This window comes from Dama dama, chromosome 12 (assembly GCF_033118175.1).
Source record: "Dama dama isolate Ldn47 chromosome 12, ASM3311817v1, whole genome shotgun sequence".
NCBI lineage: Eukaryota > Metazoa > Chordata > Mammalia > Artiodactyla > Cervidae > Dama > Dama dama.
In genome coordinates, this window is record NC_083692.1 from 17,181,607 (window position 1) to 17,253,126 (window position 71,520).

Consider the following 71,520-nt stretch of genomic DNA (forward strand, 5'->3'; position numbering starts at 1 on the left):
AATCCCTGGTAATGGAACTAGATCCCACGTGGTGCCTAAGATCCCACATGCAAACTAAGATTTTGCATCCTACAATGAAGATCTTACGTGCTGCCATTAACACCTGGTACAACCAAATAAATAAATAAATGTTAAAGAAAAAAGAAGGGCAAAGGAACGTGAATGGCAGCATCCTCATTTGAGAACTCTATGCTACAGAAAGAAACATATGATATGTGTAGACATGTATGTATGAGGATGTTCACTGTGGCCATATTTATAGTAGCAGTGGGAGGAGGCATGGAATGGGGGAGAGGACTAGCCTACATACCCATCAACATGAGAACGGTTGAATAGAGTATGTTCATACATACCATGGTGTGCTGTGAGGGTAAATTTCAGCAGGACTGGAACCGGCACAGGCTGATTTACTGAAATGAGACGTTCGCGCATAGCACAGACCCCCGGTCAGGTCATTAACTGTACTGATCAATAGTGTTGTTTTGTAACCATGGGTCTGAAGAATTTTGGGGTGGTTTGTACCAACTTGTCAGCAAGGTTTATTTTTATTTTTCTTTGTTTATCACTGTTTGTTGACAGTATTGTGATATTGATGATTTGTACCTGGTTTTGATGAGACCCCTGAAGGTCTCTGCTGTTGGGGCTGGTAAACCAGGAGGAAATATGCCTACATGACTGGCAGGGTGGAAGAAGCCCTGGGGGGTCCTAGGGGTCTTCCACTGGGGTCTTCCTAGGTCCGAGGTGCTTTGTTATGAACCTGTGACCGAAGAGAGACTTGAAAGCTTTTAATGCTTTTCCTGCAATAAGCTGTAGGTTTGCAAGCACTGTCAGTTGGATTCTGTGAATCTTCTTTAATAAACTCTGCCTAATGACCACAGTTAGTGTCCATGAGATGGTAACAACTACAGTTGCCAAGAAAGAGTCAGATCTACATGTACTGCCTGGAAAGAGATCTTAAATGTATGTGAAACAAGCAAGTTGCAAACTAATAGGTAAAACATGATTTGTCTTTATTTTTTGATGTGTGGTGCTAGGTACAAATATCAATATATTTGTAGAAACTTAGGGAAAAAATAAGGAAGTGTGTACATCAATATAAACAATGGTCACCTTATTGGGAATATGTAGAGTAGGGAATGATATAGGCTTGAATATCTACTTCTAACTTTATGTGATGAAAAAGATGGGATTATAGCTTTTTTTAAAAAATTAATAAACTATTTTTTAGAGCAGTTTTAGGATTGAAAAACTGAGCAGAAAGTATAGAGAGTTCATATGTTCCCTTTCCTTTCCCCCAGAGTCCCCTGCCATATGCTTTCCTCCATTATTAATATCCTGTATTCGTGTGGTATATTTATTATAATTGGTGAGCCAGTATTGATGTATTATTCATAGCTAAAGTCCCTAGTTTACATTAGGGCTCACTGTTTGTGTTGTACAGTGCTATGAGGTTATTTTTTTTTTTTTTGGTCATGTGGTATGGGGTGTGGGATCTTAGTTCCCAACCAGGGGTCAAACTGGTGTCCCCTGTATTGGAAGTGCAGAATCTTAACCACTGGACTGCCAGGGGAGTCCCAGTTCTTTGAGTTTTGACAAATGTATAATGTCATATATACACCATTAAATATCATACAGAATAATTTCACCACCCTAATCATCCCCTGGGCTCACCTATTCATCTCTCCCCACCCCACCCTCCATGAACCCCTGACAACCACTGACCTTTTTACTGTCTCCTTTGCCTTTTCCAGAATGTCCTGTAGCTGAAACTATGTATATGTAGCTTTTTCACACTGGCTTCTTTCAGTTAGTAATATGAACTTAAGGCTCCTCAATGTCTTTTCATGGATTGATTGCTCATTTCTTTTTATTGCTAAATAATATTCTACTGTCAGGATGTCCCACAGTCTGTTTATTCATTCACCCACTGAAGGACATCTGATGGTGATCAATTTTTGGCAGTTGTGAATAAAGCTGCTTCGACTTTTGGGTGGACATAAGTTTTCAACATATTTGGGTAAATATTAAGGAGGGCAATGGCCAGATCATATGGTGAGAGTATGTTTAGCTTTGTAAGAAACCACCCAGACATCTTCTAAGAAGCTGTACGATTTTGCATTCGCACCAGTAGTAAATAAGAGTTCTTTTCGCCACATCCTCACCAGGATTTGGTATGGCCATTGTTTCGGACATTGGCCATTCTAATAGGTGTGTGGTTCTATCTCACTGTTGTCTTAATTTGTGACTCTCTAGTAATATGTGACATGGAACAACTTTTCATATGTTTATCTGCCATCTGTATGTCTTCTTTGATGAGGTGCCAGCTCAGATCTTTTGCCCACTTTTTTGTCCATTTATTTTTATTACTTGGAGGCTAATTACTTTACAATATTGTAGTGGTTTTTGTCATACATTGACATGAATCAGCCATGGATTTACATGTATTCCCCATCCCGATCCCCCCTCCCACCTCCCTCTCCACCCAATCCCTCTGGGTCTTCCCAGTGCACCAGGCCTGAGCTCTTGTCTCATGCATCCAACCTGGGCTGGTAACCTGTTTCATCCTAGATAATATGCATGTTTCGTTGCTGTTCTCTCGAAACATCCCACCCTCGCCTTCTCCCACAGAGTCCAAAAGTCTGTTCTGTACATCTGCGTCTCTTTTTCTGTTTTGCATATAGGGTTATCGTTACCATCTTTCTAAATTCCATATATATGTGTTAGTATACTGTATTGGTCTTTATCTTTCTGGCTTACTTCACTCTGTATAATGGGCTCCAGTTTCATCCATCTCATTAGAACTGATTCAAATGAATTCTTTTTAATGGCTGAGTAATATTCCATGGTGTATATGTACCACAGCTTCCTTATCCATTCATCTGCTGATGGGCATCTAGGCTGCTTCCATGTCCTGGCTATTATAAACAGTGCTGCGATGAACATTGGGGTGCACGTGTCTCTTTCAGATCTGGTTTCCTCAGTGTGTATGCCCAGAAGTGGGATTGCTGGGTCATTTTGCCCATTTTTTAATTGAGTTGTTTGTTTACTTATTGTTGAGTTTTAGGAATTCTTTGTATATACTGAATACAAGTCCTTTCTCAGATTTGTGTCTTGCAAATATTTTCTCCCAGTCTGTGGCTTTTTTATTCTCTTAATTATAGGCTATTTTTCAGGGATAAAGACAATGTGGTATATAGATATAGATGGGATATATGTATACACACACACACACACACACACACACACACATATATATAATGGAATACTATTCAGCCATAAAAAGGAATGAAACAGTGCCATTTGCAGCAACATGGACCTAAAGATTATCATACTAAGTGAAGTAAGTCATACTGAGAGAGGCAAATATCATGATATCACTTGCAAGTAGAATGAACTTATACACAAAATAGAAACAGATTCATAGACACAAAAACCAAACTTAGGATTACCAAAGGGGAAAGATGGCAGGGAGGGATAAATTGGGAATTTGGGAGTAATATACACACACGACTATATATAAAATAGATAAACAACAAGGGCCCAGTGGATAGCATAGGGAATTATAGTCAATATTTTGTAATAACCTAGATGGGAAAAGAATCTGAAAAAGAAGATATATGTTTATTCACGGATGTAACTGAATCACTTTGCTGTACCTGAAACTGATACAACACTGTAAATCAACTATACTTTAATAAAAATACATCAATAAAAATTAGAGGCCATTTTTCACTTCTGTGTTTTCCAAGTAAATGTTTAAATAAAGAAGACAACGATGAACAGGAATGACTTAGTTTAGCCTCTCTTGCCTGGTTAGAGGATGAGAACCAAGTCTAGGGAGGAAGAATCCACGCCCACATGTTATACTTTTGAAGTTTTGTATTTCTGTAACTAATTTAAAAAATTCCATTCATTGTTTTTATCTACAGTTTATGAAGAAAGAACCCCCTCCCCATCCCTTTTGCAAGGCCTAGTAAGGAACTCAGTATGTGGAAGGGGCAGAAACTGGACTGCAGGGCACCTTTGTGGGTCAGCTGCTCCGTGGTGGGGGCGCCCAGTCAGGGATGGAGGGTGAATGAGGGGCTGCCTCTCCTTCCATCTACCGGATGCAGAAAGTCGGGGGTGCACCCAACCAGGTCCCTCCAAGTCAGTTCCCTGAGAAGCTGGATGTTTTACTTGAGTTTATTGCAGGAGACCCACAGCGGTGACCTTGGTGGGACTCATTTCTTCCCTTTGTAATGAGGAAATGGACTCTCTCTAGCTCTGGCTGGAAGCTGCTTAGAAATGCAAAAGTTCAGCTCCTTGAAGGGAAAGCATCTGAGGGAAGTCTCCCCTGTGCCTTCAAAGAGGAACAGAGCTTTTTAGAAACCTGGTGTAAAGACGGAGAGTTCAGAGGCTCCGGTCCCTGGGCCCAGAGCAGGTTTCTTCCCAGGCAGTGTTATGCAAATCTCACTTAATAGAAGGGTGAGCTGACTCTTTATTCCCAGAAAAGAAAAACAGGGAAGGAGAATTAATACCCTTCACATTTGGACTATAAATATCACAGTAAATAGGCCTGGAAGGGAAGGAGTTGAGGCCTTTGGGGAGCTTGAATCCGCTGTGAGGCCTACAGCTGGTTAGTCAGCGGTACTTCTCACAGGAAGGACAGGAGGAGCTGGATTGAGGGGCTGGAATGGACACCGATTGGAACGACCTCCCCAAGGACACAGCCACCGCTGCCTGGTAGCCCCTCGGTCACCAAAGAGCAGCAGATGGCTGAGAAGAAAGTGTTCCCTGTTGGCTGACCATCGGGGATCAAAGGCGCCAGGACTGCTGTCAAAGATTTTTCTCATTGAAATGAGAACTGCCTTTGGGGAAGCAAAATGATGAAACGATCACCAAACCAAGATGCGTGCTCAGCCAAAACGGGTGTTGTTTTCCCTCAGTAGGAAAGAGCGATGACCCAAGTGTCACCTGACCCAAGGTAGAATCTCCCTACCTATAGCCCTAGACCTGCCCCCGCCACCTTCCCAAAGGACTGAGACCTCCCTAAAGGCAGGAATTCCATCAGGTCCCTATTTGTTTTCCAGCCTGGCTCAATAAAATGTTGCTGGGATTGAATCTGGTGGTGCTAACTGCCTCAGTTTCCTCATCAGTAAAATGCAACTTAAAATTATAACAAGAAGCTAGCACGTGGTAAATACTCAGTAAACATTAATATCTGTCCTTTGTTCATCGTGGAGTCATACTATCTGCTGCAATTGTGTGGTAATCTCTCTTCTCTCTTTTTTTTTTTCTTGACCACTCTCTGTTGCACACAGGATCTTAGTTCCCTGACCAGGGATCAAACCCATGCTGCCTTGCATTGTGAGCCCAGAGTTCTGACCACTGGATCACTAGGGAATTTGGTAATTTCTTTTTCACAGCTATATAATCTTAAGTCTGTTAAACTTTACAATCATAGTGGTAAAGAACCCGCCTGCCAATGCAGGAGAAATAAGAGACATGGGTTTGATCCCTGGATCAGGAAGATCCCCTGGAGGAGGGCATGGCAACGCACTCCAGCATTCTTGCCTGGAGAATCCTCATGGACAAAGGAACCTGGTGGGTTACAGTCCATGGGGTCACAAAGAGTCAGACAAGACTGAAACGACTTAGCACGCATGCACCCATTGACTCAGAAAACAGTGTATCTAGATACTAAAACTCAAGTTCTGACTGAGACACCAAAGCATAATATGTGGTGATATCTGCACATCACCAAGTGCAGACTTTACACATTTTAAAGAACTGGTTTCAAGGTAGCTGGACCTTTATCCAATTTGTGAATATAAAAGGGGCTTTTAGGCACGGGAAAATGGGGAAAGCATTCGTAGAGCCAGTTCTTGGAGAAAAGAAAACTTGTTGTGCCAAGTCCTCTTCTCCACCAGGTTGCAGGGAGGACTGCTGCCTCCTTTTACTCAGGCAAACTGAAGAGGGGGCTGCCCTGGAGCCCCTTGAGGAAACAGTTGTGTTGGGTCTATGTGCCCCAGTGTCTCTGGGCAAGGGATGACTGAGATCTTCCTAAAGCCGGTGTGGGCTGGCCTGGATCTGTCTAATAAGGCCGACTAGAAAATCCTGGATGTACCAGCAAGAAATTGGAGGTGAGAGACAGTCTCCATGGGCCCAGGAAAAGTGCTTCCTGCAAATATGTTTGCCCAGGTGGAGGGACATACAGGTGGAGAGGTCCCAGGAGACATAGCCTAGGAAGAAAGAATTAGCTTTAAATATTTGCCAGAGCCAGCACACCCAAAGTCAGCTTAGGGTCCTAACATTTCTAGGTCAAGAGCCCATTCCTAACCCCTCATCAGTGCTACAACCCCCTGCTCCATCCCTGGGAGGAGCCAGAAACTGGCCAGCCAACCTGGGGTGAAGGAAGGGAGAAGACAGCCAGCAAAAGCATAGAAGAGATCCCCAGCCGTGCCGCCCAGCTGCCGGCTCTCAGCCTGAAGCAGGCCTGTGCCGGTGGGCAGGGAGAAGACCTGAGCCAATGAAGCTTGGAGTTTCTAAAGAACAAATTGTCACTTAGAATGGCACAGGACTGTCTCTTACCTGAGAATCAGCAGAAAAGCTCCAGGCCTGCTGGAATTTTCACCCTAGGGCAAGGAAAGATGATCCTTGCTGGATACGTTTCAAAGAGATCATGGGAGATAACACAGTAAGCTGTATTTTAATTTAGCTTGAGTTGTGCATTCACAATAGCCAGCACCTTTTGGTCCATGGTACCTCTTAGCTGCTATGGTGGCAGCATATATGGCAATATGGTATCTGAGGCAGAGTAGTTGGTGCTGCAGCCTGGCCCTGCTGTAAGCACTTTCTTGCTCCAGGCAGCACTCAAAACTAGCAGCTTTCTAAGCCACTGATCAGTAGGTTAGAGCAGTATTCCCAAGTGAGTGAAAGTGAAAGTGAAGTCATTCAGTCGTGTCCGACTCTTTGCGACCCCATGGACTGTAGCCTACCAGGTTCCTCTGGCCACGGGATTTTCCAGGCAAGATTACTGGAGTAGGTTGCCATTTCCTAAGTGAAGTATACATATATATTGCCCCCAAAATTCTGAAGCGGTCTACCAGGCCCTGTGCCTCTTAGTGATGGAGTGCCAGGTGCAATTACCTATCCTTAATTTTGAAGGTGAAAGTCCCTTTGTCAGGTCCGATTCTTTGTGACCCCATGGACTGTACAGTCCATGGAATTCTCCAGGACAGAATACTGGAGTGAGTAGCCATTCCCTTTTCCAGGGGATCTTCTCAACCCAGGGATCGAACCCAGGTCTCCCACACTGCAGGGGGATTCTTTACCAGCTGAGCCACCAAGGAATCTTGAAGGGGAACTTCCAAATGCCTCAGACCACAAGACCACTAAAAACACCATCCCAAGGGACTCCCGTGGTGGTGCAGTGGTTAAGACTTCACCTTCCAATGCAGGGGGTTCAATCCCTGGTCAGGGAGTTAAGATCCCATCTGCCTTGTGGCCAAAAAACAAAACATAAAAAGCAGAAGCATTGTTGTAACAAGTTCAATAAAGACTTAAAAATGGTCCACATAAAAAAAAAAAAATCTTACAAAAAAACAAACACACAAACACCACCCACGTGCAGGTCCCTAAATTCTCATGAACGGCACTCTTTCCCATCCTCTGGTGCTCAAGTGCCTTATGATGGCGTCTAGAGTATTGTCTGCTCTGCAGGTCCCATCAGCATGTGACAACCATATAACAGGAGCAGCTGGACTCTCTGGAATGACAAGGGGATCAAAGCACCTGAGGATTATATTCTGATGGGGGGCAAGAGAGTTAATACAGCCCTTGGGCTAGACAGTACATGGGCACTTCTGCCTTTCTTATGTAAAAGTGAGCTGGTTTAATTGATTTTGCTTATTGATGGGAATTGAGTAGAATGCATTTATCAATTAATAGCTGCTTGGGGCTTCCCTGATAGCTCAGTTGGAAAAGAATCCACCTGCAATGCAGAAGACCCCAGTTTGACTCTTGGGTCAGGAAGATCCGATGGAGAAGGGATTGGCTACCCACTCCAGTATTCTCAGGCTTCCCCTGGTGGCTCAGCTGGTAAAGAATCTGCCCGCAATGTGGGAGACCTGGGTTTGATCCCTGGATTGGGAAGATCCACTGGAGAAGGGAACAGCTACCCACTCCAGTATTCTGGCCTAGAGAATCCCATGGACTGTATAATCCATGGGGTTGCAAAGAGTGAGTGACTTTGAGACTGAGAGACTTTCACTTTCACTTACCAAAGGCCAGGAGCAGTGTAACCTGTTCTAATCATGATAAGACCCCAAGCATGGCAGCTGTGGGAGGGAATACCACTTGGTAAGGTTTACACTATTCCATCATCACTCACCACCGTCCATCTGATTTCACAGAGATCAAACAAGTGAGTTCTACAAGGATATGATACAAACCACCACCACCCTCGTGCATCCTTTAAGTCTTTGCTGGTGGTGCACCCAGGATGTGGTGTCATTTCTGATTTTCTTTCTTGGCTGGGGATGCTACAGTTTCAAGCACTCCCATTCAGTTTTTCCTACCAAAACACTCTTTATCAGTCAGGAACTGGGGAAAGAGCCATAAGAAGGGTCTGTGGGCCCAAAAACCCACTGGAGGCAGACATGGGCCAGGACATTTCTTATCGCCTGTCCTCCATATACGCATCTCCAGCCAGAAGAGGATGATAGCAGGTGTCCTGGTAGTGACATTTCATATGGGTGCTGGGATTCAATGGTCCTCAAGAGATGTGAGAATTCCCTTCCCCCCTGTATAGTTACTCTTTAAAGAAGGATTGGGAAAATGTCTGTTGAATATATGTGATGGTAACATAGGGGTTTTCCTCAAGGGGACCCTGCCTATCCTTCAATCAGTGGGCTCTGGGTCTGGGAACTGACTTAGATCTAGAAAGTACATGAGGCTCTTGCGGTCCATGGTACCAGTTAATTGCCCTCATCTGGCCTCTGCCACTCTGGAATTCCATAATCCCCACTGACCCTAGGGAACTCCAGTTCTATGGCAGCATCTCCTGTTGTCCAGCCTGGCCTGTAGAGGTGGCCAGTTCAGAGCTTCTCCAAGATGCCAGTGGCCCCCTCTCCAGTACGTCATCACTGTCTTGGTGACACTCTGGCCCTCCTGAGAAGCATGGTCAGCTGATGTCTCACATAACAAATCCATCTGACCATGGCAGGTCAATCCATCTGACCATGGCCCCCTCCCAGGACTTTAGGACCTTCTGATGCTTCCTTAATTCTCTGCCAAGGCAAGTTGAGCATCTCTACCTCATTTACTGTAGGTTCATATCATCTATGGGCTCCCCAGGTGGCACTAGCGGTAAAGAACCCACCTGCCAAAGAGGAGACTTAAGAGATGCATGTTCAGTCCCTGGGTTGGGAAGATCCCCTGGAGGAGGGCATGGCAACTCACTCCAGTATACTTGCCTGGAGAATCCCCATGGACAGAGGAGCCTGGCGGGCTACAGTCCATAGGGTCGCACACTGTTGGACATGACTGAAGCAACTTAGCACGCATGCACATATCTTGTAAAAGCCTTGAGGAGCCACACCGGTCATGTATTAACAGTACATTCCAACATCAATGCCAGCGCATTGAACCTTGGTCACAGGTGAGTGTTTCCATGTAAAAAAACCATCCCCTTCCCAGATATATTCTGATCCCTCAAGACCAAATCATTCTTTCTCTCTCTTTTTTAGTGAAACGAGTATTTATTAGGAAGAAAAAAAGAGTACAGTATGTGTGGATAGACACGGGCAGCCTCAGAGTGAGAGACTGGCTGAGTCATGCCCCTGTGGCTGTAAAGACCAGATCATTCTTATATGTCTTCTGCTGATGCCTGGTAATACAGATCAGCCATGCCCTAAAGTTCTTTCAACAGATAAGTGATGTCCTTCTGGAGCAAGGACTGTTTTTCCCCAGCTTGGACTGAACTGAGAGGTGACCCTGTTTATCTGCCTGCAGTAATGAGTGTCGCAGAGGTGGATCTTGAGGGTAAACATCACGCTACTCTGAGAGCAATCTTTCCATGGTCTCTAAACAAGGGGAGACTGCTTTTAAGGGGCAGGGGACTGCTTTTGCCAGTCCAGAAGGCTCAAGGGATTCTAGAGTTTCAGTCTCATTTATTCAAAGGCCCCGTTTCAGGTCTCAAGGTTCTACATTTTTCCCTTTCAGCATCCTGACTTTGAGACTGAAAATTTCTCAAGGATGGACATTGGTTCTTCTTAATGGGTCTGCCACCCTTATGTTAGATTCTGGGCCTTAGCTTCTGGGCCTGACTCACAGCACAGTATGCCTGAGACAAGTGTCTCCTTAAATACTACCAAAAATGCAGTCTGGTTTTCAGAGCGCGTGTTGAGTTTATAGTTGCCTAACTCAAACTTTGCATTTTCTTTTTCCAAGGCTTTAAAAATGGTTAACAAGAGGCAACTGACTTGAACTTTCTAACTTATCCCCATACCATCCAGCTGCCCCAGAGATCACTTGCCTTTCTACCTGTATCACATATGACATCTTGACCTACACAGGAGAGTCTGAGGACCTACAATAGGTCAGGGATTCTCCCTACCCCACTGACCGTCACTGCAAATAGACTCGGCTCTGAACATCCCATCCTAAATATCCCTGAGGGTCTGACTTTTAGGACTGCTTCTAGGTGCCAGACGCTGGGGTTGCCTGTGTAGAGATGCCGTCCTTATGGCACTTACACAGAAAACAGCCTCTTTGTGCCACGGAAGGAGGAGGGCTGGCGTTTAGAATCTCCAGCTCTTAGATTCCTATTGTAACAGGCAGAATAATGCCTTCCAAACATGGAACCTTTGAATATGTTATGTCACATGGCAAGGGGAATGTAAGGTTGCAGATGAAATTTAAAGTTGACCTTAAAATAAGAATATCCTGCATTATCCAGGTGGGCCCAATATAGTCACAAGCATCTTTAAAAGATGGAAGGGAGAGGGAGGAAACGTCAGTGTCAGAGTGATTGACAGGAGAAAGACTCAACCAGCCAGTGATGTCTTTTAAGATGGAAGGGGCCACGAGCCCGTGGAAGGTGGGCAGCCTCTATCAATTGGAAAAAGCTAGAAAATAGATTTCCCCAGAGCCTGCAAAAAGGATGCATTCTGCTGGCACCTTGTTTTAACCAGGCGAGACCCATTTTGGACTTCTGCCCTTCAGAGCTCTAAGATATCAAAATTTGTGTTAAATCTGTGGCACTTTGTTATAGCAGCAATAGGCATTCAATACACCTTTAAAAGGTTCCCCCTTTGCTTTAAAGCCACCCTTAAAGGTGGAGTTGCATTTTACTCAGGGATTGGGTTGAAAATTCAGGATGTAACAAGAAAAGTTAGAGTCCAAATTAACCTTGAACATGCCTTCCATGGCTTATTATGTAGAGAACAGGTGGTACCAGGACCCACTGAAGTGGTACAGATCAACAGTCCCCAAGGTGCCCTCACCCGGGGGCACCCTCACCACCAGACACGTGGCTTATTAACTAGAAGGGCCAGCTAAACAAATCACACGCTTTGTATCAACTTTCTCTCCCTCAAGGCATGCAATTAAAATTTGCATAAATTCAAAGAGCATATGCTGTGACGGCTTTGTAATTTCAGATTTTTTTATTTCCTGAGCTTGCCAAGGAAAGGATGGAAAAACAAAACCTTCTATTGGTGTTGTCTGTGGCTTGTTCTTTTTTTTTTTTAACTAGGAAATACACCAAGCATACAGAGAAGTGTGGAAAAGATAACCCACATGTGTGTGCCCATCACCCATCTCTGACAAATGCAAACATTATTCTACATTTGATTCAGATTTTTAAAAGTTAATGAAATGTTACACGTACAGTTGAAACCCAGTGTCCTCTATAGCCTTGCAGACACCATCCCAAACCCCTTCCTCCCCTTACTGATTTTGATATTGATAGCATTCCTATGCATGCTTTTACACCTCTATCACCCAGATCTGTGGGTACCCATAAACAATAAACAGTTACCATATTTGGAAACTTTGCATAAATGGCACACCACATGTATTCTCCTGCAACTTGCTTCTCATCCTCCAGTTCAACAGTGTATTTCTGAGGTTTATCCACACTGATGCTTGTAGTTCTGATACATCCTTTTTAGTTACCTGCAGAATAATACTCAATTTTATGAAAACACAGTTTATCTGCTCTTCTGTTCATCAGCATTTAGGTTGTTTCCAATTTCTCTTAAGCACAGATGAAGCTTCAGTGAATGTGCTTGTACTTTTCCTTGTGCCTCTATGCTGGAGTTCTTCCAAAAATGTATACTTATAAGGGAAATTGCTAGGTCAAAGGATGGGTTTAGCTTTAGTGCCACCGGTTATTGCCAAATTGCTTTGCACAGTCACACCAATTTCCCACTAGCAGCACAGGTTAGTTCCCTTTGATCTGAATCCTGACCAGCACTACTGGTTACTGCCCATCTGCTAGTGGGCCTTATCCTTCTCAGGCTGCCCAGTTGATTCTCACAGCAGCCCTGGGCAGAGGTGGTACACATCTCATTTATGACCACTGGACAGGAAGGCACAAGAAAGCCCAGGGAGAGGATGATGAATTCAATATAGCTGGCTGTGAGTGTTCAGGAGCTGAGCAAACTCTCATATCCCAGAGTCCATTGCTATGGGAACTGGATACACGGCCAGAACACTAACCCTGCAGCCACCTTTAGGGAATAAAAGATATTCAAGTGATTTGCACTCTGTGGTAATTAACAACTGTTCATGCTAACAGAGAGCAAGAGACTTACCACTTGGTGGAGTTTTGTGTTTCTGAAAACACTTTTACATGCATTCCATATTTGACCATGACAACAACCCTATTAAAAAAAAAAAAAAAAGATTATTACTGTTCCCATTTTACAGATAAGAAAATTGAGGCTCGTGGCTAGTCAGTAGAAGACTGGATCATGAACCTATTAGCCTTTAAAGTGAGTCTTATGTACTTACACTTGGAGATGGGTGTCTGCGAGCTGGGAACCCTCAACCCACGCCATCTCTCCGGCCTCCGCACACAAAACTGAGGTCACAGCACGAACACAGAGCGTCTCCCCAAGGGGGAAGCCCTGTCCAGCTTTTTACACCTGGAGTCAGACTATAGGAACATTCTGGCTCTGCCACTCAAAGGACTGTGACCTTTGGCAAGTGCCTTCTTCTCTGAGCCTCAGTTTTCTCATCTGCAACATGGGGACGATGGAACCTACCTCCTAACAAGGTCATGCAGACTGGCCGCGGTAGCGCATCTAACACGCCGGGAGCACAGGAAACACAAGAATGTTAGCTCTTATGAGACAGACGGCTGTGACTTCTGGCTTCCCACTGCAGGAAGCAGGGGTCCTGGTGAGAAGGGTGGGTCTCGGCACAGCGCGTGTCACTGATTCTGGGAAACAGCCCGTCCTCGGAGGTGAAGGATGATACCGGCTGGTAGGTACAGGCTGGCAGCTCCCAGGACAGGACCAGAGGAACCACAGCCAGGGGTGGGCGGTGGTCCTGCCGGAACGGCCACCCAATCACATGAGGGGCCTGCAAATCCACGTCTTTGTTTCTCTCGAGGCTTGGCAACTGTCAAAGGATCACAGCCTGGGGACTTAGTGTGTGCCACCACAACTGCCAGGGAGCTGACAGGCCCTGCCCGCTTCCCAGGGGAAGCCTGGAGCGGGCTGCCGGGTGGGTAGGGGTGGCAAAACAAGTGTGTTGGGTAGAGCGAACTGAGACGAGGAAGTAAGGGACCAAAGGCATTTTAATGACCTGTTCTTGGCTCCTGTCCATCCTGGAAGTCCTCATTCAAGATGTGAGAAGCAACTCAAGCTCACTGTTGTCCTTGACATGAAGCCTGACCAGCAGCAACTAGTTATCTAGCCCCGGTGATGGAGGAGAGAGAACACATCAGTAGACAGAAGAGGAGGCTTCAGCTCCTGGTTCTACCTGTTTGCAGCTGCGTAAACATTATTTTGGGGGTTTTTTTTTTGGCTACACCATGCAGAATGTGGGACCTCAGTTCCCTGGCCAGGGATCTAACCCACGTCCCCTGCGTTGGAAGCACAGAGTCTTAACCACTGGACCTCCAGGGAAGTCTCAAACATTAATTTTTGTAAGTCTCAGCTTGCACAACTAGTACAATGGAACGGAAACCCCTCTCCCATCTACCTCCTAGAGCTGGAATATCAGACGAGTAACATGCATAAAAGTGCCTTGTGAGCCATCATGTGCCACGTGAATGGCAGCTCTTGCCTACAGCATCGAGTCCTTCTTGCTCTTCAGGGCGGGTATTCAACTGTGAAGGTGAGGGCGTGGCTGAGACAGCCACACCATTTGCTCACATCACTGGTCCACTCCACGATCGTGGCACAGCCTGGAACTTCATCCAGCCCTCCCAGAAACTAGCCCTGTAATCATGGCCTCCTAGACCTCCTGTTCTAATCAGGTGAGACGGTCCCTCACGGGGGCAATCCCACAATTAGCTGGCTGCAGCAGGAGAGTCACGGGCCTTGGGAAGCAAAGTCCAAGCATCAGCTCTGCTCCTCACTAGCTGGGTGACCTTGGATGAGTCACATACCCGCTCTGAGCCTCAGTTATTTATAAAATGAAGGGTAATGATGCCTATTTCATGTGTTGAGAGAAGTGAATGAGACTATATATGCTAGTCACCCTGTTAAGTCCTCAGCAAGGCAAGTTTTAAACTCCCTGGGCCTCGAATTCCTCATCTGCAAATTGAGACCATTGCTGCTCCTTGTCAAGGCTGTTGAGAAAATGAACAGTGTATGGAGCAGGTACAAGATCTAGCTCATGACCATCAGCTCCATAAGAGCAGGGCCCAGGGACTACTCAGTGCCTGGTAAGAGTACCTGGCACACTCCCAGCTGGCACTTAGGAAACATTTGCTGAGTGAATAAATGAAGTACTGTGTATATATATAATAACTTCTCTGAGCCTCGACTTCCTCATCTGTAAAATGGGCATATAAAGACTTACCAGGGAAGGATTGTTGTGAAAACCAAGGGCCCACGGTAGATGCTCCAAACATTCTCTGACACTGAACACCACAGGTGACCAAGTATGCCCTGCACCCCCATTCCCCAGGCAGACACTACAGGAGGTGGCTGGGTAAGTAAGAGTAACGTTTACTGAGTGATACAGGGCTGAGTACTATGAAGGGTTTACCAGGATGGAAATGCACCCCACCCCCTCCCCGGCCACCCCCCCGACACCCAGAGACTACAGTACTTAGAAGTTACACACGATGACCATAACTGCTGGATATTTGTTCGTAACAAACTGTAGCATATTTATACTGTATCACATTGAGTGATTATAGAAATCCATATATATATTGCTTGTATAAAATCTTTTTTTTTTGTAAAAAATATTAAAAAAAAAAAAAAAAGAAAGTATAAAAAACATGTGCAGTTGAAAGCCCTGCCAGGACAGCCAGTCTGTAAACATTCAATGAGTATGTGCTTTGGAAGGGCGCCCGCGCCTCGTGCCCACAGCAAACTCCAGCAGGGCTGGCCAGGGTGCGCCCAGCTGCTGCTCCCCGGCAGGGCCCCGCCAGGCCCCGCATCGCGACCCTCTCTCTCCGGCCTTGCATCAGGGTCAGGGGTCAGGGCTGGGGCAGGCAGATGGCAGTGTCGCTCGGTTTGATCCTCAGCCGTGCGTTTGGTTGCAACTCATGGCTTTTCCTGGCTGCTCGGAGGTCCCTGGGGTGGGTACCCGGGCGGAGAGCCCAGAGAAGTGCCTGAGGCTGCTTTCTGGCCGGGGTGTCTCTGTCCTGTCTCTGTGGAGCTGGGCCCCAGCGGGACAGCCCCACCCTCGAGTCTACTTTGGTCTCAGCGCTTGGTCCTTCTGGGTTTCATCAGCCGGCTCTTCCCCTTGTGTGGCTGATCTGAGTTTCACAAAAAAAAAAAAAAAAAAAAAAAAGGCCCGGCCAATTACTGGCTGTGCTGAGCCTCCGGTGTAAAGTTTTTCACACACCAAGGAAGAGCCCTCTGGTGCCCTCCTCCTCCGCCTCCCTCTTGCCATCTCCTCCTCCTTGTTCCTCCTTTGTCCTCCTCCTCCCAGCCCACGGTCACTTCTTCTCAAGCTGCTCAAGCAGAGGGTTGCCTTCTGACTCGGGTGTCTTGACGCTGTCGGTCCGAACGATACAGGTGGGACGATGCCGGTTCAGCATCAAGATGAGCTGCTGTCGCTCCTGCTTGAGCTCCTCGATCTGGGTCTTCAGCTCAGCGTTCATGAGTTCTAGCCGCTCAGATTCCTGCATGCAAAAACAGAGATGAGGCTTTAAGCTCTTGGTGGGGACCAGCTCCATGGAGAAGCTCTCCACCTGGGTAGGCACGGGGCACTCCAGGCTGGCCTTTGTCTGTCAGTTTCCCCCTGGAGGAAGCACAGAATCTGCCACAGAGTCCCCCGGAGTAACTGACTTTGTTCAGATCCTGCCCGTCATACCAGACACTGGCCTGTGATATGAGTGGGATGAATCCAGGGTACATCCTGGGGCCAGCCTGGCTCATGTTCCACCTCTCATCCCCTACTCAACCCACTCCGGCCACAGTGGCTTCCTTTCTGTTGTTGTTGTTTGGTTGCTTCAGCCGCATCCGATTCTGCGACCCCAAGGACTGTAGCCTGCCAGGCTCTCTGTCCATAGAATTCTCCAGGCAAGAATACTGGAGTGGGTTGCCATTTCCTTCTCTAAGGGATCTTCCTGACTCAGGGATGGAACCCATGTCTCCTGCATTGGCAGGTGGATTCTTTACCACTGAGCCACCGGGGAAGCCCAGTGGCTTCCTTGTTGTGGCTCAAATATGCCAAACACTCTCCTGCCTCAGGGCCTTTGCACAAGAAACAAAGGGTGGGAGAAGAAAGGAGGCCAAGTGGATCCAGAGCAGATGCGTGGAGGGTCCACAGAGGGGTTAGAGGTGGCCCACGACGGCAGTGCCACAGAAAGTGCTTTATGTGTGATAAATCCATGTTGGGGATATATTGGCCTGTGGCATCCACAAGCCCAGTGTGGACATGCAATTCCTCCTAAAACATGTGCTTCCTGGTTATTGGTCTATAATTATTTAAGCAGTCTCTTCCTTATCCCCTGTTAGCTGGAACCTTTGCCCACTGGGAGGCAAACAACAGTCATCCTTCTGGATCCAAAATGTGGTTTTAAACAGACCTCAAGTGAGATTTCCAGAGAACTTCCAGTTCAGTCAGAGAGGCTCCAGGGAGAGGAAGGGATGTTGACTTGATTTATGGGGAGTTTACTCATTCGTGGGGCTTCCCTGAGAGATCAGCTGGTAAAGAATCTGCCTGCAATGCAGGGGACCCTGGTTTGATTCTTGGGTTGGGAAGATCGCCTGGAGAAGGATAGGCTACCCACTCCAGTATTCTCGGGCTTCCCTCGTGGCTCAGCTGGTAAAGAATCCGCCTGCAGTGTGGAGACCTGGGTTCGATCCCTGGGTTGGGAAGATCCCCTGGAGAAAGGAAAGGCTACCCACTCCAGTGTTCTGGCCTGGAGAATTCCATGGACTGTACAATCCATGGGGTCGCAAAGAGTCGGACACGACTGAGTGACTTTCACTTACTTACTTACTTACTTACTCTTTCATGATGTGGAGAGATGATGGGAACACCAGTTCAAGGCTTGGAAGTTAACAGGCTAAAATATAGGAGTGCCTGAATTGGTATTTCCTGGACTCTATCTAAAAACGTATAACCAGTGTGGAGGTTGGAATTCACCCAAAGGCTGGCAATGGTTGAGACCAGTCATTCTCAACTAGAAGCGATTTTGCCTCCCAGGAGACATTTGGCAGTATCTGGAGACATTTCGGGGTTGTCACAACTGGGGAGGGTGGGTGCCCTTGGAATCCAAAGGGTAGGGATCAGGGATGCTCCCAGACATCCTTTAGCACACAAGAAGCATCTGGTCCATTGCCGAGCCCGGGCAACCGGCATCTGACAAAGAGCGGGCTGTGGTTGTGATGGGCTGAGTGGCCCCTCCCGGCTGGGCCTCAGAGCTCCCTCCGGGGTCTCTGGTCTCAGGGCTGCTGTCTTCCCCACACCAGCCAGGCTGACTGAGCTGTTCCTCGTACTCACATCTGTGGAGGCAGCACAGCGCCTGGGGACTCAGAACTGCTGAGACGTGCAGTCCTCGGGACCAGACGCTCAGGGAGAAAAGCCTCAAAGAAGGAAAAAATGCTCGGGGGGGAAATACTGAAAGCCAGCTAGGATGGTTTGGGATTCAATGGGACAAGCAGTGACAGGGAGGCTGGGCTGGTCCACTGCTCTCCTAATACCCCAAGCGGAGAGCCTCTGAGGGCAGGAGACACCCCGCGTGGAACCATGAGTCTGGGGCAGGTAGGGGCTAATCTTAGCTGCCTGCTTACTGGGTCTACAAGCTGGTGACCTTGGGAATGTCTCTGACCGTCTGGTTCCCCCCAGACACAATTTGAGCTCCAACTTCAAATCCTCTGAGCTGCCGCCTCCAAGAGTCTCGGTTCAATCCACCCACCCAGGAGCAAGTGCTGAGAACCTGCTTTGTGCAGTGAACCCTCTAAGGGGCCCCGAGGCCCATGAGCCCCTAACACGGATTGTGTGCAGCTTCCACTCAAGGGGGAGAAGGATCCAGACAGTCGGGCAGAGCTTTTCAAGTGTCCATCAGCCCTCCAGGGTCTAGAAGACCTTGTCAGAGTGGGCTGAATACCGGGTCTGATCTTGGGTTTGGAGAAATGGGTTGACTCTGGTCAAGAGAGTCAAGACAGAGAAAAGTCAGTGGGAGAGTGGGAAGATGTTTCAAGAAGCGAGCTCTGAGTGAACCAGGACAGCAGACAAGGGAGAGCATCGGATGCGTTTAAGAGATTAAAAATCCTCCCTGGTGACCACATGTCACTTTTGGACCTATTAGGGCACCAAGCTGGGAAGGTGGGTTTAGAGCCAGACCTGGGGTTTGGAAATCAGAGTCAAGAGCAAGTTTCTTAACTTCCCTGAACCCCAGTTATCTCCTCTGTAAAAAAATGATGATCGTGGGGGATTAAATGACTTCACGTGGGAAAAGCACTTTGTAAACCAAAGGGTTAGGGAGGCTTAAGGAATTTTTGCTTTAAGCCACGAGCAAGTGGGGATGAAGAAGCAAAGGAGGAGAGCAGAGGAGGAGGCCATTTCCAAGAAAACTTGGCAGGTCTGGGAGACTGCCTGCGTCTGCAGAGTGGGCGGTGGGTAGACAGCAGCCTGTGAGCATGGGGGAGGGTCCAAGGAAGCGGGGAGGTGGCAGCTGTTCTGGAGAGCAGTGGGCAGGATGAGGAAGGGCTGGGTTGTGCCAGAAATGGAAGTTAGAATGGGACAAGCAAGGGGCAGAGTCCGGCAGGCCAGCGCACACATCCTCGCCCTTGAAAAGACATCACACCCACCTCACATCGGTATCACACAAAAAGACCAAGTCGGGGTGCGCAACTGGCTTCCCCATGCATTTATCATAGAATGGCATGACATTCTGCTGGTTTGAAAATGTACCGGTACATCATGGAATATCCTGAGCTTTGACAGTCTAACTGTCAGGCTGTAACTAGCTGCCCTGTTGTTTTATTTTCTCCTGTTTTATTAGTCGATGCTACGTACGTATTTACTGGGTAAGTATAAAATGAGTTCTGAAAAATCTTTTTTTTAGCCGTGATTGTAGAAGTGGTTTTAGTTTGTGGTTTTAGAACAACAATTACCTAGTCTGTTTTCCTAATTAATTCAATCAACATGGGCTAGGATCTTCACACCTTAATTAGGAAGTGAACAACTCTGCTTGCATTTTTGTTTATCGTTTTGCCTCTGGTAGATATTTACTGCCCTAGAGAAAATGAAACCATTTGTCGTTTCAGAATGGAATTAATGCACGTGCAGGAGGTTCTGTCTCCTGCGTGGCGTCAGTGAAGGCAGCAGAGAAAACACAGGGTGAGGCGCTGGGGTGTCCAGGTAGTGAGCCCTTGGCCAAGTCATTTCCCTTCTCTGGGCCTCAGTTTCTGCCCCCCTCCCCCAGATAATATGATTGGCCCAGGGGACTTTCAGCATGAAGATTCTCTGACTTACTTTTCAAAGTTACCCTAATGCACTTAAAATACAGCTCCACTTCCCAACATTTTTTTTTTTTTTGCAAGAAAAAAAATAGCCTGATGCAGACTTCTGAGCCCCAAAACCCTGACTCTGCCGCTTGCCAGCTAGGCTGCTGTAAACTAGATCCCTCAGGGGAGGGTGAGTAGGGGGCTGCGCAGTGGAGGAAGCTCTGGGTCCCCATCCTGACTCGGCCACTGTGTGAATCTCTCTGAGTCTCAGAATCTGAGCCAGTAGATGTGGCTGCCTTGCCTCCTCCCAGAGTCACTGTGGCCGTCAAGGAAAGAGTGGCCTTGAAGATCGACATGCACCAGGGGAGCGTGCGGCGGTGTTAACTGTTGCCCACTCCCAGGGAACCGTGTCCGGCCCAGTGGGGTTGCAGAGGCCGGCCCCCCAGCAGCCACTGCTCCTGCCCGTGGACAGCAGAGGTGCTCAGGTGGCCCTGGGGCCTGCAGGGCCAGGGATCTGACCCACACAAAGGCCTGCCTCTTGCCTCCTTCAGGGCCTTGCCTGGTCGAGGCAGATGACGTCTGAGATGCCACAGGAATCGCCTAGCCTGGATATGAGTCCCCAGGGGTCCAGGATGGGAGGGTGACTTTTTTATATTGTACATATAACATGTGTATGCATGCATGTGTGCTCACTCGCTTCAGTCACATCCAACTCTGTGCGACGCTATGGACTGCAGCCTGCCAGGCTCCTCTGTCCAAGGGATTCTCCAGCAAGAATACTGGAGTGGGTTGCCGTGCCCTCCTCCAGGGGATCTTCCTGACCCAGGGGCCAAACCTGCGTCTCTTACGTCTCCTGCACTGGCAGGTGGGTTCTTTATCACCAGTGCCACCTGAGAAGCCCATATGTGTGTACGCACGTGTGTGTGTGCGTGTGTGTGCACATACACACACATATACCTTTGTACCTCTGAGCCTTGTATATATTTGGCACATTAAAAAATAAACGACAAGCGAATCCTTCATGTCATCAGGCATGGACTGTCCACACAGCCTCCACCTTTGTGCCCTAACCCTTACACGTGGCCTCAGCCTCCAAGGTCAGAGGGGAGGAGGGGAGCATGGTGGGCGGCTGGTTGTGGGCCCCAGTAGAACTGCCCAGGCCCCTCTCCCAGACCCCAAGGCCATGCACGTCTTTTGGTCCACAGCTGCCTTCTCCTTCCCTGGGGATAACACAGTGACGTAACCGATCTTCCCACTCCAGCCCCGGGATGGGGGGGGCGGTCCCCCAGTCCACACCCCTCGCTGTAACCACAGCGACAGGGTGTGTCCCTCTCCTCCCAAAACCTCCCATGGCTCTCTGGCACCACACACTTCATCCTAAGGGGGACATGGCATGAGAGTGAAAGAAGGTGCTCTTAATAACCAGGCCAGGACAACAGGCTTAGTTAAAGTGGGATTGCCCCGGACAAGCCAGCACGGGGACCACCCCACACATGAAGGCTCTGGGCCCCTTTCTCTCCGTGGACCCCGCACTCTAGCCACACCGGCATTCTTTTCAATCCCATCACCACAGCCTTAAACAACACCTCGGCCTCTGGCCTGTGCTTTGGCTGTTCGTGGTGACCCCTCTGGCCCTGTCCCTCCCCGTGTGGGCTCCTGCTGCTGGTCTATGGGCCCATCGGGAGTCATTCTGCAGTTTCAACTCGGACAGCCGCCCCGCCCCCCATCTGTGCTCACAGCGCCCCCGGGCTTGCCCAACCTCATGCTCAGCACACGTCCCATCCCTGTTTGCTGCCTGCCGCCCCTGCCTGCGGGCCCACTGTGCGGCGGGCGCTCACTCGGCATTGAGGACAGATGGATGGATCAGCAAATGGATGGATGAACCCTGACTCCACCGCACGCTGACAGTGGTAACCTCAGGCAAGGAACTTGACCTCTCCGTGTTACAGGTACGTGTCTAAAAGGGGGATCGGCAGGGTCTAGCTCGGTGGAATGAGACTAAATGGGACCCAGGAAATGCCTGGCACACAGTAGGTGCTCAGCCCGTGTCACTGGAATGCGCAGAGCTGCTTGCCCGCTCATCTGGTACTGACTGTTGGTGGCACTGGTGTGTCACTGGTGTGCATTCACTGGGCACAGCTTGCCTGCTGGCTGGCTGACAGGCCCTGGAAGGCGGGGGGCGGAATATGAGTGTTCCCTCTGTGCCCCACCCAGCTCCGCAGGCTCTCAGGGCTGGAAATGAGGTGTGTGACACTCCATCCATCCTAAAGGCTTATGTGAGACCCGTGTCTTAGAAATTTCTTGAAAGCTTCCCTCTTGGCGTTGGTCCACCATCCCTTCCGAGGGGCTTCCAGCTCCAGAGTCTAAGTCCCGCCTATACTGACCGTTCCCCTGCCGAGACACTCACAGCCGGAGGTGCACACACAGCCCCAAGGTGCTGACACCCGTGACCTCTGATTTGTTCTCTTCTTGTTGCCAGAATGAGAAGAGATCCATCGATCTCCAGAGAAGACCCAGGCCAACCTGGCCTCGTCTCTCCAGCTCCCATAGGAGAGACCATGACTAGTCCTTCCTCGGTGGTGTGTCCCCAGCCCACCGAGCACAGGGCCAGACACTCAGGATATGCTTAACACTGCCTGTCCACAAACCAACAAGCAAGCAAAAGAATAAATGAACAAAGGAATGAATGGATGAGAGCCAGTAGAGCAGAGTGCTGAGGACGGATGCTCTGAAGTTAGCCTCAGGCCGGATCTTGGTTCTCCCAGGTCGTTGCTGAGTGACCTGGACAAGTTACTTAACCCCGGTGCCTTCCTTAGCGTCCCCGTCAGCAGACCGAGAATAACGCAGGCCCCTCCCTCATAGAGCTATGATGCCAATAAAACACCCACTGCGCTCTGCACAGGACCACGCTTCACAAACGTTAGCAGCCACTGCTAACTTCCGCTCACTGTGGAAGGTAGCCTGACCCAGGACGTTACTATTCTGTAGTGTCACTGTTGTTATTTGGAAACCAACAACAGATTGGGAGTGGGGAGGCTGGAGACCACCACCTGGGACCAGTCAGCGTTTTGGTCACGTCCCTTCAAAGTCATCAACCATTTCTGAAAAGCAAAACTAGGAGGGAAATCCTAAGGGACAGAAGAAGGAACAAACGCCTGTTTGACATATTCCAAATGAAGGGGCAGGGGCGTGCTCTGAGGGCCATGAGGCAAGGCAGCCGTCCACTGGCCTCGGCGTGCAGAGCTGACCTCTGTGGTCCTCCTGGAGGCAGCAGTCAAGAGCTGGGGGGTGGGGGGGATGTCACCTTCAGTGGGACTGAGTCCAGGCTGATGGGAGTCAGGAAGAGCCTTCTGCACTCAAGGGAGGAGTGTTTTCCTGCCCCATGGCTGCATGCGCTGCCCCCATGCAGGGAGCTACCACCGACTTCATCTGCACCCACGCCAGACAAGTTTGGGAGCCCTCTGTGCACCACCATGGGGAGTACCTGTCCTGGGCCACCTGGGCCCCTCAGCACCGAGGATCTAAACCTCAGCTGGAGGTGGGGAGCTTGGCTCCTCATATCGACTCTGGCCTTCCTGCAATCAGGCTGCCCCTGGGTCGTCTCAGTTCAGGGAGGGGGCACTGGATAGAAGTGGGGGATAGGAACAGAGGGGTCGTGGCCGCCTGGGCTGATGCCAGTGAGCATGCATTGATTCCGCAGGCCCGGGATGCTGTCTCCCACTCCACCAGCACACAAGCCTCTAAAGGAAAAGGCTGGGGCCCACCCTGGCCGCTGCCCCCCTCACCCGCTGCAGAAATTCCGTCCGCTCCTTCTTCTTGTTCCGGCATCGGGCCGCCGCGACTTTGTTCTTCTCCCGACGCCGTTTCCTCCTCTCCTCTTCCTCGTCTAGCTGTGGGGGCAAAAAGCCACGGATGAGACACCGAGGCAAGCCTGGCGGCCAGCTGCCCTCCCGAGACTCAGACAGATGGACGACCTAACCCACATCCCGCCATGAGTGAGCTGCCCTGCCAGCCCGCTGGCCTCTCGGCGGGTGAGATGCAGGAGTTCCCAGGCCCCAAAGATGCCTGCAGAGCAGGTGGGCATCCTGGGGAGGAGTCAGTGCCCCAGGAGGCAGGGCCACGAGGGTTCTGCCAGAGTTCAGAAGGCCTGGAGCCTGGCGATCGCCTCACTCAGAGGTGACACCCAACAGGCGGTCTGTTCCCTGGCCTGGCGTGAAGCCTCTGGGCACTGTTTTCCAGGCCAGCGGCTCCCAGGCATTTCCTTTCAAAACACCTTGAGCATGAGTGTTGATTTTACCTTCTGCTCTACCCATTTTCACTCCCTGTCCTCCCTCTTGGGTCCTTCCGAACCCTCAGCTCTCTTCTGATGATGGAGCAGTCTTTCCACCCCCTCACCAGGTTCATCCTTCCCTCTGCCTATGCACTGAGGAAGGAAATGGCAACCCACTCCAGTATTCCTGCCTGGAGAATTCCATGGACCGAGGAGCCTGGTGGGCTACAGTCCCTGGGGTGGCAAAGAGTCGGACACCACTTAGCAACTGAGCACACATGCACACTGCCTCTGCACTTTCTTTCTCTAGGATACCCACTTGCACCCCAAGATCCCAGGGGCTCCCCAAAGTGCCCTTCTCAGGACATAGGCAGAGAAGGCTTCCGAGTCTCTAGACTTACTTCCCTGGTGGCTCAGTTGGTAAAGAATCTGCCTGCAATGCAGGAGACCTGGGTTTGATCCCTGGGTCGGGAAGATTCCCTGGAGAAGGGAACAGCTACCCACTCTAGTATTCTAACCTGGAGAACTCCACAAACAGAGGAGCCTGGGTACAGTCCATGGGGTCGCAAAGAGTCAGACACGACTAAGTGACTTTCACACACACACACTAGGAATCTTACCACGTGTGAAATAGGGCCCACCGAATGGGAAAGAAGAGGCTCACTGCCCGCCAATATGGACTTTCAGAGCCGTGGTTATTACTGTTTAATATTATTAATAACAACAAGAGCTGCCATCTGTTGCCCTCTTTGTTCAATGCTTTCAACACAGGTCCTATAATCCTCACACTCACAGTCTGATGAGGAAATTCTATGACTGCCCCATTTCACAGACGGTGAGACTAAGGTTCACCCGCTCAGCTTTCAAGGCCCTCCAGCGAGGAGATGCTAGAGTCAGGCTTCCTGCTCCGATTTCTCGGACGTCAGCCTCCCTGATCTTGACCACAGCCCCAGCCCATCAGGATCACTTGGACGTGAAGCCTCTCGTGGTCCACTGCCCGCTAGGGGATTCTGGAGGACACACAGGATCGGCTGGGCTGAACACGGCCCAGAGTCCAAGGCCACTGGAGAAGTCGTCGGGCGGCCCTGGGCCTGCCAACCCTCTCACTTCTGGAGCCAGTGGGGGTGCTTCTGGCAGCCTGATGCCTGGAACAAGGTCTCGGCCCAAAAGGGCTGCAGGCCAGGAAAATAAACAGCCTTTCTGCCTGCATTCCCGGCATGCTCCGGGAGTTCAGGACCGAGGGGTGAGCTGAAGACTGGCACCCACGGCCCCCGGCACAGGCCCTGGCAGGGGCCACCCTGTCTCCTGGTCCACCACCTTGGAGCTTCTCCCTGACCCACGCCCTCCCAGCCTGGGAGGCTGGCTGGAGAAGTGCCCTGTCAACACAGCCGCACCCAAGCACCTCCCAGCCCCTTGGCCTCCTTTGAAACCAAACCAGAAGTGACAGCTCCTCTGGCTGACCCGCATCTGGGGAAATAGAAACCCGGACAAAGTTGATTCCGCCCAACCTCTACCTCACCCCCAACAAGGCCGAGGTAACCGTGACGACAGGCAGAGGGAAGGAACTGGAGGAAGTGGCTGGCAGTGCAACCTCCCCTCGGCCAAGAGGGTTTGCCCACAAACTGCCAAGGTGATGTGTGCAACCTGGGCCCTGCCAGGCGTGCAGGGCCTCCAGCCCCTCCCCCAGAGCAACCCTGGGGTTCTGGCAGAGCCTGGGAGATACAGCCTCTGTCCCCCAAGAGCCAGTTCCCTCCCCCACCCCTGTGCAGGGCCTCATCCTATATAAAGTTGGAAGCCAGCGGAAGCCATGCTAGCAGCAGATGCAAAGAGGCTCAGTGCTGGAAGTTTAAGAGATCAGTTGGGCCAGGATGACACCCAGATGGGGGGCTGCTCCTCCTGCCCTCTGCAGCCACATCGGTCCCCTCCTACCTCACCCTAGACTTAAAGTGTCTCACCTTCTCCAAGTCTGCCAGGGCCTCCTTTCCTATTGGTTAACTCTTCCAATGCTCAAGAGAAAATGCCACCTCCTCCAGGAAGGCTCCCTTGACTCCCGATTGAATTAACTGCTTTTTCCACCAAGACATGCTGTGTGGTGCTCAGTTGCTTCAGTCACATCCAACTCTTTGCAACCCTATGGATGGTAGCCCACCAGGCTCTGTCCATGGGATTCTTTAGGCAAGAATGCTGGAGTGGGTTGCCATGCCCTCCTCCAGGAAGCCAAGACATGGAAGCAACCTAAATGTCCATCGACAGAAGAATTGATAAAGAAGATGTGGTATATATATACAATGGAATATTACTCAGCCATTAAAAAGAATGGAATAATGCCATTTGCAGCCACATGGATGGACATAGAGAGTGTCATACTAAGTGAGGTAAGTAAGTCAGACAGAAGGATAAATATCATATGCCATCCCTTATACGTGGAACCTAAAAATAAATGATACAAATGAGCTTACTTACAAAACAGAAAGACTCACAGACTTAGAAAATGAACTTATGGTACCTGGCGGGTAAAGGACAGTTAGCGACTTTGGAATGGGCATGTGTACCCTGATATTTGTAAAATGGATAACCAATAAGAACCTATTGTGTAGCACATAATACCCTGCTCAATGATATGTGCCACCTGGATGGGAGGGGAGTTTTGGGGAGAATGGATACATGTCTACATGTGGCTGAGTCCCTTTGCTGTTTACTTGAAACTACCACAACATTGTTAATCGGCTATACTCCAGGACAAAATAAAAAGTTTAAAGCTTGGTTTAAAAAAAAAAAGAAAAAGAACTAACTGCTTTTTCAGTGCTATAGCCCTTTGAGTTCCCCGCTAGAAGAACCTCCATCACACCCCACTGTAATTCTCGGCTTCTGTAGGTAGCTGTCTTCCCTGATAGCCTGGAGGACAGGGGACCCAAGTAACCCCAGCACCTGGCACAGAACGTGGCACTTAGGAGGGGCGCAGTGAATGTTAGTCAAATGAATGAATGGAATAAAAGATTTGAGAGAAAGATGCCACACGCTTGAATTCTGAGAAAGATGCCACAGGCTTGATTGATACAAAAGTGATTTATTGCCTGTATCTGCATAACCTTTGCTCCAGGGCTTCTAAGGAGCCTTCTCCGCCAGGGATGGCCTCATCTCTCTGTCTGCAGGAGGCCAGCAAAGCTTGGGAATTGGGTGCTGCCTTGCCCAGAAATACACTGGCCTGAAGACGGAGTCAGGATCTGGGGTGCAGGCCGCCTATGGCTGTGAAAGTGAAAGAAAGTGAAAGTCGCTCAGTCATGTCTGACTCTTTGCGACCCCATGGACTATACAGTACATGGAATTCTCCAGGCCAGAACACTGGAGTGGGTAGCTGTTCCCTTCTACAGAGGATCCTCCCAACCCAGGGATCAAACCCAGGTCTCCGGCATTGCAGGGAGATTCTTTACCAGCTGAGCCACAGTGGAAGCCCAAGAATACTGGAGTGGGTAGCCTATCCCTTCTCCAGCAGATCTTCCCAACCCAAGAATCAAACTGGGGTCTCCTGCATTGCAGGCGGCTTCTTTACCAACTGAGCTATCAGGGAAGCTCCCTATGGCTGTGGGGCAAGTGCACGAATCCCAAGCAGGACCTGAAAGCATCAGGCTGTGTGTACTTAAGCCCCAAACCCCCAGCACCCGTAGCACCGCTGGCTTCCAAGCCCATGCCTGGGCCTCTCCTACGCCTGTGTCCTGCCTTGGCTCACACAGACCCAATAAAGCAAGAAATGGCCGCACAGCCCCTTTGCCACACTTTCCCCTTTGAAACTGTGCTGCATCTCCCCCCCAGTTCTCCTGCGGCTCTTTAAAAGCCCCCCAGAGGGCTTGGAGAAAAGGGACACTGAGTCCCTGCCAGAAGGAAGACAAGGGTTGGGCAGTGCCCTCGGGCCCCTCCGTCCCCACGGGCTCACTCGGGCTCCTTTCGCTGGGCCTGCAGGGGCTGCGCTCTCTGCCTGGAGCTGTTTGGAGACCGGCTCAGCCCGCCCCGGGCTTCCTCTCCTCCCCAGGCTTGAGGCCGCTGCCTTCTCCTAGATGCTCGCCGGATTCTCTAGGCATCTGCTCCTGCGTGGGTGAGAGACAGCGCCGTGTTTTCAACGCACAGGGCTCCAACATCTAAAACCGGAACCCTGAACGGGAGATGATGACTTTTTCTGCAGACACAGCTGGAGGATCCAGCATGTTTGAGGAGGAGGCAGCTTGAGCTTCAAGACTTGGAAAAACCATAGCCGGGGTGGGGGTGAGGGGGTGCAGGCGGGTGGAGTAAGCAGATCATTCCCTGTCCTCCAACTGGGTTCTGGCTCTGGGTTTCCTTAATTCCCAGGACAGCCCAAGGACAAAGCTGTCTGTGTTCTGGCAGTGACAGGGGGCCCTTGCACCATTCTCCACCTTGGAGGGCCAGACCTGTGGGTCCGGATCACGGCCAAGGAGGCCCTCGCTGTTGAGCAGTCCCTCCTCAGACAGCCTGTTCTCAAGCCCCCCGAGGAAGCCCAGGGCAACCCTGGACCCTGTTCTAGCTGGCTGTACACGGTATGAGTGGCTGACCTGAGCTGGGCTGTATTTGCCAACAGGAAATCTGAAACTAAACTGCTGGGCCGGGGGGCATGCAGGCTGGGCAATCGATTTCAACCCAGAGAAGCAGAAGGATCAGGCTGCTGATGTGTTGAGATGAGCAGAGACCACCCAGCAAGACAGAAACAGACACTCGGCTATAGGAGCGAGTCGGACAAAGAGAGGGAATGGGCGAGAGTGTGAGAGAAGCAGAGCCTGGACAGGGTGTGGTGAGCAAGGGGCCCAGGGCACAGATTTAAGGAGGTGCTCAACTCCGGAGCTTGTGCCAGGGCAGGGTCAGCACCCGAGGGTGGGTGTCTCCTTAAATGTCACGCCCGGGGCATCTGGCTTGCTGCATCCTGTCCAAACCCCGAGAGACAGAGGGAGCTCCAGACAGAGAAAGGTAGAGACAGGGAAGAGAGAACATGGAGAGACAAGATGGGTGGAGAGACAGACAGAGGGCATGGGCAGAGCCACAAAGACAGAAACACAGAGACGTGGCCACAGGCCGATGGTACCGACAGACAGAGGGACAGACAGCGGACAGACAGGAACACTGACTCCACCCCTGCAGAGGCCTAACTGTGCTTCGTCTCCTTGGGGTCCGTGATGGATGCATCTGAATCTACCCTGGAAATTCCTCCATTAGTCTGCAGGGAGCTGGAGAAGGTTTCTGCCTCTTGCCACTGAAAGATACCTGGGACACCAGGGTCCCGCTCTTGTGAAGTCAGGTGATGCCAAGTGTGCAGAGGGTGGTCCCCAGGAATCCAGGAGAGACGGCCTACCCAGGAGCAATGCTTCTAGAACAGCTGGGCAAGCGGCAGAGCCTGGATGCAGAAGGGCTCTTGAGCAAACAGAAGTGGGTCACCTCAGCAGGAAGGAGACCCTGGGGATTCGGGGCCCCAGGGGTTAAATGGACCCAGGAAATCAACCAGGACAGGCGTACTATCCTCCTCACTTTCATGGATGTGCAAACTCATGATATGAAGACACCAACGCTGCCTAGAAGGGCAGTGACAGCTTTGAATCCAGGCCTTTGGGGCCCAGGGTCTGAGCGTCTCCTACTCTTGGAAGGGGGGTGGTCTGGGTAACAAGACCCGGACTGACCCTTTCAACTCCACGCCCAGGGATGGAACTATTAAGCATTTAACTGTGAGGACAATGACCGTTTTATTTTTTCCTGCCTGGGTATTCCTCTCTTCTTTTAATTGGAGGATAATTGCTTTACCATATTGTGTTGGCCTCTGCCATGCAACAGCATGGATCAGCCACAGGTATACATGTGTCCGCTCCCCGCCCGAACCCCTCTCCCATCTCCTTCCCCATCCTACCCACTCCAGGTTGTCACAGAGCACTGGGCTGAGCTCCCTGGGTCACACAGCTATTTATTTCATGTATCTGCCTGGGTATTTTTAAGCAAAGCATATTTGTTGCGCAACTAACACGCGAGTGTAGCACAAAAGCAGCATAGTTTACGGGAGGGGGCCCACCCCGCTCCAGTCATGACTCTCAGGCCCCGTCTGCCAGCCACGTGGCTCTCACACGGTGGCAAGTCCCCCAGATGTGATTTTGAATCCTGACATTTCATAAGCATTTCCAAATACGTATCCTACAGACCCGCAAAGAGACAGGATGAGAAAAAGCAATGACACTTGGGAACCCCAGGCCTGGCAAACACAGAAACTCTCACATGGACAAAGCAATAGAGAAAAGGACAATGAAGCAAGTGCCCAGCAGAAACCAAGAGGGAAACATTGAGTCAAACCCCCAGTGCCGAGCAGAGTAGTGAAGGGCTGAAAGACTTATCTCAGACTGAAAACTTGTCTCCCAGGCAGACAGAAGTGGGCTTATCTGAGACTTGGGGCATCAAAGTTGTCAGCATGAACTCTGGGGTCTGAGAGGCCTGGGTCCACCCTAGCAGCTCTGTTCACCAACTCTTCCTGTATGTTGCCTTTTTTGCTGGAAAATGTTATATGTTGAATAAAATTTTCTATAAATCTTTTTTTTTTCAACGCTCCAGGGCAAGTCCCTCAGCCTCTCTGAGCATCACTTGTACAAGGAGGCACTGAGCCTTGCTGCACAGGGTTGCCATGATGACTTAAGTCTCATCCCAGAGCTGAGGACACAGGCAGGGCTCTGAAAATGCCAGCTTCCCTGTCTTTCTAGGTGAAGTCAGGGTTGCCCCAGGCCCACCTCCCACACAGAGAGAACCTGGCATAAAACGAGCCCTGGGGAGCGACTGCAGGGTGATGCTTCAGGGCACGTGAGTTGTCAGTGGGCAGGCCTGAGTGACCGCCCTCACGCCTCCGAGTCGAGCCCTGGCCAGGCCCGCTGGGATGCGCCCACCCCTCTTCCGTGGAGGAGCCACATTTCAACACCAGGGACCCATGAGCACCCTGGGAAGTAAACACCCAGATACCAAACATACCAGACATTCTCCCACATAAACACAGCTGCCGGGAGCCAGGGGCTGCAGGCCCTGCCCACCCCCCTGCCCAGGACCCTCTATATGCACTGAGTGATTTCAGCCACCACCGCGTCTCGAATGCCAACCGAGTCTTTATTTTCAGGGCCAAACATCCACGGTCCGCTGGATGCTCAATCCAGACTGTCCTCAACTGGTGGCTTCATCTCTCTTCTCCACCCTCGCTGGCAACATTGCTCACCCATTTACAGGCTTCACCCCCTCACCTATCCCTCCCCATGTCTCCAGTTTTGACTAGACAGGCCATCCAGTTCTACATCCTACATCGTCCTCAGATTTGCTCTCCACTCTCTAACCGCCTGCCACTTTCCAGGCTTTCTCTCTCTGTCTCTCTCTCTCTCTCTCTCTTCTGCTCCACCTCCTGGGAGGCCTCCTGACCATGTACAACCATCCTCTACTCCAGCCATTGGAGGGACGTTTCTAAAATGCAAATCTGATCCAGTTGCTGACCTTCAGGGGCTCTCATTACCCTCAGGATAAAGCCCAAGCTCCTTAATACAGCCAACAAGGCACCTGGTGACTTGGCCCCACCTGCCCTGGTCTCACCTCCCATCTATCCCCATCCACACACCCTGGTCCTGCAACACCGAGCCTCTACTATACCTCACACTTCCCTGGCCTCATGCCTCTGCCTCTGCTGTCCCCTTGGTTTACTTTCATTGCTGTACATTCAGTTCAAGCGTGACCTCCTACAGGAAGTCCTCCCTGATTCTCATCCCCTCCAAGTTGGGGAGGTGTTCCTCTGCTCTGGGCTTCCATAGAACTTTGAGTTTATCCTGGCCTCTACTGTGCTGTATTCTAGCCCCAGCTTCTGCCTCCACTAAAATGGGAGTTCCATGAGGGCAAAGTCTGTATTTTGTTGACTTTCTGTGTGCCCCGCACCTTGTAGAGTTTATAGCCATCAGTAGCACTCAATAAACGTTTGCTTAAGGGAGGCCTGATCCCCGGGGCTGGGGACCTGGACAAGAACCTAGGACTCCTGACTCCCAACCCAGTGCCCCTTCCAACTGCCCCCAGTGTCAGGCTGTAATCCAACGCTTTCACCTATAAGCAAACCCACACATCTGGATGCCGTGCTCACTCAAAGCTCCAGCCCAGCCAACCGCCAGGTGAAGGCTCTGAACAGGAGCTGGCAGAGGCAACGTCTGCACCTGCCAATTCGCTGCGCTCGGCTCTCCTGGCTGGGGGCGAGCGCAGGTGGAGAGCTGACTGCTCAGAGCACTGGGCCTCTGCAGGAAAACGCGGGGAGCAGCAAGGGCTGCAAGCTACCCTCCATCCTGAGGTTCTGGAACTAAGACCTGGAGATCGTTGATTCCTGCCGCATCCGAAGGCCTGGGAAACTCAAGTACAGGGAAGCAGAGTGAGTCTGCCCAGAGGGTCAAACAGTGGTGAGACCAGCCAGAACCCCACTGCTTTCTGGAAAGAAGCAGGGAATACCTCCCTTAGGGAATGAAAGCCCGCTCCTATTCTTCTTGTTGCATTAGAGCCACGGGGGACCCAATCAAACAGACTTCTCTGAGGTCTTGCATCTCAGTAAGAAGAAGCATCTAGAGACCCCTGCCTCATGGGCCTCAGTCAAAATCTTCTCCAGGGTTAAGAGAACCTCTAAAAAAATAGGCCACCCAAGGCCTGAGGCTGGTTTATATGCACCCAGTAGGAAAGGGCCATTCTCTCAAAAGCAGTGGAGAACAGCCTGTTTCCACCGCTAAGAAAAGGCAGCATTGTGTTTGGAACAAAGCCTGAAATAGCCGGCTGGGCAGGGTGGCACCCATCTGAGGATGGCCCTGCTGAGCGAAGGGCAGACTCTGTTACTGTGAAAGTGAGGGGGAGCCTGGGAGATAGAGGCAAAACTCACCTTGGCTCAGGCAGAGGAAGAGAAAAAGGACAAAGGTTGCCGGGAAATCCTTTTGCGGACGAGAGCTATTTGAAGAATGATGGCTCGTTTTTTGTTGAAATCTGTCTATTCCAGGCCTGTTTCATATTTATGGTTTAGGGAGGTTTGGTTTCCCACTAGGCAATCAATCAGTTTTCTTGCCCAATTGACATTCACTTCAAAAATATGAGAAAAGGAGAGAAATAGTGGCCTCCACATATGAGATTTCCCCACCCCCAAAAGAATGGTCAGAAGCAGAATATACCTGACAGGGGAAAATCCATTTTCTTCGCAAAAAGAGTTAATCATACAATAGAAACTGGGTCTTCAACAACAACAACAACAAGCCGTGTGATATACCTTGATTGCACAGGGCAAAAAAAAAAAAAAAAAAATAGAGACAAGAGCCCCTACAAGTGACTGAATGACAGTCTATAATTAAATGAAAATGCAGCTGTTGCCAAGAATATTTATGAACTGGTCTGTTCTGAAAGTCCCGAGATGGACAAAGTAGAAGAACATTTCAAGTGCCATCATCCTATTAAAGCGTTGGAAGTCATTTGTCTTTCATCATGAAGGTGAAAAACAAGGTCCTTGGCTTAATTATTCTCCACCAACACAGTTCTGTTTAATCTGTATGCAGGGTGTGCAGCTGAAATACAGATTTTAGCCAATTTCTTTCAGACACGAGGCACAAATAACAAATCACTGAGCGAAACGGAGACCTCTACTTTGAGGGAACAGAAAGCCAGCTAATAAAAATCCCATCCAGATGACAGTGGTCAAAGGAACTCACAGCCAGGGATGCCTGGCCTGGAGCATGGAAGGGTGATTTCACCATGCATGACTTATGCAACGAAATGGTTGCAGTTAAAGTTCATAGCTGGCGAAGGCGGAGCTTCGTAGCATCTAGACAAATGACGGGGGCAGAGAGCCTCCCCTCCCCAGTTCTCAGCCCAGAGCTGCTGAGAACTCTGGGCCAGATACAGCAAGTGAAGGCTCCTTTGGCATCAGAACAGTGTATCTGATTCTCTCCCTTCTACAACAATAAAGGAGCTGGCCTATTGACAAGCTCAGCAGCTTAATTAATTGGGAAGTCCCTTTGGGTGTGAATGCTGGCAGCAGGAGCGTCTCAAGACCTGGAAATAACTGCTTTGGAAATACTAAGGTGTTTGCAGACTCAGAGAACAACCCTGCCTTACACAGACTCACATACCATATGATGGAATGCAGGTTCCTCCAGGAAACTTGATATAGGTTTGGAGAAAAATGTGGCTGCAAGCCCTTGTAGCCATTCTCCGAGAGAACCATCACCAGTCAGAGCTGGAAGCAATGTTCAGTTCTGAGAACATCAGAACCTACTGGAGGGCTTCTGATATCACAGATTCAAGGGCTCCACCCTCTCGAGAGTCTGCTTGAGTAAGTTTAGAGTGAGACTCAGGAGTCTGTGCTTCTCACACACTCCCAGATGCCACTGGGTCTGCGTACCTGACTTGGAATAGTGCTGACTCATTGGAAAGGACCCTGATGCTGGGAAAGATTGAAGGCAGGAGGAGAAGGGGATGACAGGGGATGAGAAAGCTGTATGGCATCACTGACTCAATGGACATGAGTTTGAGCAAATCCCGGGAGATAGGGAAGGACAGGGAAGCCTGGTGTGCCACAGTCCATGGGGTCACAAAGAGGTGGGCAAGACTTAGCAACTGAACAACAACAACGATATCAATATACTAAATTGATAAAGGTGGTATTTTATTAACGGGCTCAAATTGTATCATATACTTATTAGAGTCATTCAATAAGAATATAAAGATGAGTTTTGGTTGATGCAAAGTATTTAACTCAGAGGTCATTCGGGAAAGTTGCAAGTTCCTGATAGCTTCAGGATCCAAATTATTCCTGTCTTGTGTTTCCCCTACACACACAGATCGGTAGTTGCAAACGGGTATGTATGTGTTATATAGGTACACACACACATACACACGTAAATAATGGTTTTCCAGCTTGCCCTGCAATCTCAAGGCGCAGGAGTAAACAGAAGTAGCAGAAAGAGCTTTGTTCTGAACAAAACAGATCCACCTGGCACCAGCTGTCACCTTGGCAGTGCTCTCCAAAGTGTCAGATTTGATGACTAACAGGTATGAGCATGGGTGTAGAACTTGTTTTAAAAAAAAAAAAAAAAAAAGATTAGATAAAATTATGCCTTAAAAATGAGACTCTGGCAAGTTAATCTCTCTGAGCTGCTGGTTCCCTAACAACTAGTAGTACTAAAAAAACATCTACCTCATAAGGTTTTTGAAGAGATCAAAGGAGATAATCTATGTAAAGCAGTTTTCAAACCATAAAGTCCACTGCTCATGTGATCCTTCTGTCCTTACTCCTTCAAAGACCTGGGCCGGTTTGTAAGGTAACATGGGTTTCAACCAGTGGCTACAGATTAGAAACACCTGCCGGCCCCACCCAGACCAACTGAGCTAGAATCACTGGGATGAATTTCAGTATTTTTTTTAAAAACACTCTCCAGGGGATGCTAACGAGTAAGCAGGATTACGCCATATTTCCTCCCAAGTTCCATACAAAACCCTGCCAGGCTGCTCCCATTGCCTCTGCAGGGCCACTAGCAACAAAAGAAAGAGAGGAGAAAATATCCCTAACCAGACCCTGGCTTTTTCACCACTACTGGCCTAAAAGGGGCAGTGGGGGGTATTAATTACCATAGCTACTAATTCTGGAGCATCGATACATGCTGTGTGGCATCACGGCTGTGGCATCACTGCATCACACATGCTATACGATTAACATACATTATCCCTTTTAATCTTCCCTGTTTCCAAGTGAGGTAGATATTATGCTTGCCCATTTTTACAATAGCTTTGAGATAAAATTCACACATTCCATACAGTTCAGCCCACTTAAAGTGAACAGTTCAATTGCTTTGAGCAGATTAACAAAGTTGTGCAGCCATCACAATTAACTTCACAGCATTCTCATCACCCCCAAAAGAAACTCCACACCTTTGAGCCATCACCCCCACTTCTCCCATCTCCCCCGACCTTAGGCACCAGGGAACCAGTTCTCCTTATCTCTATAGATTTGCCTCTTCTAGACATCTCATAACAATGAACTCACGCAACATGTGGTCTTTTGTGACAGGCTTCTTTCATGTAATGTTTGCAAGGTCCATCCATATCGTGGTATGTACTTTATCCCTGTTTATGGCCAAACAACATTCCACGATATGGATATGGCACATTTTATTTACCCATTCATCAGCTAATGGACATTTGGGTCGTTTCCACTTTTGAGATATTGTGAACACTGCTGTGTAAGTTTCTGTGTTAATTTTTCTCGATCACATATACCTAGGAGTGGGATTGCTGGGTCATAGAGAGAAGAAAAGGGCAACCCACTCCAGTATTCTAGCCTGGAGAATTCCATGGACAGAGAAGAGTGGCAGGCTACCGACCACTGGGTTGCAAAGAGTCGGACACGACTGAGGGACTAACATGCTTTCACTTCATGGTAACACGATGTTTAGCTTTTTGAGGAACTGCCAGATTGTTTTCCAAAGCATCTGTACCATTTTACATTCCCATCAGCAGTGTATGAGGATTACAACTTCTCCACATCCTTACTAATACTTGTCCTTATCTGTCCTTTTTATTACAGTTATCCTAGTGGGTGTGAAGTGGTACCTCATTGTGGTTTTGATTTGCATTTCTGTGATGGCTAATGATGTTGAGCATCTTTCCATGTGCTTATTAACTATTCATGTATCTTCTTTGGAGAAATGTGTATTGAGATACTTTGTCCATTTTTTAATTAGGCTATTTGTCTTTTAAATAGAATTTTAATCATTCTTTATATATTCTAGATACAAATCCTTTATCAGGTCTATAATTCACAAAAGTTCTCACTCTGTGGATCATCTTTTCACTTTTTGTCCTTTGAAGCACAACAGTTTTTAATTTTGATGATGTCCAAATTATTTTTCATTGCTTGTGCTTTTGGTGTCATGTCTAATCCAAGGTCACACAGATTTGTGGCTTTTTCTTCCAAGAGTTTTGTGTTTTAGCTCTTACAATAGGTCTTTGATCCAATTTGAGCTAATTTTTGTATCTGTTGTGAGACAGGGAGGAAGCTGAAGCTCAAATGTCTAGTAACCTCTCTAGAGCCAGACTGTTCCAATCAGCAGTCCTGCTTAGCTACATGGCTTCCAAAGAGCCAAGGTTCTGTCCTGGGGTTGGTTCGGGGGAGAGTCAGGGAGAAGGGGCACAGAGGCACGCCATGGGGGCGCTTGTCACCCAGGACAGGCATGTGCACCATGCTTAATGAAGGGGACGCTGCAGTCAAATGGCAGAGCACCGCCAGTGAGCCCCACAGAGGCCCGCGTGTGCACAGGTTCTCAGCCCATCAGCTTCCCTCCCAGTATCTCTGCAGCCAGCCTGAATCTGCCCCAGTGTCCTTCTAGGTCTCCGAGCTCCAGCTCTACTGAAGTTGTCTTGTATTTTGGGGGCACAGTAGAGGTGAAAGAGATCCAGTTGGCTCAGATTTGGCTCCCCTGGTCGCTCAGGTGGTAAAGAATCTGCCCACAATGCAGGAGAACCAGACTCAATCCCTGGGTCAGGAAGAACCCCTGGAGAAGGGAACGGCAACCCACTTTAGAATTCGTGCTTAGAGAATTCCATGGACAGAGGAGCCTGGCGGGCTACAGTCCATGGGGTCACAAAGAGTCAGACACGACTGAGCAACTAACACTTTCACTTTTACACTTTCAGAATTATTCAACCAGAGGAGGACCCGTTAGGGAACTCAGTTTCCCAGCTCTGAGTCCATATTGCCAGCGGGTCTGGGGACACCAACGTAAGATGACCAGCATTGACAGGGCTGCTAAAAATACTGAGGATTCTTGGGAAACTAGCAATGCCCTTAACACCACAGGAAATGAGATAAAAAGGTCACTCAGGGCAACTTAGTGGAAACCTGAGGGTTGAAGGGCCTTTTCATTCACAGTGTGTGATGGTAACTAAAACTCTGGCTATATCTAAACAACATAAACAACCAGAAACAGGAAGGTCAGCTTGCCTCTCTGAAACCCTGGTCATGGATACAACACATTGGAAAGACCCCTGCTGTCAGAAACTCTAGTGTGATTCAGTGCAAGTGGACTCAGAGCCTAGTAAAGGTGATGTAAGGGTGTGATGACTATAGTCAGGCTATCTTTACACACAATACCTCGCTTTATGTTCACCATGAAATTTCAAGAGTTTTAGTTTCCTCCTTTTGCAGACAAGGAAACTACACTTAAAAAGATTAGCTGACTTGTCCAAAGTTGTCCAGGGAGTAGGCGATCGAGCCAATTTTGAAGCCAAAAGCTTGAACCCAAGCCCAAAGCTCTTTCTAGGCCCAAGAAGCAGCCCGTTTGCTTAGGAAGCCAGGTTGCTGCCCCACTCCCCTGACACCTAGACACTTCCAAACACTCAGGCCACTCACCACCTCCAAGGGTAAAATACCACAAGCAAACGAAAGCCCAAGAATCAATTTTTGAATCAATGATAAAAACTAACTTGCCTGATTGACTCATTTGAAAAGTCATTGCAGTCATGTCTTACATTTGTTGTGTATCTTCTTAAGTGCCAGGCATTATGTGAAGCACTTCTTTACCTGCATTAGTTCACTTAATTATACAGCAACACTAGAAGGTAGGAGCTATTATTATCCCCATTTCAAGGCAGAGATCTAAGAAGGCAGCATGGGACTCCTTGAACTTTTCAGAAGTGTCTGATTTCTGCTAAGAACATTCAGATCCAGCCATGTCCCCATAACCACCTCTCCAAGGGGCCTGGTGCTAGGATAACATTCTTTTGACATTAAAAAAGAAGTCTGGAACCAAAACTGCAATGAGATATCACCTCACACCAATCAGAATGGCTATCATCAAAAAATGCACAAACAACAAATGCTGGAGAGGGTGTGAAGAGAAGGGAACACTACTACACTGCTAGTCAGAATGAAATTGGTACAGCCACTATAGAGAACTGGAGAAGGAAATGGCAACCCACTCCAGTATTTTTGCCTGGAAGATCCCATGGACGGAGGAGCCTGGGGGGCTACAGTCCATGGGGTCACTAAGAGTCAGACACGACTGAGCAATTTTCACATACATATATTTGTCTGTAAGCCATTTGAGTTCGTTTTGTGGCTCAGCTGGTAAAGAATCTGTCTGCAATGCAAGAGACCTGGGTTTGATCCCTGGGCTGGGAAGATCCTCTGGAGAAGGGAAAGGCTACCCACTCCAGTATTCTGGCCTGGAGAATTCCACAGACTGTATAGTCCAGGGGTTGCAAGGAGTCGGACACAACTGAGTGACTTTCACTTTCACTATGGAGAACAGTATGGAGGTGCCTTAAAAAACTAAAAACAGAGCTACCACATGACCTGCAATCCCACTCCCGGGCATATATCCAGAGAAAAACACGATCCGAAAGGATACATGCACCCCAGTGTTCATTGCAGCACTGTTTACAATAGCCAAGATATGGAAGCAACCTAAATGTCCATCGACAGATGAATGAATAAAGATGTGGTACATATATACAATGGAATATTACCCAGCCATTGAAAAGAATGAAATAATACCATTTGCAGCAATGTGGATGGACTTTGAGAGTGTCATACTGAGTGAAGTAAGTCAGACAGAGAAGGAGAAACATCATATGCCATCCCTTATATGTGGAATCTAAAAAGAAATTATACAAATGTACTTACAAAACAGAAAGAGACTCACAGACTTAGAAAATGAACTTATGGTTGCTGGGGGAAAGGGATAGTTAGGGAGTTTGGGAAGCTATATACAAAATGGATAACCAACAAGCACATGGAACTCTACTCAAAGGTATGTGCCAGCCTGGAGGGGAAGGGGATTTGCAGGAGAATGGATATATATATACATGGCTGAGTCCCTTCGCTGTTCATCTGAAACTACCACAACATTATTAATTGGCTATACCCCAATAGCAAATTAAAAGTTTAAAGTTTGAAAAAAAAAAGTTTGGGACCTTGCGAATGCTCAGGTTATGGTATGAAATAAGAGTAAATATCACAGGGGCCAAAGTTAAACACATGCGTGGCTATCTTTAGCTATCACTCATTCGCCCTCAGATTCAATGATTAAAGGTGGGGGGAGGTGGAAGCTAACAGCTTTGGAAAATGTACTAACAAAGAGTGACGGAACTAAAGTGGAAACTTAGGATTTCAAAGATGAGTTGGGAGATTCTATTCCAAGAAGGGACAGATTGGATCTCTCTGCCAAGCAAGTACGAGACAGAAAAAGCATCTGAGTCAGAGGGAAGAAGGCCAGCGCTATTCCAAAGAGCCACAAATTAAAAACCAATTATGCAAGGCTTGCGAAAAAATGTCAGTGGGCTGCCTTTATGTTTTAAATCACTAAAAACACAAGCACGCTTAGGCCAACATTTACCCAGCACATCAGCTGGTCTGGGGCAATTTTTTGCTCAGGCTAAACATGGATGAACTTTTTGGTGAGCAAACTCTTAAGAGTGAGCACACCTTCTAAGACCACATGATAGTTCATTGATTCAAAGTCCCACATCTTCCAAAGGGGAAAACCTTCTAAATGTTCTCGAGGGTCCCCTAGAGAAGTTGGGAAGCGACCAATGTGAAATCCACAAACAGGTAAGTATCCTCTCCTGCTTTCAAGATGGTGAGGATAAGGATCTAGTCACCACATGGACTCTGTGCTGGAAAGGCAGACCATGATGGAATGAAGACACTGATTCCTAGGGAATCAGAAGAGTACAAGAAGTACAAACAGAAAGTCAGGTTCCCAAATGTAGCCAAGTACTCCATGGGCCCTCTAAATACACAGATTCCCTGGACCCTCAGAGATTCTGAGTGCCTGGGCCTAAGGTTAGGTCTGGGAATCTGGATTCATAAGAAGCTTTCGAAGTGGTTTTGATGATCAACCAAGTTTGGGAATGGCTGGTTTGATTTTCATTGTGTCCTCTTGCCTGTAGCCTGAAGTCCCTTATGCTCACAAACAGAAAAGAAAAAAAAAAAAAAAAAAGGACAAATGCCTAGAGGTTAGAACTGGGAGATATAGAAACTAAGGGATGGAAAGTTTAAGTGAGTTGCCGAGTCAACACAACTAATTAATGTTCAAACCACCAAGCATGTCTTAACATACAATCTATAGATGAGGTGGGGTTCCCTTGTGGCTCAGACGGTAAAGAATCTGCCTGCAATAACGCAGGAGACCCAGGTTTGATCCCTGGGTCGGGAAGACCCCCTGGAGAAGGGAATGGCTACCCACTCCAATATTCTTGCCTGGAGAATTCCATGGACAGAGGAGCCTGGCAGGCTACAGTCCATGGGGTCACAACTAGTTGGACATGACTGAGCGACTAACACTTTCATAGGCCAGGCACTGTCCACTGTCTGGTGGAAATAAAAAGGAAGGAATGAAAGATGTAGTCCCCATCCTTGGAACCTAAACACAGGACCCAGCTCAAAAGCAGGCTGGTGACCCGGTGTGAAATGGGCTGGGTAGAAGGCAATAGGGGGCGGTGGGGACTGCGGAGAACTGAGGCCCATGTGCCAACGCACTGAGCGTCTGCTACACAGTTCCAGCTTCCTGGTGCATATAAGGGTGTGGGCCTGGAAGGGCCACATATTCTGGGTTTTTCAAAGAAGCCAAAAAGTCCACATTTACTGGCTTTTAAATATAGCAACTCTTTCAATTAAAAAAAAAAAAAAAGAAAGAAAGAAACCCACACGGTGAAGGCCAAACAAGATTCATCTGTAGGCTGACTCCTGCCCATGGAATGACAGTTTGCAATCTCTTTTTTAAAAGGTCATCCAGGCTAACCTCCCATGAACTTGAGTCCCTACGAGAGCACCCCAGAGTGGCATAGAAGGTAAAGGGTTCTATCCAGCAGGTTGTTAAAATAGTGCTTGGTGCGGGGGCAGGGGTGCAAGGACAGGGCTTCTAGTCTCCCTCCCCCACTACCGGAAATGCATTCCAGGCCCAGAGGCAGGGCGTGGCCACTGCAACCAGAGCAGCCCACTCAGAGATGACCCAGCTGGGACAGGCCAAGACCTCCAGGACAATAGAGTGCTTGGTGGAGGAGTACAGCTTTAAGAGGCTACAGAACAAAAAAATGGAAGAAGGATGGAAAGCTCTGGAGAAAGCCAGGGAGCAAAGCTGCCATGAAAAGGAGTACTGGAAAGGAAAGAAGAACAAAGAGGCAAGGAAGAAGCACCAGCTCTAAAAATGCCATAAGTCACAATATAACATGCCCACATGCCCTAGCCAACACGCAATCTGGCCACTGGCCATCCACTTGGTCTACTGAATTTGTCTTCATGACACTGACCACTACCTGGCCTTTGATATTGTATGTAAATTTGTTTCTTCTCGGATGTCCCCACTCCAAATACATAGTCTAAGAGAAGGTGGGTTTTGTCTACTTGGCTTATGGTTCAGTATCCAGTGTCTGGCACAGTGCTTGGCACACGGTGGGTGCTTAGCAAGGATCCGCTGGACAAACGGACTGCAGGAAAGCAGCTGGCACCAGAATAGTTTCACACGATGTGTCAACCATATAATAACAACAACCTCAGCACAAAGCACTTTATCATTACAAAACCTGTCCTTTAACTTAATTCCTCCGATTTTCTCTTACGCAACTGCTCTGTGTATTTGGACACGGCCCAAGAGGCTGCTGGCCTCCACAAGGTGGACAGCCCAAGAGCCGGCTGGGATGGAGCTGCCTGCACGGCGGCTTGGCCCGTCCACTCTCTGGGGGCCTGGGAGATGAGACGGCTGCAGAACTGCCAGGCTCAGCGCTAATCAGGCCACGTCATCAAAATGATGGAACATTCTGGGACCCGGTTCATCCCGCCTCCCCAGCCTGCTAGAGCACTGATTAGAAGCCTGGAAGGCAGGCAGTGAGCACAAAGGGCAGCAGAGCATGAGGTTAAAGCTTTGGCTGAAAAGCCAGACTGCCTGGGCCTGTTTCCCAGCTGCACAACCTTGGATGTCCCCAAGACTTGTCGACGGCATCCGTACTGTGGGCGTAACAATAACAACAGTAATAATAATGACTTCAAGAGGGTTCTCAGGAGGGTTCGGTGAGACGCTTCGCAGAGCGTGCCCAGCATTGTGCCAGGTGCACCTCCCAGTTACAGCAGCAGCGTCTTCCCCGTGCGGCTCCCAGCTCTGCCATCCTCCAGCTCTGCAACCCCGAGTGACTTGACTTCTTCCTCTCTGGATCTCAACTACCTCTTCTTTTATTTTTTTATTTTTAAATTTAAAAAAAAATTTTCTTTTGGCCACACCTCTTGAGCTGAGGGATCTTAGTCCCCCAACTAGGGATTGAACCCTGGCCCTCTGCAGCAGAAGCATGGAGTCCTAACCACCGGACTGCCAGGGAAGTTCCAACTTCCTCTTCTTTAAGCTAGAGGAGAATCAGGTCACCAGGACCAGGTAAGGAACAAAAGAGACCATATGTGTTACGCCCTTAGCAAAAGGCCTGCTACATAATAAATGCTTCATAGATATGAATTCATATCTTACGGTTATTCAAGAAACTTTTACGAGTCCAAAGTGCCACTGTGAAAATTCACCAAAGGCAGTGTGCCATATGCAAATGACTCTTCAGGACTTAAGGTTCCCCAGCGGCAAAGTTCTCTCTCAGCTCCCTTTATTTTTCAGTTGCTCTCAGAAGGGACCCCCCTCCCACCTTGGGTCTGACCTAGGGCATCACAGGTCAGTTCCCAGTGCAGGGCTGACCTTACTCCACGCCAGCGCCTCTGTGTGCCTCCATCTGGCCTTGTCGCCCCCGCAACACTGCAGTCTGACAGCGGGGGAGAGGACATGCAAATACACCCTAAAAAAAGGCTTGTTATTTTCACAGCCTGGATGGTGCGTATAGTGGGTGCCTGTGAGGACAGCACATCACCGTCAGGTACAGGGCATATGCCACCAAGTGGGGGAGGCTGTGAAATGTAAAAATATGCAATCCAAATAAAGGCATTTTCCAAAAAAGAAAGCAAGAAAGAAAGCTCCTCTGGCGCCTTTTGTGGAGGGAAGCCACCCTCCCCACCCCAGGCAGATCCCAGAGACCAAGGCACCTGGCTCTTCATCAGTCCCAACAGCCTCAGTGCCCCCTGCTCAGCTACTGGTTTTAAATACTGTGGAATGACCCAGAAATGGATGCTTTCAAGTTCTGGGCCTGGGGAAGTGAAATAGCAAAAAAAAACAAAGACAAGACTCTCCACGAAGAACACAGAGCACCAACTAAGTCAGGAAGTGTGATCCACAGCACACGGACAAAGTCAATTTAGAAGAATATCATTACCATCCACTCTTATCTTGTCATCAACAGTCTCCAGGGAGCCACTACAGGGCACCTAACCCAGGTGTCTCCAGTACGAATGTCTACAGTAGGGGCCACGTAGCCCAGGGTAAATGAGAGCTACAGGCAGCAGTGAAAGTCAAGCCGACAAGGGGAAGCGAAATCATTGAGAGTTAACAGGGAGGCTTGGGGCCCGTGGGAGACAAGAGAGGAAAGAAGTGAAGAGGGTCCCTTCAGGGAGCTGTGGCCACGCCAGCACAGGGCCCAGTGTGGCCAGATTGCCCCATTTTGTAATCAAAGATTAAAATCCAAGTTTTCAAGTGAAAGGTTGGTTCCAGCTTCTTTTAAAACACAGTGCAGGCCAAACCAAACACACCTGAGAGCCATGGCCAGCCCCACCAATGGCCAGCATGCCGCCCCCGCTGGCCGAGCTCCCAGCAGATCTTCTGTGTAGTTTTATGGTGCTTTGGGGGGAGACAGAGGGCACAGCAGAAGCACCATGAAATACCCAACTCTCCCCACCGGTACCCGGACACCTTTCTCCACTTAGAGTCCCCCTCTCTGGGAGGTCCAGCCCTGTGAGCTCCACCCTACAGGATGAGCCCCCATCCCTCCCCGAGAGTGGCCCAGTATCTGACACTCAGCTCCCCCACCCCACCCCGACTCCCCCGCTGTCTCACACCTCTTCAGCTTCCCAGGTGGCACTAGTGGAAAAGAACCCACCTGCCAAGGCAGGAGACATAAGAGATGTGGATTTGACCCCCCACAGGGGTCGGGAAGATCCCCTGGAGAAGGAAATGGCAACCCACTCCGATATTCTTGCCTGGAGAGTCCCACGGACAGAGGAGCCTGCTGGGCTACAGTCCATGGGGTCGCCAAAGAGTCAGACACAATGGAAGCATCTTGAGCACGTTTAGCACGGCTCCCACCACCAGCTCCTTCTCCCTTCCAGGTGGGCAGCTACTCAGTCTGGCTTCTGAAAACATGGCCCTGATGGGGACCTCACGGGGGCAGGCCTCTGGACAAATCTCCAGCCCTGGAGCAGTGATGGGGCGTGCCCAGCACCGATGATGACCCACCCTGGGGACTTCTGCTTCTCACTAGTCCCCAGGGAAATGCTGCTGTTCCACAAGGAAGGCTCATGAGTGCTGCAGCTGCAAGGGACCGAAGAAGGCAAGCTGCATGGTGGGTCCTCTGCACATACCAGCTAAAGCGGGCGACACTGAGCGACTGAGGCCAGGCCCAGCTAGAGCAAGGGAGCCCACGCCCTCCTCCAAGTTCCTGCTTTCAGCTCCAGCCTGGAGCCAAGAGCAACAAAGACAATGTGACCAATGATAACAATTTTTTAAAACTAACCCAACACTGGCTTTGCCTTATATTCTTTTCAAAGCATGTGTACATTTCCATTGTCTCCGCTGACCACCCCCCACCAACACTCCAGAGTGATGGCCAAATGTCATTATTCAATACTTTCATGATTAATCACTCTTCTCATGCCCCTTGAAGAACCAGAGACAGGTTTAGCATCCTGACCTAGCCCAGTGCTTCTCAAACGTTAATGTGGCCGTGAATACCCTGGTGTGTGTGTGCGGGGGAGTGGGGGGGGGGGGCAGTTTTTTAAAAATACAGGTTCTGATTCAGAAGATCTGGGGTGGGGCCTGAGATTCTGCATTTCTAACAACCCCAGGGTGACATGGATGCTACTGGTCCTCAGACCCCACAGTAAACAGCAAAGCTTAGGTGACATGGCGAATTTAGGGCTAGACCTGGGAAGCTAGTTTAGTTGGTAAAGAATCCACCTGCAATGCAGGAGATGCCGGTTCAGTTCCTGAGTTGGGAAGATCCCCTGGAGAAGGGAAAGGCTACCCACTCCAGTATCCTGGCCTGGAGAATTCCATGGACTGTAGTCCATGGGGGTCGCAAAGAGACACGACTGAGCAACTTTCACTTTGGGATGCTAACCCAGGCATCCTACACTCCCCAAGATCCTGCCTGGGGAAACAAGGCTTGCTCACCTCACTCTTCACGGGCTGGGGCCTCTTGCCCAGTTTCACCTCCAGGAAGTGCAAAGGGGCGATCATGGCCCCGATGTTGCGGATGTCGGCGTATTTCAGCTCCTCTGCAGTCAGAGCTGAGCTGGGGAGTCCGGTCAGGGGGCCAAGCCCTGGCAGAGAGCCCGCAGTCACGGAAGGGTCTGGGATCTGCCCAGGCATCATAGCAGGAGGAGTGGCAGTCCAGCCTGGAGTGGACAGAAGAGCAGAACAGGCACGGTCAGCCAGGTGAGAGCTTCCATGGGAGGCTTAAGTCCCAAGTCTTGCCGGGACCCCACCCTTTCTTTCACCAGTGTCCCCCTAAACCCCTTTTCCACCCCAAGTTGCTCTTTCTGCCCTTACATCCATCCATTCTGTTATCGAGAGAAACTTGCTCAATCAACTCACACCAAGGTTATTGGCACCTAGGCAATACTTAACCCAATCACAGGCCACATGGATTCAGCATTTGCTCTGTGCTAAGCACTACAGTCATCCTTCCACCAGCCCCAAAAGACTAGGTCAGAGCCCAGGACATGGAGGAAGAAGGAAAGCTTAGTAAGAGAACTCACTACAGACTGAACACTTTAAAACTGGTAGAGCTGGATTTAGACTGCAGCTCGCTGCCTCCGAAGGGAATGGATCAGAATGGAGGCACATCAAGCACCTTTGCACATGTTTAAGAGGGAGCTATTTTGAGGCTGGCATGGTGCCTCCCCTCCAATCACACATCCCATTCTGCCTACTTGTTAAGACACCCTGAATACAAGATGAAGCAAATTGAAGTTAACAGTGTGTGTGTGTGAGTGCGTGCACCTGGCATCTATGAGGAAGCGACTGAGGCAAAGGAGATGGAATTAATTAGCATGTGCTTTCCCCGTGGAGCCCAGGACAAGAAAAGTCCTCCACGGGCTCTTCACTCTCAAAACAAACACATATTCTAGCTCCTCCAGACTCAGAAAGTGTGCAAAGGAAGACAGATTCAGGCATGAAAGAAAGACCTAAATTAGACAGGTCAGCACCCAGGGAATTCTTATTTCTTTCTTCCTTTCACTGGGGGAAGCTCATGGATAAGAAACGATCACTTCAAGGCACAGATGGCAGCGAAGAAACCTTGTCTGCCAGTAATGCCAGACTTTTCGGTCACTCCTGGGGCTCCTACCCATCCATCCATCCATCCATCCAATTGTCACCTACCTACTATGAGCTGAGAGGCACCAAGAATAGCATGGAGATCAGTGGTACACATTCTTGGCTTCTAGGCAGCCTTGTAAGTGGTATTTTAGCACAAAACTGCTTCTGGATTCTAGTCCTGTAAAGAAAATCATTTCTCCTCACCGCCCCCCTTCCTGCCTCTCTGCACAGGGCTATCAAATCAACATTTCATCTGTCTTGGAAATCCCGGGGGAGAAGCTCTGGCCCATCTCTCTATCTTCCCTCTCTTCCCACAGAGAGGGCTGTATTTAGCAAGACAGGGAAGACGGGACGTCCTTCAGACCTCACGCCTCTGCTGGGCAGTTACTCCTGTGGCCACGCTGTCTGGGTCTCTCTGCCTCCCATGAGAGTGGCCCGGGAGGGTGACCCACATCAGCTGCCTTCATTCAGGCTCTCACGTCTATATTCAAGGAGAGCAGCATATTAGTGAGGCCATTCGGGTCATGAGCCCAAGTCACCTTCTCCATCTCACTTCTTTAAAGGTGAAATTTGGTTCCCTATCCAACCCCGTGTTTCTTTCTCAATTGGTTCTGCACTTTGAGGGGAAAAACATGTTGGTGATTTTCACCCTGAGACCACCAAGACTTCCTGGACATCAACTTTCTTGAAAGAAAGGCACTTGTGAGCAGACAGTGGACCTGCCATTTCATCCTCAGCACCAGCCGCATCTGCCATGAAGCCTTCTGCACACAGGGCCCCACCTCACACCCCAGTTTACACTTGGGCCCCAGGCTCTTTCCTCTGTGCTCTCCTGCTCTGCCTCCCACACCTGGCCTCTCAGCACCCCCGCTTCCCCACCCCACATCCTTTCTCCCCTTCCTCAGCACCCAGTGTCCCCTGGGCCATTCTCAGAAAAGGATCTCAGGCTCATCCACATAAAGTTATAGTCCTAGAGCTAGAGGAGGCCCTGTGCTCATCTAAACCACATCCTCATTTTGTACAGAAGGAAACAAGCTCAGAGGGTAAATGACTTGCCCAAGGTCACACGGCTATAGAGCGACAGAGCTGGACTCCTGGTCCCTGGATTTTAGAATCAGAGCTTTCTCACTCCACCCTTTTTGTTTCCCCTCCGGTGGTCCAAGAAATGTTAGTGCAGAAGGAATGGCCTTCTAAGGGTGGATTTTCAGACATCAGCCCACAGTGGAGGATCATTCTCTTGCACAGAGGACTCTCCACTCTGCCTTCCATGGAGATCCAGGTTCGAGAAGTTCCCCAAAGAACTACACGGCAGGCTAGGCAGACCCAGGGATCGAACCCACGTCTCTGATGTCTCCTGCACTGGCGGACCGGTTCTTTACCATTAGCGCCGCCTGGGAAGCCCAATTTCAGGCTACCTGAGCCAAACCGACAAAGGAAACTCATTTCTTCTTCTCAGAAAAGAAAAAAAACAGCAAAACCCTACAACACCCCACCCACACCCCCCGCGCCCTTTCTAGACCTGAACTGATGCTACAAAGAGTCAGCAATCCCAGGAAGGATGTTTAACTGAGCACGTCAAAGTGGACAGGAGATGGGAAACTTGACAATGTTTTATACCTGGTGCTTCAGCTGAACACGAACCCCTAACAGGGGAGGGAGGCACCACGCCTCGGTATGGAGCAAAGCAAAATAGAGCGCAAGGTCCTCTCCTTGGCCGAAAGCCCCAGAACCTCCCTGGAGTGTAAGGACCCACGCATGTGGCAAAATGTGCCATGTGGCCACTTAGCCAGTGGAGGGTGAGCAACAGACATGCCTGTTGTTGCCCCATGGGACCCCATGCCTGCATCATTTATGGCACAGAAAGGGTAATCCACAAATACTTGTTGAATGAACGAACAAATGAAGGATACGTTCATGGGGGAGCCAAATTCAGTGAGTTGGGTGAGGATTTGTCTCTGGAGGTTTAGACGCTCGTCATCCACCTCCAGACCATGCGCTCCCACAGTAGCCCCCAAGAAAAACCCGCCAGAGGCTTCTGGATGTTTCCTCGCCTAAGCCATCTCAGGAGATGGAAGCCAGACGCCTCTGTGTTCCGGGAACGATAGGCTCAGCTTGCAGCTTCTGTTTATTTTCATACAGATGGTATAAATGAGACATTAACAAATGATCCCAAAGTATAATGAATTCCCTGCTACCGTGAGAACACCCCCTGCCAGAGGGAGCACCTCCTGGGAGCAGCAGCCACATGAATTCTTGCCATTCCTGCTTCCCTGTAAACCCACCCCAAGGACAAGCCTCACTCAGGGGGATCAGGCACCAGGCTTTCCTTTGCAGAAGAGAAAAAAAAATCTCCCTCTCCTGCCCTTCCCCTCAAGGGCGCCCCTAAATGCTCAGATACAAACCACAAAGTCCTTAACACATGCCATTCCAAGGAGACAACCACAACAGCTGACTTCCACCAGCGAGAAGTCATCCTACATGGCTCCAGGGGCGGGGTGGGAGGGCAGAGAGGGAGGAGCTGGAGCAGCTGCCTCTCATAATTGGATCCCCATTAACTGGAAAAAGCTGGCTGACAAGCCCTGGCTGAAAGGCAACTTGGGTGATTTGAAAACTAAAACAATTTGCAATGATTTAGGGATCGACTAGAAGGTGTGTGTGTGGGAGGCGGAGTGGGGTGGCAGGGAACCCACAATAGTCAGGAGGAATTGACCCACTTCAAGGAAGACAGACGGAAGATGACAAGAGGTGAAATCATCTCCCAGACTGGTTGTTCCATAAACAATTTAGTGGGAAAAGGAGAACTACACAGCAGGAGATTTAAGGGAAGAACTCAGAGTGTTGCCCTTTGGGCCCAGGGGTCCATATGGAAGATAAAGATCCTCCATGCCTCCCATGACATGGAGGACATCCTCCATGTCTCATTAGTAACTGGGCTGCATAAAAAAAGAGCAGACCCTATATGCTGACAGAAGACCCATATTGGCAAATAGCGCCTGTGCCTCAGAAGAGAGGCCTAGAATCCACGCAGACTTTGGCAATTTGGGACACTGACCAGGAACGACCTGGAAACTAGCCAGTGAAGAAAAACTGGGTACTGCATAGATCCAAGATGAGACAGACAAGTAAGACATAAATGAGACAGAAAACATTCTGGAGGTCACAGTGGATCCTAAGCTGTTGTTGAGCCTAAGATTTGGGATGGTCTGATGCAGCTCCCTAAAAGCCAGCTTGAAAGAAACAGGGGCCAGGTGGATCCAAGGGGGAAAGAACCTAAAGAAAAGATCTGATATGTCTCTATCCTGACTTCCTCAGGGACTTGTAGGCACATGGTTTGGGGGCGCTGTCTTATACAAGTAGAAGAAAAACCACAAAACCCTTCAAGTTCCAAAAATGGGCCCTAATGGGAGACATTAAGACGAAGAGTCATTCTAGCCAAAAGAAGGAAGTGAAGAGATGTTTTTCCCTCCTATTTTCTTCTCTTGTTTACTGTATGTAAACCTGTAAGATATTATTATATTTTTTAATGGGAGAATCTATAAATAAACAACAGTCTTGCTTTAATGGGTCCCCAACTTCTGAAAGGCTATTCTTATTAGAAAGTTCCCAATAATTGGCATCTCCATCTAAAGTGGCAAAGACAGATTTTTTTTTTTCAAAAAGACAGGTTAAGAGAAAGTTAGGATCTGCCTCATGAACTTTCTGCCCATAAAAATAAAAGTTTAAGGATGGCTCTAAAATCCCTGGGGGTTAGCTCCCTTCCAAGCAAATAGCTGGCCTGGGCGGGCATCAGGAGCCAGAAATAGTGGTGCAAATAAGTGCTGCTGGCCCAAGGCTGCAAGGCGTGGTGCAGAAAGTGGAGGTGAGTGAGAGCAGGTCAAGGAGGAATGGAGTTCATAGGATCAGACCCCAGGAGCGCTAGTGGGGTTGGAAGTCGAGAGCAAGCAGCTGGCAACTGAAATCAACAAGAGCGACTTGGAGGTCTTGGGAGCTGGAGCTTCGGAAGATTCCCAGAAGGAAGCTGTGGAAGGCAGAAGTCCATGGCAGGGGGTAGGGGGCAGAGAGGGCAGAAAGGTGCCAGGCCAGACATCATAGCACTAACGATCATGAATCTTGGAGAATTAAACACCAAATCTGTTCCTGGAGCTAAGGAGTTACCTGGGATGACCTCTCTCCTGGAATCTGAAATGATACAGGCCAACCAGCTTCCAAAAGACAAGGAGATCCAGGAGGCAAGGAGGAAAAGGTAGAGAATGCTCCGAGATGGAGCGCAAGGGCAAGCAGCAGAAGACCACCTCCGACGGCAGGCTCAGTTCTGCAGGCAGGAGAGTGAGGCAGGTTAAAAGTGGAAACTCCAGAGCCAGATCATCTGAGTATGAATCCTAGCTCTGCCCCTACTAGCTGTGTGACCTTGAGCAAGTTCCCCAACCTCTCTGTGCCTCCCTTTCCTCTGCTGCACAGTGGGACTAATCACCTTACTTTCCCTGTAAGGCTGAGAAGAAGATTTAATTAGTTAACACTTGGAAAGCACCTGGATCAGCACCTGTGAGCGTGACGTCAGTGTGGCTTCGAGCGCCTTCCTTCCTGGAGCGACACTAGTGCTGAGTGAGCCCTTGAGGTTCCTTCTCGAGGAGCCCTCGAGGTTCCTCCCAGTTCCCATCGAACACCAATCTCCCTATCCTACGGCCAAGAAGAGGATTCACGCCACCATCATCCAGAGGATTCTCTGCTCTTCTACTTCCCAACTCGAAACCTCAAGAGGGCAGGACCATCCTGCATCCAGGCAGTTATTACAGAAGAGAAACAACAGGTGGCAGATCGGGGTTGGGTACAAAGGTGCGGAAATGAGACCCAGCACCTGCCCTCTGCCTCGGTTTCTCCTAAGTGCTTCTCCATCTCGCAGGCCAGGACACAGCTACATAGATCACTGGCAACAGGGCGCTCCCATGGCTGGGTTTCCACGCCCACCTCCAGAAGCAGAGGGCCAGCATCTGCTGTGTCCTTCAACTCACTATACCCCTGCATTGCTTAGAAGGGGTCACTCCTCAGATCTTCATAAGAAAAAATGAGGGGTGGTAGGTGTCAGAAGAAGCCCCTGACATAGTGTGAGCCCAACCCAGCCATGAAAGAAACTAGAATATCTCCCCAAGAAAGGTTCTTCCCTGGAGACCAGGGAAATGCTTTGGACAAGCCCTGCCCATAAGCACAGCTTTCTCTCCTGCCTAACGTAGGTGCTCAATAAATACACAGTAAGTCATTTCTGCCTGGATCCTTATTCTGAGCAGCAAAGAAGGAGCTGAGAAGGAACTGTCTCTGGGCCTCCTAGACTCTCTTCCCTCCTCACCCTGTCTTGTTCCTCAGCACCAGGAGTTCATACTATGATACACAGCACAGACACACACCCAGCCTGTGACCGATCCTTTGGCCCTTTTATTAAAAAAATATGCCATCAGCCAGTTAAAGCTTTAGAAATGGAGCTCCACAAATGGAATCCCATGAGTAGAAGCAAGAAAACAGACTAAAAAAAAAGAGAGGGGGAAAAAAAAGCCCCAGAACGGTGGGCTCTGGCCGGGCCTCCCACAGCCAGCAAAGAGAGTAAAGAAACACAGGCCGAAAATTCCAACCCTGGGTCGCTAAGGCATTTGTCTCTGCTGAGTTTCGAGAGACCAAACCACACACACGCACAAGAGTGAGCACACACACACACACAAACACACACACATGTATGTGTACGCACACACACACAGGCATACAGAGCTTGGCAGCCTGCAAGTTCCAGAGCTGGTAACACAAACCACGGAACCTACTGCCAAGACAAGCAACAGAATGAGCCAGGCCCAGTTTCATTGGCCACCATACGCTGCATATGGCCCGGGACGCAGCCAAAACAGTGTTCTCACCCTCCTCAAAGGCATAGGAGACCCTCTGTTTTCAAACACACCTCCACAGAGCCTTAATTAAAGGAAAATGGAAAAATAATGTGCCCACTGCTCTCCCCCTGCCTATATAGGTATGCACACACACATACCCATACACACTCTAGTTTTCTCTTCCTCCCATTTCGGTTTCCAACATAATTCATTCACATGGAAAAAAAGCAAACTGCATCCTGCAGCAGAAAAGCAGAAAAGAATGTAGCTTGCCCTCAGCCCTGGCTCTGACTGCTCAAGTTGAGCTGGGCCTGAATGAATACAGAGCAGGCCAACCTAGAGTCTGCACTGGCCCCTTCTTTCCAGAGCGGAGCTGGAAACAGAGACACTTGTGTGAGAGACAGCCCCGTTGCAACATGAGCAACCCCATGACAAACAAGGCCTGGAGAGCCTAGCCTGTCTCAGGGTTCTGCCAAGGGTCTGGCAGGTTGGAAAAGAGGCCTACACATCCTGCAAACAGGTGGGAGAGGCAACGACAGATGCTGGTGGCTGCAAAAGCTAGGCAGCAAGTGAATGCAGAGATTCTTGTCCAAGTTCTTCCTTGGGGGACACTGTCACCAGTTATCAACACATCTCCTTGGAGGTGGCTGCAACCAACCCAGGAAAAAAGTCAGAAGCCTCTACATCCATGCATTCCAAGTGAAAGTGAAAGTGTTAGTTGCTCAGTCGTGTCCGACTCTTTGCAAACCCATGGACTGTAGTCCGCCAGGCTCCTCTGTCCATGGAATTCTCCAGGCAAGAATATTGGAGTGGGTAGCCATTCCCTTCTCCAGGGGGTCTTCCCGACCCAGGGATCAAACCTGGGTCTCCTGCATTGCAGGCAGGTTCTTTACCATCTCAACCAATCCATGCCTTCTAGCTGCCCTTCAAATCTCACAGCACCCAGCTCTTCAAGAAGATTCTGGGGCTACCTACAGCTCTGAACCAAAGCCAGAGTAGAAGGGGAACAGAAGAGTCTTTGAGAAATCCGTTCTTGATGTTTTAAACAAGGAGAAATCTTAATCAGTCCGAGGCACGAGAACAGATTGTGCTTCTCTTCCCTGGTCATCAGGTTTATATAAAATCAGAGTCATGCTCACACCTAATACCTGGCTAAACTCTCCCCTAGAAACCTGTGAAGGAAGATAAGGCGTCCATCCAAACCGCAGCCAGATTGGCAGGGAAGATGAAAGCAATGGGAGGTGTTTTTAAAAACCCTGGGGGAAGGCAGATGACATGTGAACACAGTTTTCTGCAAGGCCTTAAAGGACAAGTGGGCACCCAAGCATGGTTCCAAGCTCCAGTTTCTCATGTTCCCCAAACCAAGACCCTGAGGACGGTCCACCGAGATTTAAACCTGGGAACACACACTGGTCTGCAAACTCTTTTTTGAGAAGCAGACCTGAACCCAGCTGCTCTGAGCACGTGTGGTCAGGCCACAGCCCAGTGCCCTAGATGCCAGGGCGGGGGGCAGCACAGTGTGCAAGGGTCAGGCAACCTTGCCCCCCCAGCTGACTCAAGGGATCAGTCGAGTTCTTCCACCAGCCTCTCCATCTCCAGCCGCAGGGACAGCCCATCCTCCCTGCCGAAGAGCAGAGGGTCTCCCTGTGCCACCCCCGACCCCACCACTGACCCAGGCAAAACTTGGGACTGCAACCCCGGGATCAGGGGTCCAGGCCGTATAAGTCCTAACCGTTCAGGCTCTTTTGAGGGGCGAGGCAGGAGAGAGCCGTCTAAACTGGGCTGGGCCGGAGAGGAGGGGCTGGTTACCTAGCGCAGCCGGCTTGACTCCTTATGTAACCTGGCTTGGCAGCTGGGGGAGCCCAAAGGGGACCCGGCCGCCCCTAGACCCTCCCCCACGTCCCCCTCCGAGAGGGGGAATCCCCGAGCAATGGCCCTGAGAGAAACCCTCTTCATTGTATGGAGAGCCCAGCCCTTGTCGGCGCCCTCCTCCAGGTCCTCAGGGAGCCGCTCTTCCTCCCAGCGAAGGGGAGGGGCGGGCACGACTTGCCCAGCAGGTCCCTGTCATCCCTCCACCACCGGCACCCTTGCACCTCCCGGGCCTTCAACCCTCCATCTCCACCCCGGGGCAGTCTTCTCCCCACTCACCCGCCTTCCCCGCCGCGCGAGAGCACCTCCCTGCAAAATGCACGGGGGAGGAGCGCGCGGAAGGGAGGCAGAGAGATCGCCTCGGCAGTCCCGGGAGCGGACGGAGCCTCCCGTCCCAGGGCGGGAACCAAAGAAAAAGCCACCGGCTCGCGGGCGCTTAGCGGGAGCGGGTCCGGGCTGCAGAGCGCCCCCTCGCCGGGGCCGCGCGGGCTCCCAAGGCTGCCGGAGCCTCCCCGCGGGACTCGGGTTCCGGGGGCTCCGGCGCGCTCCGCCAGCACTGGCGGTGAGGGGTGTGCGGCCGTCCCAGGTGCCCGCAGCCGGCGCGCCCCACCCCGCCAGCCCGGCGCCCCCCGGCGCGCGCGCGCCCTCGCACCCACCGTGCAGAAGCCGCGGGCGGAGGCGGCGCCCCCGGGGCCAGGGCCCGGCTGCAGGCGCCGTGCCCGCTCAGCGCCGCTGCCGCCCGGCCGCCGAGCTCCGCCCGGTGCCGAGGCCCGTCCCGGCCCGGGAGCCGCCGCGGCGCCAGCCCAGCCGCCGCCGCCGCCGCCGCCGCTGCAGCGCCCCCCCTCCGTCGCGGCCTCCGAGCGTCCCTCCCGCAGGCTGTGGCGGGCGGCGGGACGGGTTGCATCAGCCCCGGCTATATAGCGGCCCCTGGGCGGCGGGGAGGGGTCGGGAATGCGGAACCGGCCGGGCTGCCAGCTCCAGACGTCAGAGGGGGACGGAGAGGAAGGGAAGGAGGGGACAGGGGAGGACCGGGGGCGGGTGGGGGGGGGGGGGGCGGTGTGCATCGGGCGCTTCACACCCACTGACCTTCACCTCCCCCGCCGCCTCTCGCGCCCTCCTCCCGCGGCTCCTCACTCTCCTCCCCACCCCGCGGGGGCCGCCCCGGCCCCGCAGCGCCTGCCCCGGCTCCATCGCGGTACCCCCCCCCCCCCCCCCCAGGCTCTCCAAGCCCGCGCGATGCAGGAGCGCGCGCGAGGAAGCAGGACGCGGCCGGGCGATTATGTAAGAGCATCCCCCGCGCACCGCCGCCCGGCTTCCACCGCGAGACACGAGCTCCGGCCGGGAGAACCGAGAAGGCGGCGGCGGGACAAGTCCAGAGCTCTTTGGAGAGCAGATGTAGCCAGTGGTGAACCATCTTCCTCAATTCTTAGCTCTTTTTTTTTTTTTTTCCAAACCGAGAGAGAGAGAGAGAGAGAGAGAGAGAGAGAGAATTTCAACACATTTTCATCCTTGGACACTTCAGCACTGAGTGAGGAAATGATCTCGCAAGCCTGTTTGACTTTTCTATAGAAGGATGGGCAGAGGACCAAGGCGTTTGCTGGGTGCTTCTCCCCCGACCCACTGGCCCACTTGGCCACTTCAGCTGTCCTTAAGCCCCAGGGTGGTTCATTTCGAGAGACCTGCCTTCCTTGGGCAGCAACCTGAGCCCCTTTCCCTTTCCCAGTGGCTCACACAGTTTGCCCCCTAGTCTTCTTTTCCGCCCAGGGACACTCCTGTGAGCAGCCCAGCCCTCAGCCCACCCCAAATGGCCTTCTTCCCCATGACAACTTCCATTGCCACCTGGACTCCTACCTTCATCCTCCTGGAGCGGCAGATGGTTAAGGGTGACTCCAGAGGAAATGTGTCCTCCCCGCTGCCTTCAGCGTGTAAACGCACAGAGATGGGGAGCCCTCCAGCACGCATGTGGCGCCCGAGACCTTGGCATCGTGGTTTCTGTCCCCTTCCTCCAGACCCCTGGGTGCTCACTCAACCCTCCGCCTTTCTGCCTCAGCCAGAGAGGAGTGACAGTGTTTATATTCGGCGACCTTCAGCCTCCTTCTCAGGGTGATGTCAGATCATCACCCGCAGAAGAAAGGAAGTGAAAGAAAAAGTTCATGCCTTCTTGGAGTGCAGATGCTCAGAGCGAAAGAAACAACAAGCCTTAAGACAGATGGGAGCAAGCGAGCAGAGCCCAGCGAGCAGGTCTCTTCAACAGGAGGACAGTGAGGTCCTATTCTCCTTATGACCCCAGTGCAGGAAAGTATGTCTGGATCAGAGGACTGGTCTTATGGTGGGAAAGACAGACCAAGTCCCCATGACACTGACCATTTTCACCTTCACTGACAGCTCTCTCCCTCAAAGCATTGAAGTTAGCAAGTAAAAGAAAGTAAGGCCCTGAAAGAAGGTACAATGGAAAATGAATGGTAATTTGATAGTCTTGTGAAAGAACATGACTCTCAGCTCCAGAAAGGTCAACTACACCTTTTTACTACAGCATAAAGATCAAAGCTGGGTACTGTGACACCAGCTTACATTGTTTCCCTGAGACTGAAGTCTGGACAGTTATATGGAAGAAAACAGTGAACAGGGAGAATGTTACTCTATTCGTCTTCATCTGAGACTTTGGAAAAACAAACTGATCTATGTGTTGTTCAGTCGCTCAGTCGTGTTGCTCTCTGCAGCCCCATGGACTGTAGCATGCCAGGCTTCCCTGTCCTTCACTATCTCCCAGAGTTTGCTCAAACTCATGTCCATTGAGTCAATGATGCTGATCTATATGTGGGACTAATAATTAGTGTGTGTGGTTAGAGTAGTCCTCTCCAGGGTTGACTGGGCCACTGGCAGGCCAACTGGGCCTTTGCTTCATTCACAAATTAAATACAGTACAGGGGTGGCACAAGGGATAACTTGGAGGTCTTTAGCCCCTTCCATCTCCCTATAATATCCATTAGGTCTCCTCCATTATTTGATATGGATGCTTTTAAATTTTATATAGAATGTTATATAAACACAGCTTCAAGATCTCCAGTCACATGGTCCCCTACTCAGCTCCTCTGCTTAGTCATTGCCTCTGGAAGTCTCCGGAGGGAGAGATGATAAATTGACCCACTTATGTTCATATTGATCTGCTTCTCCTTACCTTGCTGTTGGAACCGTTCTACCACTGGCTCTTTGGGAGGGACAGGTGACCCAGCCTAAAGCAGTTTAAATTTAGGCTTCTATTCCTTGCAACTAAAAAAGTCCTGGTTAAAACATCTAGCCCCAGTCAATGCGTTACCTCAGAGCCTGCCATGTGTCCCAAGTTAGTCTGATGAGACTGGCAATTTTGTGGACCTGCTGGGAAGAGAAGCTACCAAAAGTTGGACCTGAATCTGCCAGAAGCTACCATGTAAGAGAGTCTACTGAGAGTGAAGCTAATGCAAAGAAGAGGAGAGGAGAATAACCAAGCCATGGAGGTCAAGACAGATCAAGTTCAGATGGCATTGTCTGAGTTCTTCAATCCATCCATGCCTGACATTATTCCTGCCTCTGGAGTTTTTAGTTATAGAAAGCTGTACCTTATACCTTACCTAAGGCAGTTTGAATTTAGGTTTCCTATTCCTTGCAGCTAGAAAAGTTCTGATTAATACAATCTGTTTTGCTTTTCTGACTTATTTAGGTATTGTGTTTTAAAGCTTAAAGGGCACTGATGAATCTCAGCCTGCAAGTGCTTAGTTGCTCAGTCGTGTCTGACTCTTTGCGACCCCAAGGACAGTAGCCTGAAGGCTCCTATGTTTGTGGAATTCTCCAGGCAAGAATACTGAAGTGGATAGCCACTGCTGTCGCCAGGGGATCTTCCCGACCCAGGGATCGAACCCGGGTATCGTGCATTGCAGGCAGATTCTTTACTGTCTGAGCTACCAGGGAAGCCCTGATGAATCCCAACCTCTTTGCAAACAGGAAAAAGTGAACTGGCAAGGAAAAGTAAGTAATTGCCCACACCTATTCCTCCACTATTCCTGAAGGAAGTGGTAATTCAGAGCAAACAACCAATTAACTAGTCTTCATGCTGAGAATTTACTGAAATTATATTCTGTGCCTGTGAGGTACACAAAGTTTAGGACATGATTCCTCACCTGTCCCTACCGCCCATCTAGTTAGGAAGGATGACATGAACACTAATAAACCGCTAGACCAAGAGTAACTAAAAGCTACTGAGTGACACTGACTATAAGCAACGTAGGAGTTCAGACAGGATGGTTGCACAATAGAAAAATCACTCATTCGTTGTTCCATTTTCTACTCAAACTGTACAGACCAAAAATTGCAAACTAGCAGCTGCCATGGTGAATTTGGCTTTGCTGGCTCAACCAGCAAAAAAAAAAACAAACTCCCTTTTTTTTAAAAAAACGTATTAAAGATTTCAAAAATCTCAATTTCTGTGCTTTTGAACAAAGTCAAAGGTAACATATAATAGTCAGTTTAAGAAATATACTTGGGCTTCCTTGGTGGCTCAGTGGTAAAGAATCCACCTGCCAGTGCAGGAGACACGGGTTCAATCCCTGGTCCAGGAAGATCCTACGTGCTGCAGAGCAACTGAGCCTGCGGGCCACAACTACTGAGCCTGTGCTCCAAAGCACAAGAATCACATCCTGAGCCCACAGGCTACAGCTACTGCATCCTGCGTGTCCTGGCATCTGAGATCCACAGCAAGAGAAGTCGCTGCAATGGGAAGCCCACGCACCACGACAAAGAGTAGCCCCGCTCACCTCAACTAGAGAAAAGTGGCACAGCAACAACAAAGACCCAACACTGTCAACAATAAATAAATAAAATTGTATATATATATAAAAAGAAATAGACTCACAGACTTAGAGAACAAACATGGTTGGAGGGGCATAGCGGGGAGGGACAGTTAGGGAGTTTGGAATTGATGTGTATACACTGCTATATTTTAAATGAATCACCAGAAGGACCTACTATATATCACAGGGAACTCTGCTCAACATTATGTAACTACCTAAATGGGGAAAGAATTTGAAAAAGAATAGATACACATATAACTGAACCACTTTGCCTTATACCTGCAACTAACACAACATTGTTAATTAACTGTACTCCAACAGAAAATAAAATGTTATTTCCCAGAAAAAAAAAATCCAAAAACAAAAATATAGGTTAGGACAGGTTATGCTGCAGTAGTAAACATCCTCCAAAACTCAGTGGCTTAACATGAGCCGCTGATTCTTACTGCACAAGACTGCTGTGGATTGAGGTGGCATTCAGGGCAGCTGGCCTGCAGGTGATGGCTCAGTATGGCACCTCCGTATCAGCGAATGTGTCCCTGGTCAAGATGGCATGGAAAGAGAAAGAGGTGGAGAGGGCCGTGTACCAGCAGGTAAATATTTCCTCTTGGAGTAACATACATCACTTTAGTTTACATCTCATTGGCCAAAACAAGTCACATGGCCATTCTTAATTTCAAAGAGGTGGAGACATTCAGTCCTCCTATGTACCAGGAGAAGAAGAGAACTATGTACTAGTGAATGGTTAATATATATCCCATCATGAACTCTCTAATGGCAACAATGGGCTGCAGCCTACTTGAAGCTGTTCTCTTGGATGGGACTTAAACACCACAGTTTGCCACAGTATCCACCCAGCCTACTGGGGCATTTACATGGCTTGCCTGGCCTCTGGAAGCATTTGATTTTGCAGCTCCTGGTATAAATAAAACCATTCTCAATATCAGTCTTTCAGTGGCCCTAGTGATCCATGGGGTTAACCCAAAGTTTTCAAAAATGAGGTTTTAAAAAATTAGCTAAATTTTAAAAATGCCACAGAGAGTTCTTAGGTGAAGGGCAGGATGGTATCATAAAATCAAACAAGAAGTTGAGATTGGCTGTTATACAGTCTACAAAATACAGAGACCTGTTTATGATGGTTTCTTCCTCCTACTTTCCCCTGGCTCAATGAAATATCTACAGGAGAGACCAGAAGTGAGCCTTCCACTCTCTTCCTTAGGGTAGGAGGAGAAGTCTACATGGTAGTGATTTGGGGTGGGGTGTGTCTGGTTTAAAGTTTTTTTAATTTCCCATATATATGTATGTGTATATATTCATGGCTGAAGTATTTAAGAAGAAAATTTGAGTTGCCACTCAATCATCTGAGACCAAATACTGAACTACACTGAGCGGCTATATTACAGTTCAAAGTTCAGTTAGTCATTTAAATAATTTAGACACCTTTGTTTGAATGTTTGCTATGAGACATACACTATATGCCACTCTATTTGAGGGGGCAAAGCAAAAGGAAGATATCATCCTTGCCCATAAAGACGACAGAATAGAGAACCAGGAAGATGGATGATATTCATTAAAATGGGGAAATGAGGACATAAGTGATCTAGGGAGGAGCTGATGCATTCTGCTCCCAGAATATTCTGTTTCAGCATATGTCTTGAAAATACCTGGGAGAACCTGAAAGGTCCATGTGGGGATGTCATTGTGTAAGTCATGCATATACAGGTGCTCCCTGAAGTTGACACCAGGATTATAGGTAGAATCACCAAACTCCTTTAAAGACGATCTTTAGAAATATTGAATTTCAGATAGTAGGTGATTAACAAATTTTGAGTTAATGAATGAGTAAACAGAAGCTGGCCTGGGACTCAGTCTTAGGAGATGATGATAATTAACAAACTGGGGCTATAAGAGGAGGCAAAGAAGTTAGCAGACAAAGAGCACCCCTAGAAGCACAGAACCTCAAGTTTCCTCAGATCTCATCTCCCTTGACACAGGAATTGGTTCCCCACTGCCATGGAAGCCAAAATGGGTTGTCAGTATGGTCACATGTAACATAGAGAAGGTCTGAGATGAGTCCTCTGTACTTGTTTAGATCTGAAAAGTACATTATAAATATAAGGATATAGACTCTAGAGGCCTCAAATCATTTTTAAAAGAAGGAGTTTAATCTGAAAGCGTTGACATTATGCTATGAAAATGTTTCCACTTAGCACCCAAGGAATGCTGCTTCTAGAGAGATGGAGGACCCTTCTTCACGTTTTCCTTTCTTCTTAACCCCTATCCCTTCATACCTACAAAATGTTACTATGGATTGGTCAAATTCCTCCATAAAAATCTTTGGACCTCAGTTTCCCTGTCTGCTAAATGAGGACAGTAATAGTGCCTACTTTAGAAGGTTGATGTGAAGATTCAGTGTGATACTTATTATTAATACCTTCCACACGCGGAGTTCAATAAGTTTGCCTGTATTCGTCATTATTATCTTCACCATTATCCTCATTACGTTTTAGCCAACCCAAGCCCTACTGCTAAGTAACCATCTTAGATTTGTCAAACCTAGAGAGATTTCTCCCTCTTTCAACCTTGAGTAGCATATCCCCACCCATGTATCAGTAATCATATGCTATTTTAAATTATTCTCTCTTTTAAAAATTTTTTTTTTCTTTTCTTTTTTTTTTGTTTATTTGGCTGTGTTGGGCCTTAGTTGCATCATATCAGATCTTTCATTGAGACACACAGACTCTCTGGTTGTGGCTTGCAGGGTCAGTAGTTGCAGGCTTAGTTGCCCTGCAGCATGTGGAATCCTAGTTCCCTGACCAGGAATCAAACCCACATCCCCTGTATTACAAGGTAGATTCTTAATCACTGGGCCACCAGGAAAGTCCCTAAAAGTGTTCTGTTTATTTCATATACACAGTGTCATTCCAGCATGCTTGAGGTTACCTGAGATGCAGAGATATCTTACATTTCTAAAACTCCTATAGCACCTGTCATAAACTGACTTTGAGGTTGGCATTTAACGGCCACTTTAAGTAGTGGGCATGAGTCAGAATATAATTTCTTTTGTATCCCCAATAATGTCAAAAGCACCCTGGACTCCCAGCACTTAAGGAATTTTCATCAAACAGATGCTGAGCAGAATATAAAAGATCAGTCACTCCTCATACAGCCCACACTTGTGGAATATTTAAGTGAGGAAGGGGTTGTATTTTATAGATGAGGAAATTGAGGCCCACGCTGATGACATAGATCCAGCTGAACAAAAGTTATGATGGGAATAATTCTCGGGCCTCTCTTTATGCTCTGTGTTTTGAAACAACCACCAATAAAAAAGTTATTTCAGCAAATGTTTATCGAAGGGGGAAAAAAAACGTCCCCGAGGTTTTCTGCTGGAGGTGGCGTTTCCTCTTACACTCAACAATTTTGGTGGTGTGGCAGAACGAGGTGTGGGAAGGAGCCAAGGGGAGGGGGGCCTATGACTGGGCTGTTGTGTGAGCCCCAGTGTGGGGGGAGGGATGGGACTTTTCACTTCTAGGAAAGCTCTTCCAGCTCCAGGCAATCCAGGCCAGGTTTTGCCACCTGCTTTCCTAAGCACACCACCCTGCATTGGCCCAAGGGTGCCTTCCAGAGAGCTCCATACCTGTCCCCAGGCCAAGCTCACAGAAATTCAACCCAGGAACCAGAAGAGCTCCCCACACTTGGAACCTGGGGGGGTTGGGAGCGGGGAGGGGGGCGGATTTGCTGCTGTCCCTGGGCAAGGAGGAGAAAACATTTGCAGTCATTAAATAGAACTCACTGCTGTTAGAAGGACACATCTGGGGCTGGCCGCAGGATGAGGCTCTGAGGGGGGCCGCTCGCCCTGCAGCCGGAGGAGTCCTCCGGACAAGGCGCCTTTGGTAGCCCCGGCCAGGCTCACAGGCTCCCTTTCAGGTTTTATGCCCACATTTCCCTACCCTTGCCTCCCGCCAGTGTTTCTCTATCTCTTAAATATACCTTCCTAATCCTCTCCTTCCTCCTTTTTAAAGCCTGCCTTTCCTTTCAAATACTTCCTCAAATGCCAACTTGTTATTTTTGTGCCCTCCCCTTCAGGAGCCTTCCCCAGCGCTCTGACTGAAAGTACCCTTCAGACCACAGGGCTGGGTCTTCATTCATTCCTTCCTTCATTCATTCACTCAACAAATATTTGATTCCATGTGCGGGACTGTGGCGATACCATCGTGAACAAGGCTGGCCCAGTTCTTTGATGAGTCAGTCATTAGCTAATTAACTAAATAATTACAACTGTGCAAAGGAGAATGAAGGGGTGTTACAAGATAGACAGAGAAACCAGTCTTTTTCTTCCTGGTCAGAGCCTCTTCTCCTAATCAGCTTGGTGCCCCAGGCCTCTTCCTCTCATCACAGGGGCAGGTGTCTTATCAGAAGCTTCCTAGGAGCTTGTTCCCTTCTCCCATAGGTGACAGTCTCAGTGCTCCAGGGGGGCCCCTCAGACTCCTCTGCCCAGCCCTAACTCTCCCAGACCTCTTCATCATCATGAGGTCTCAGGTTGTCACCCGTGGCCATCCACACACAAGGTTTTCTTCTGCTTATCTGATCTTCAAAGGTTAGCGCATCTCGCAGGGCAGTAGAGCACAGTGGCACAGAGCATAGACTCTGGAACCAGACTGTCCCGTCTCTGACACATACTAACTGTGTGGCCTTGGGCAAGTTACTTAATGGCTCTGTGCTCGATTCCATCATCATTAAAATGGGGGTGTGCGTGTGATAATACCCAGCCCATAGGGGTATTGGGGGCTTCACTGTTGGCTCAGATGGTAAAGAATCTGCCTGTAATGTGGGAGACCTGGGTTCAGTCCCTGGGTCAGGAAGATCCCCTGGAGAAGGAAATGGCAACCCACTGCAGTATTCTTGCCTGGAGAATCTCATGGACAGAGGAGCCTGGCAGGCTAGAATCCATGGGTTCGCAAAAAGTCAACACAAATGAGCGACTAACACACACACATAGGGGTATTATAAAGGTTTAAATATATAAATATTCAAAGAGTTACTGCCTGCAAAGCACTCAGGACAGTGGTTAGCACAAGTAAGGGCTCAGCAAGGGAGTTCTTGGATGCTATAGTTTGAAACCCCCTTTGACAAGGTGTCCAGCCTTGGTCTGAACCCAGCTTGGGTCAGAGGCTCAGGGTGCTGCTTGCGTGGGAGAAGAGCTTGGACCTTTCTTAAAAAGACAAGACACTGGCAGCAATGAAGACTGCCTGGAAGCAAAATAGACAAGGATGGTGAAGCCAGCTGGATGTGGGGCATGTGGATCTCAGGGATCTCAACGCCCTAAATCAGGGGCCATTCTGACTGTCTCTTGCTCGAGCAACAAGAAGGGAGCCCAGAGACCTGGTTTTGAGCAGGGCTCACCTACCTCCAGCTTCTTATGTTCTATATGCTGTCCTTGGTCGCTCAGTCATGTCCAACTCTTTGCAACCCCATTGACTGTAGCCCACCAGGCTCCTCTGTCCATGGAGATTCTCCAGGCAAGAATACTGGAGTTGATTGCCATGCCATCCTCCAGGGGTTCACAGAAGAATGATGGAAGCAATAGAAGATTCACTCTGAAAACAGAAACACCATATAATCATTCTATGCTGTTAATGTTACATATCCAGTTAAGATTTACTAAACCCATTTCGGAAGCTAGCCAAGGTACTAGGAACTAAGGGGTTCATATTCTTTTTTTTTTTTTTTTTTTTGGCAGAAAGTCCCTTGGACTGCAAGGAGATCCAACCAGTCCATCCTGAATGTTCATTGGAAGGACTGACGTTGAAGCTGAAACTCCAACACTTTGGCCACCTGATGCGAAGAACTGACTCATTTGAAAAGACCCTGATGCTGGGAAAGATTGAGGGCAGAAGGAGAAGGGGACGACAAAGGATGAGATGGTTGGATGGCATCACTGACTCAATGGATGTGAGTTTGAGTAAGCTCAGGGAGTTGGAGATGGACAGGGAGGCATGGCGTGCTGTAGTCCATAGGGTTGCAAAGAGTCGGACATGACTGAGCGACTGAACTCAACTAAACTGATGCTGCCTGTGCGATCTTAGTCTCTCTACCAGGGTTGGAACCCCTGTCCCCTACATTGGGAGCACCGAATCTTAACCACTGGACTGCCAGGGAAGTCCCAGGGGGTTAATGTCTATGTGTAAAAGCTTAGTTTCTGGTTCTTAGAGGTTTCTCATTTGGGACTTGGCCTCTCAAAGAAGAAAGAGCTTTTCCAAGCCACAGGGCTTAGTAATCATGGTCTCAGAGAGAAAGCTCCCTTAAGGAGGCACCATTGCCCATCACCCCTCCCCCCCACCACTGTTACTGAAGCATCAAAGTAAAGCACAGGTGTGGTCAGGGGGTTGGCTGCCAGCCTCCTCTAAGAGCAGCTGGTGGACCCAAGTCCACACATGCCCCCATTTGGCCAGGCTCATCCAGCCCGGACAGCTGCACCCTCTCCCTGGGGGAAGGCTCCCTGCCTTGGGCTAGTGTGGAACTGTAGCCAGGTGCCATTACATCCCAGACTCAGTCTCTGTGTTAACAGAGATGAGCAAGGGCCCATAGGCCCAGTCAAAGGAAGTTAGTCAGGTGCTCTTTAAAAGACATCATGAGCAGTAAAACAGAAATCAAAATAAAATGGCGGAAAGACAGAGCTCTTCCCACCAATCGAAGAATATGGTTTCTTCCACACTCAATTTTTAAGGTCAGAAAAACCGCTTCCTTAGACACCCCCTTGCATCTCATTGGCCAGATTTAGTCACACGCCCATCTCTGGACCAATCCCTGGCCAGGGTGCTAGGTTGATTATGATCAGCCTCATTCCTTGGAGGCGGCAGGGATACCGGAGCTAAGTAGAAGCTCTGCCAGCCGAGAAGGCAGAGGTGGGGAGCCAGACATGCAACTTCCAGCAAAGGGAGAAAGTGTTAAAACTTAAAGGATGGAGCATGGCTTTGAAGCCAAAGAACTGGGTCCAAATGGTGCCTCTTACCAACTGAAAAAAGTTGAGTGGGATCCTTTATCTCTGAGAGCCTCAGGTTCCTCTAACAAGGCTGTTGTGAAGGTCAAAGGAAATAATTTAATGTTCATGCAAGCCCCTGGCAGACTTTAACATCCTATGAGACAGATGCCTCTACAATTATCACTACCAGTGAAATGGTGATGCAAGTGGATCTTCATGGAAGGGAAAGTGGGGGGAGTTGCCTGTTAGGGGCACTCATTTGGTTTCTTTACAGGCTGTGGCTAAGTGACACTTTTTGGATGAAGTTGACTACTGTATATACTACTTGATCTTAATTACTTTAATACCTGGTTCATTCTCTGTCCGAAAGCAATATATATCATTTAAAGTTCTTAGGTCCTTTAAAAAGCAATCCTAATTGCAGTGCAAATGCACATGTGTAAATTCCAAATTCAATTATGCTAATAGAGCTATTGGGGAGAATGTCCAATAAACATTAAATGCATTAAAAGTATGTGACAAAATGTCAAAGTTCATCAGCTGTTCTCAACTAATCTCTCAAAGGTCATGGTACTCAAGGGTGTTTGCGATGGTCAAAGATGATAAAATTACCTCAAGCTTGAACACCAATCTTTGTTACTCTAACACAGAGCTTTCTTCCCCAGAGTGATATCAGAAACAGAAGAGTGTTTGGCTGGTGAAGGAAAGAATGGAGACTGGGGGATCTGCCAGGTCACTCGGGCAAATGAAATGTAGGTAATTGAAATGGAAATTGAAAGTCATTCAGTCAGACTCTGCGACCCCTGGACTGTACAGCCCATGGAATTCTCCAGGCCAGAATACTGGAGGGGATAGCTGTTCGCTTATCCAGGGGATCTTCCCAAAGCAGGGATTGAACCCAGGTCTCCCGCATTGCAGGTGGATTCTTTACCAGCTGAGCCACCAGGGAATCTGAACTGTAGGTACCTTGCTGTTTTTCCCTGCCTGATCCATTGGCTTGGGCCTATTAAGAAGCATCTTCTCTAGGTCTCAGAGCATGTGTGGGTTTGAAAGCTCTGGCTCTGAAAAAGATCTTCTATACCAACATACCATAAAGAGAAGTTCCATTCTGTCAGACATCTAATTGTCTCTCCTGAGTACAAGGGATTGCTATGGTCAGTGGTGGCAACAGCCAAACAAATGAAATCAACTCTTAAAATAGATTCACATTTTTAATAGTAGCTAATATTAATTGAGTACTGTATGCCAATCACTGTGCTAAATGATTTAAAATTTATTAATTCTTTAAATCATCACACACACACAAATATGAAGCAGGCATATTATTATTATCCCCATGTTACAGATGAGGAAACAAAAGCACAGAATGTTCAGCTAATTTGCTATAGATCACAGCTAGTTAGGGGGCAGAGCTAGACTCAAACACAGACAGTCTGGCTCCAAGGCACATGCCCTTAACCATATACATTATGATGTTTTATTTGTTTCTGCTTTTTAATAGACTTTATTTTCTAGAGCATTTTAGGTTTACAGCAAAACTGAGAGAAAGTATAGAGATTTCCCATATCCTTCCTGTCCCCTATGTAAGCGCAGCCTTTGCCACTGTCAACATCCTCACGAGAGTGGTATACTGTAATTGATGAACCCTCATTGACACATCTTTACCCAAAGTCCATCATTTACCTTAGGGTTCAGTCTTAATGTTGTCCATTCTATGGATCTAGACAAATGTATCATGGCATATATCCCTCATTATAGTACCATACCAAGCAATTTCACTACCCTAAAAAGTCTCTGTGCTCCACCTATTCATTCCTTCCTCCCCATTAGCCACCAGAAACCACTAATCTGCTAACTGCATCCATAATTTTGCTTCTTCTAGAATGTCATATAGTTGGATTACACTGTCTGTAGCCTTTTCAGACTGGTTTCTTTCCCTTAGTAATATGCATTTAAGTTTCCTTCATGTCATTTCTTTTGAATGCTGAATAACAGTCCAATGTCTGGATATACCACAGTTTATCCATTCACCTCCTGAAGGACATCTTGGTTGCTTCCTAATTTTGGCAATTATGAATAAATCTGCTGTAAACATTTGCTTGCAGGTTTTTAAAAAATGTATTTAGTTATTTATTGGCTGTGCTGGGTCTTTGTTGCTGCCCAGGCTTTTTTCTAGTTGGGTCAAGCAAGTGTTACTCTCTAGTTGCAGTGTGTGGGCTTCTCATTGTGGTGCCTTCTCTTATTGTGGAGCACGGGCTCTGGGGCAAGCAGGCTTCAGTAGTTGCAGCTCAGTATTGGGCTCAGTATCGTGGCATCCGGACTTTACAGAGCACAAGTTCAATAGTTGTGGCGCATGGGCTTAGTTGTTCCGTAGCTTGTGGGATCTTCCCAGATCAGGGATCGAACTGTGTCTTCTGCATGGGCAGGCAGATTCTTTACCACTGAGCCATCAGGGAAGCCCCCTCCTTGCAGGATTTTATGCAGACATGTTTTCAGCTCATTTAGGTAAATACCAAGGAGAACAATCGCTGCATCATACAGTAAAAGTAGGTTTACCTTTGTAAAAAATCACCAAGCTGTACCATTTTGATTTCCACCAGCATGAATGGGAGTTCCTATTTCTCCACATCCTCACCAGCATTGGATTTCATCAGTATTTTGGATTTTGGCCATTCTAATAAGTGTGTCCTGGTGGCTCAGACAGTAATCAATCTGCCTGCAATGCAGGAGACCCATCTTTGATCCCTGGCTCGGGAAGATCCCCTGGAGAAGGGAATGGCTACCCACTCCAGGATTCTTGCCTGGAGAATTCCATGGACAGAGGAAGCTGGTGGACTATATAGTTCAGGGGGTCACAAAGAATCAGACATGACTGAGCAGCTAACACACACAATAAATGTGTAGTGTTATTTTGTTAATTGTGGTATATCTTCTTTGGTGAAGTGTCTGTTCAGAGCCTTCGGCTATCTATAATCAAGTTTGGCTTTTTATTGTTGAGTTTTATCATATAGCATTTTTAAGGATGAAAGTGTGGATTCATAGAATGTCAGGGATGGAAAGACCTCAGAAATCAACCAGTCCATCCTCCTCACTTAATAGATGTAACAAATGAGTCCCAGAGGCACTTAGATGGGGCAAAGCTGGAACCAGAGCCCAAGAGTTCAGTGCCTCTTCACCGACAATGTGTGTCATCAGACAATTTCCTCTGTGAGCAGGTAGCTCCCTAAGAACAGGAGTCACTCCTGGCCATCTATCTTTCCCTCAAACCTCACCTGCCACACAGTCAGTGACTATCTGTAGGAGAGAGAAAGGAATTACTTTCTTCTGGCCTCTCTGCACCCTTTCCAAAGGGCAGGCCCCTCTGCCCTCTGCTCTAGTTTCTAAAAGGAGTGAAGAGAATTAACGTTTTGGATCTTCCATGGTGCAACAGGTGAGGATAGAGGCCGTGTCAGAGTGTAATTCTTCACCTTGACTGTGCAGCAGCATCACCTGCAGGGTTAAAAAAAAACACAAAAACTGGATGCCTGAGCCGCATCCCCGGATGTATGGATTCCATACATGGTGTTAGTTTATTGTCCACCAGGCCCTGGGCTAAGCCCTTCACGTGCAGCATCCTATTTAATCTTTCCTTATGCAGTCCTACACTGCAGACAGTATTCTCCTCCTCCATCTGTAAATGAAGAAACTAGGGGCTTCCCTGGTGGTTCAGCAGTAAAGAATCTGCCTGCAGTGCAGGAGAAGCAGGAGACAAAGATTTGATCCCTGGGTCGGGAAGATCCCCTAGAGGAGGAAATGGCGACCCACTCCAGTATTCTTGCCTAGAAAATCCCATGGACAGAGGAACCTGGTGGGCTATAATCATAGGGTCGCAAAGAGTCAGATAACGACTGAATGACTAAGCATGCACATACATGGTTCAGAAAGGTTAAGAAACTAACTCACCCAGGGTCACACAGCTAGTATATACTGGAACCACTATGCAAATGAAAACCACCTAACTGCATGCACACAGGGACTGAGGTCTCTACACCCGACCATGTGCAAACCCTGCATTTTGAGACCCCAGAAGCCAAAAGGCAGACATGGGACCCCCAGAAGAAGGCTGCTCAGAGAAAGCTCTTCACAAGCTGTGATGTTGGTGCGGCCCATATAGGGGTCCT

At 49.1% G+C, this 71,520-nt stretch overlaps 1 protein-coding gene across 3 annotated transcripts; it reads right to left on the reverse strand.

Moving 5' to 3' along the window:
• Positions 1–15,936: 15,936 nt before the first annotated feature.
• JDP2 (Jun dimerization protein 2) lies at positions 15,937–57,558 on the reverse strand. Of its 3 annotated transcripts, none has more exons than XM_061156589.1 (4): positions 57,404–57,558; positions 46,668–46,891; positions 23,864–23,968; positions 15,937–16,300 (listed from the first exon to the last, which is right to left on the reverse strand). In XM_061156589.1, the coding sequence occupies exons 2-4, from the start codon at positions 46,866–46,868 to the stop codon at positions 16,115–16,117; spliced, it is 492 nt and encodes a 163-aa protein (XP_061012572.1). In that variant the 5' UTR covers positions 46,869–46,891; positions 57,404–57,558; the 3' UTR covers positions 15,937–16,114. The 3 variants fall into 3 exon arrangements, with proteins under 3 accessions (XP_061012572.1, XP_061012573.1, XP_061012571.1); XM_061156590.1 differs by lacking the exon at positions 57,404–57,558 and adding an exon at positions 56,209–56,299; XM_061156588.1 differs by lacking the exon at positions 57,404–57,558 and adding an exon at positions 47,880–48,048.
• Positions 57,559–71,520: the final 13,962 nt, after the last annotated feature.

What these genes read in the sequence shown, in the direction of transcription:
- JDP2 (XM_061156588.1), bottom strand. Translation starts at nt 47,931, where the DNA reads ATGTGTACCACTGATCTCCATGCTATTCTTGGTGCCTCTCAGCTCATA. An exon ending in CCCAGCCCGTGAAGAGTGAG is followed by an intron (nt 23,969 to 46,667) that starts GTGAGCAAGCCT and finishes TTGCCCCCACAG; the next exon opens with CTAGACGAGGAAGAGGAGAG. An exon ending in GGACGGAATTTCTGCAGCGG is followed by an intron (nt 16,301 to 23,863) that starts GTGAGGGGGGCA and finishes TTTTGCATGCAG; the next exon opens with GAATCTGAGCGGCTAGAACT.